This window comes from Poecile atricapillus, chromosome 5 (genome assembly GCF_030490865.1).
Source record: "Poecile atricapillus isolate bPoeAtr1 chromosome 5, bPoeAtr1.hap1, whole genome shotgun sequence".
Lineage (NCBI taxonomy): Eukaryota > Metazoa > Chordata > Aves > Passeriformes > Paridae > Poecile > Poecile atricapillus.
The window spans coordinates 8,824,666-8,895,928 of NC_081253.1; the positions used below are offsets into that span (position 1 = coordinate 8,824,666).

Genomic DNA, 71,263 nt, shown 5'->3' on the forward strand with positions numbered 1-71,263 from the left:
CACACACCCTCTTTTTCTGTGTTTGTTTTATGTCTCTATGGCTTTTCATGCCAAGGAAAACCAGCACACTCTCAGCAGCAACACCATGGACTCCAGATGATCTCTTTAAATATGCTTCAGCCATGGGCTCCTCTTTAAACCCTGATTTAGCCAAGCTTTTTCCTAATTTGAATAAACATCAACTACTTTGTTCTAAAACAGCTCAGCTTCCTTATTTGTGAACTGTTCTTAATGTCATCAAATTTGTGCAAACACGCAGTTAGAAATTACTCCATCCTCCCTGCTCACTATTTACTCTCTCAGCTAAGAGATCTCTCCTAAACACATTTTTGGTGATTTCAGTCTGTGTGGCACAGCACATCTCCATGACAAGCTTCTCACAGCACAGCCAGCCCCTGGGCTCACACCCCACCCAACCCTGTGTGGCAAGGGATGGAGCTACACAAGCATCCTCTCCTGCTGGCCTCGGGGAATGGTTCACCAGGAGGAGACAGGGACCCTCTTTGCCATGTCATCCACCTGTCCAGCACAGGTGAATTTCCTCATACAGACTAAGGATTTGCAAAGAAAGAACAGAGCTTGGCAGTCTGTGACTTCCCAGCTGCTGCTTCCCTACCTGCCCGTCTCCTTGCTGACACCCCCCACAGCTGGACACACCCAACAGCAGCACAGCTGGTGGTCACTGTCCAGTCACTCACTGTGGTCACTTCCTGCTCACTCACAGTGTCAGGAACAACAGCACATGTCTGCAGCATAGTGCCCAAACTGCCCAGAGGATCTGGGGAGGAGAAGTCAAGGTGTTCTGCACCCCTGTACCACTTTTCTATGCCAAATGCAACAAGCTGGCACATTCTTGATGAGAAAACATCTGCTCAGATTGCATTCATGTAAATAAGGCTAAAAACACATTTTCAGGTCAGACCATACACAGGGGAGTAAGAAAAGAAATTCAGGGTTTTTTTTTTACTGTAAATACACCTAGAAGATAAAAGCCAGGCATCAGCTGCTTAAAGAGAGCAGAAGGACCACCCTACATATTATTGTACTAGGAAAGTTCACAATTGCTTTTAAATTCTTAAACAACCTGGCACAGTTTATTTTGAGAACTGAAAGCTCCGCTACCCAGAGATCACTCTTCTCCCTTCTCTAAGAGGATTTCTGAAAAAAAAACCCTTGCCAAAAGCAGCTGTCGGCTAATGTAACACACAGCACCACTGTAAGAATGGATCCATGAGCCCTGGCAACACCTCAGTCCTTGTCAGGACCCATGAATGAAACTGTCCCAGGGAATCTGCAGAGCAAGGCTGCATATTTAGGAAGCTCAAAAGGGAGTCAAAACAAAACAGAGTGCAGCAGGAAAAGCAGCACAGACATGTCAAAGGGCTGCCCACATGGCTCAACCAGAGGCCAACCTAAAAAACACTGCCACACAATTCCTTGTGAAGCTCACAAAGGAGCCAGATGCTCCTGTCAAAATTATACCTTCCACAAATCTACATGGGAAACCTGCCACCATCCTGCCTAAAAGGAGGAGAATTGATACCATTTTCTTGACTAAAATAGTATCTTTTCTGTGAATTAGCTGAAGAAAGAGCAAGAGCTGTTTGCTTTGGACAAGTATATTTCCAAGCATGTCATCCCCACAAAAGATCTTTCTTTCTCTCTACTTTCATGCGACCCTGAAAGCAAATATCTGATGGATATGATCTGGCTAGCTCCACATCTTCAAACAAGAGCAGGGAGCTGGTGGCAAGTGGGATTCTTCCGTTGCTCTGAGCTAATAGATATTAGGAAGAAAAATGCAGTTCTTGTCTTGGCTGGCTTTGAGATGTACTTAACATTTCATTCACAACATGCTGCTTGTATCCACAAAGCTCGACAAGGCAGTGAATATCATTGGCCTGTTTCAGAGACAAGAGGAAAACGCCTTGCCTGAGGTCTCACCGCCTGCCACAGCAACAGGGGCACGGATGGTGAACCTGAATCTCAGCCACTGGGCCTCATCACCCCAGTCCTTCCCATGGTGTTTTAAACATTGATCAAAATTTAAGTTAGTAGAGGGCGTGCCTGAATCAGCTCATGGTCTCACAGCTTGTTCTGGTTCTCAGATTAATTGTTCTAATTAGCTACTCCACAGGCAAATATATATTGACTCTTTCTTCATCTCAGACTTGGGGCCAGGCATGATTCAGAAAAACAGTCAGCTGTGGCTTCCTCCCAGAATTTGCCACACATCTAAATTGTAAACATTGCGATCAACTCCCAGTTCATAGCACAGGTAAGAAAACTCACCTAGAAAACCAACTGGTTTTCTTATCTTTTTTTTTTCTTTTCCATTTCAGACGAGGGACATTTTAATAAAGCTTCCAAAATCCCATGCAGCACAGCATGCAGAGCTGCACTTCTGCAGCAACACTGAGTCTGTTCAAATCTGGGTACAAGAACAGGAGGAGGCATTGCCAACCTTCCAGCCTCATCTTCTTGGAGACAGGAAGGCCAAATAAGCTCAAAACTAGTCTGGGAAATTTGGTGGGACAAAATATTTGGAATCAAAACTCAGTGTTGTGTACTATAATTCACAATACAAGGGGGATTTTTGTCACAATCTCACCTCAGGTCTTCTTAATATTTTTAATAAATTCTCAAGATGAAAACAGTTAGTGGGGGGAAAACACAGCAGTGAGTAAGTCCTGTATCTTCCACACAGAGTCTGCTTGGTTTATGTATTCCCTATAAATTGGACTGCGTGGGCAGTGCACCTGCCCCATCTCTGTTAATAAAGTGAAGGTAATTTAACAGGTAACTAAGGACTGAGTCATGTTCCCAGCTTTTCTACGTGCTCAAACAATTCCAGTCATTCAGTTGTGTTCATAACCTCTCCTGCTGCCACAGAGTTGCACTTCCAGTGTCTTTTGCCCTTGCCAGAGTCTCTGATAATTCCCTGTATGGGAAAGAGACATTAGCTGCCAAGTCTGGAAATAACTACACAAAACATTGATCACCTGTCTTGACAAAATTATAAATGCTTGATGGAGAAACAGACATTTTGGTGATAAACACAGATGATGAAAAGAGTTACCAAAAATGCAAAAGAGCAAAACAAACTGTGCATGTCAATTTACCACTGCTGTTAACGTATAGTTCGTGTTGGTTGGGTTTTTGTGGCTCCTTTGTATTCATGCTATGTTGTTTTCTTGTGGTGGTAATATAAGTTAAATAAATCAAAATAATAAATAAAAATTTTTGAACTTTTGTAGAAACATATTTGAGCAGTCATATATGACCTTAGATGGCCATTATCTTGTAAATTATGAGCACCTGAAAAAAAATATTAACGTCTACATTTACAATGAAATTTAGGGGAGGAAATCTCTTAAGTCTTTTCATGCAGTATTTCTGAACTAGTAACCTTTAAACAATTTCAGAGGCTGTCACTGGAGCTCTTGTGGACTGAAACTGCCCATTTTCAGTTGTTCATTTAATTTTTTTATTTTTAAATGAGTGTTGGAGAAATAGACTTGGAAAGATAATGTGCAGCAAAAAGAGTGCATGGGTGTTTGTAAGAACAAAAATATTTCCATCAAGCTTCATATGTGTTGGGAAGGACCTCTGTTAATTAAAAACAAATCCAGAAAATTACAGCTGAATTGGAGAGTCATGCAAATGCTTTTCAGTTCAAAATTTGTTGATAATTAAAACACAACTGCAATTTATTAATCTTGTAAGAGAAGGACAGACAAACAATGTAAGTAGTGAATGGATAGGTGGATAAACACCTAAAAATGAGAATGTTATTCCCAGTAGTGGTAAATAGGAGCAGATTAGAATTCAAATATTTCAGCACAAGTTAAGCCTGTCCCTGCCAAAAACATTTTGTTAATATTAACTCTGTACTGCCCAGCTATATTCTCTCAGATCCTACACAGTTTATTTGCTGGAATAAACCACTTGTACATGATCAACATAAAGGTATCTGGGCAAAGGTGCACCACTCTGCTAGTTTAACTTCTATGCACAGCTCCCATCTATGCTGCTTCTGTCTGATTTTGTAGTTGCAAATGATTTCTGTAGAGATCACTCACAAGTGGGCCTTCACTCATAATGCAAAGAGAGGATGTTACAGATGTTGTTTTATTTGGCCCTGTGTTTTATCTGCCGTAGCAGCACGTGTGTGTCTGTGCACAGGGGTGTTTGTGCTGATTGTGATGGCTGTGATGTGACACACGACATCCCACGGCTGGCTGGGAACACAGTGGCAGGGACAGCCCTGGTGCCACTGCCCCTTCCCCAAACAGGGCACTGCTCCCTTCCTCTGCTCCCACAGTTGTGGTGTACCTACATCCCACTCTGTAATGAGAGTTTATCCACACTGGCAGACTCCTTTGCACGTTGTGTGTTAACTTAGCATTCTATTGATCATCTGGGGGAAGAATGAATGCTAATCATTAAGTTTTATATGAATGTTTCTATTGCATGAAGCTCTATAGCACATGTGCCGAGTTAAGGGATGTTGCCTATGTAAATGAAAGATAATTCTGCATTAAAAAGATGTTTTCTGGAGCATCTTTATTCAGTTAGGTTTCAGCTGATCTGAAGGACTCCTATCAGCACTAACACAGAGGGGTAAGGCTTAGGAATGTAAGGGCAGATAATAGTTTGCTAGGCCAGGATACTATTTCTCTGCCATGGATTTCAAAAGGACTTACTGTACATACTGGTTCTGGCATTTGAAACTCCAGGCTTAGCTGGGGGATGGGGAGAGATGGAGGAAAAAGAGGATTTGATACGAACAAAACATTTTTTGTAAAAGGCAGATTCCTTTTTGTTTCCATGTGCCATACAGTCAGTATTTTTTTGAGTCTTTACTGATGCTCTCACACAAGAAAATTGACTCTTGAAAAATGCACCATTACAAGTTAATATATCCAGTATGTAATTTGTACTTAACAGAAAGATATTTAGGACCATTTGCCTCAGCCATGAGACTTTCAGCTGCACAGTGGGAGGTAGTGCTTCAATGAAACCTTTGTTTTTAATCTTCTGATACAGTCACTAAGGCAGTTGGCTGGCTTTAAAATTACATCAGTCTTCTTTTTTAATCTAGGGTTTGCAAGCAGTAGTTAGTTTGGGGCATCCACCAAAGCATATCATTTCACAGGCAGAGCTACCACCCTTTTTTCTCCTCTCTTGGCTAGGATGCACCGAAATTGGTGTCTAAAAAAGAAGAAGGAAAATGAACAAGAAAGTTGCCCGGGGAGTGCGGATATTCCCGGGGACGCCATCCCAGACGGTGCGTACAGCGCGGCGCAGTTCAGTCACGTTTACTTTGTTTCCTCCTCTTCCTAAAATTAGATTACATTTCCCCGAGAGAGCACAATGATGCCAAAGCTGGACAACCCAGAGCCTGAATCACTTCAAAGCAGCCCCGTTTTCAGCGAACGTCACCCGTCTGCCGCAGCCCCGCGGAAAGCACATTGCTCTGCATAGCAAGTTGGGTGGCAGTGGGTCCATAATATAAAACTGTTGCCTTATGTTCCTCTAAGCTCTGCCCTCCTCTGAAAAAAAAAACAAAAAAAAAAACCCTCATAATTCAGGCAACAGCTGGAAAGCTTAGCTTAATGGTCTGTGCTTAAATGTGGAAGGTCACAGGGTGCTGATCTAAGGAGCGGAGAAGTCTTGCTCAGCCGACTGTTGACACTTAGTAAACGGAGGAGGAGGGGACTGTGTGTGCATCTGAGAAAGCCATACCCCGGCCGGCGAAGAATAGGAAGCAACTTCTATTCAAGATTTGCAGGGGTCCTGGACCCAGTAGGGAAAAGCAACAAGGCCCTTCACTGCCTCTAAGTTACCTTGTATTATAACAGGATTAAAGTACATTTAGCTTCTCTATTAGCATACTTTAGCCCCATTTAGGCTTACTTGATGTTTCCGATGGCCTTTGATCAGCCTTGCATGGTGCTGGTCAGCTTCAGGACACAGCAGTCAAAAAGCGAGACTGTGAAATTATCCTGATGTTGAATCTCACAGGAGATATTTCTGGCTGTTTTCATTCTCTCACCCCCAATATTCCAGTTTCTTTCTCTCTCTCTCTCTCTCTCTCTCTCTCTGCTCCCCCCCCCTCCTAGCTGAAGAAAATAATTTACTCATTGTTAAAAAAACAGGGGGGGAGTTGAAGAAAGAAAGAGAGATATTAAAAGAAAAAGGTATCTTAGTGACCAGTAATAATTAGGTCCTTGTTTGAAATCACTGCTGGCTTGTGTGCCGGTGCTGAAGCATCTATGAAAAATACTATAATTTCTACAGTGTCTGGCTTTTTATTGCTTACATTTGCATATAAATTAAATCCATATTGTAGCTTTAAGGCAAGCTAGGCTTAGAATGCCGTACAGCTCAGGGTCCTATTGTTTTACATCTACTTTCTATACTGTGGTTAAATGAAAAGGGAGGAGAAAGTAAAGGAGGCAGAAAGTCAGCTATGTAGCATTTTTAATTGCTTCTCTGCCAATTATGGACAAATTAATATTTAAACTTTGTAGTGCTTTGAGAAAAATTGTTTACGGAATCCACCTCTTGGTGTTCAGTGCCCCCTGTGCCTACAGCAATATCTATATTGGAATCTTTCGTCAAAGAAAATGAAAAATAATTAAAGATAAATACTGTTCTCTTTTAAAATATTTTATGGAAACAAATGCTGTTAATTGTAAATGTTTCAAATATAGGCGTGATCCTTACTCCCAACATCAGCCTTAAAAGCCATTACCAGACAGCTTTTTTTCACCTGATACTGCTTATGTGCACGCAAAGATCTTGTACCATTTACTTCACTTGATCTTATTTTTGTCTTCCTCCTCTGCTTCACGCTGCCATCTCTGCTTGACCGACTTAGGGTTGGCCGCTCTGAGTCCCGGTTTCAGCGCGGCTCAGAAATCCACAGGCTGCTAACACTAACACATCAGGGCAGAGCCTGGGAAGACAAGAGACATTTGCAAAGATGAGTAACAAGAAGCAAATGGCGCCTCAAAGTCTCCCTTTAAAAATTCTTTAATGAGATACAGTGCATTTTTTTTTTCATTCTTTTCTTGGGCTAATGCCTAGTATGTACCAACCACTGGGCCACATTTTTAGGAAACATCTAAATCAAAAGTCAGAAGATTACACAGGGACATAAGAAAATCTTAAGATGGCAGGAGGCCAGGAAGCCCAGCTAGGCCTATCCTTTCCTCCAGTTAACAGTTGTTCTCCATAATATACTGTTTTTCTCCCCCTCTCTCTCCATATGCTTCTTGCTCTATTTGAAATCTGGTCAGATCAGTTGCTTCTAGAGCAGCATCTGGTAGCTTATAATATATACCCTCTGGAAAAAAAAAATGTATTACATTTGTACAGTGCAAGACCTCGCTGGAGCCGTGTCCCTCGTCCTCATATTTGACATTAGTTCTAATAACTGCAGCTCTGCTCCCTGCGGTTCCCCCCAGAGCCCTTCGCAGCTCCGCCAGGTCCCCTCTTAATCTTTTCTCTTTGCGAGGGATACAGACCTAGTTTCACTCAGCATCTTGGAGTCTCCAGTCTCGAAGTCATTATGGGACTTGGTTGTACTATTTCCATTTCTGCAATATCCCTTCCGTAATTAGGTAATCAAGACTGTGCATCTATCCCATGTGGCCTTTTGAGATCAATTTTATTTATCAGTTTATTTATCTCCTATTAAACATTTTGAAAATTCTGGTTGCAGTACCATCAGCTGGGCACATTGCTAGTCTTCACAGCTGTCTGCTTGCTATCGTAATTTCCTTTTTCCTCTTGCCAGTCACTCGTTTGCTTCTTCTGTCTGAATTTTGCAGCTGTTCATATTAATAAAGGATGTTACAAGCACTTGAATGCATGGTGAATTTCATGAATAGTCTCCTATAGACACCAAGGTCTGTCTGGCAGGGACTGGTGTGTGGGTGAAGGGGTTGGTGGGACTGGTTTAACATCAGTGTTTCTGGAAATGGATAGTCCCTGGTAATGGGGTTAGATGAAGTCCTGCCCCTGGTTCTGGATGTCAGCAAAACCAGGCTGGAGATGCAACACACTGCTGTGCAGCTAATTTCACATGGACAGAGGTTGCCAAGATTATATTAACACCATAAAGATCCTTCCCAAGGCAGTTGACTATAGCCTGGACTGTGGTGCAGCAGTAAAAGTATCACTTCTTCTTTCCACTACAGTAAAATTATTTCCTCTGAGTTATAAATACTTATCTGTACATCCAGGTCTTTCCTATCAACTATAAAACAACACTCTTAAACCCTTTCCTTCATTATTCCTTGGAGCAACACAATTGGTAGCTGAGAAAAAGTCCAATTTGCTCCCACATCTGTTATAATCTTACTCCTACCCTCACCTCTTGGTGTTCTGCCCATTGCTTGGTGACCCTTTCTACTCCAGAGATTAGGGTCAAACTCAAGCTCTAGTCTGATAATAAACTTCCTCTCTGTGCCTTTCCTTGCTGCTGCTCAAGACTGTCACTGTAAAAAACACCAAGTTCTGGCCCACAGGTGGCTGCATGCTTCCTGGGATGTCACCTGTGGAGATGACATTGCTGCACTGGGTCATTCTGGGCTACCCTCAGCCCTCGTGGCACCCACCAGGCCATGGCCTTGGGATAAAGGGAGATTGAAAACCCACAGGGGTCCTTCTCCTGCAGGCCCTGATACATTTTACTGATGAGACACAAAAACTTGGGGATCCATAACAAAATACTGCTGTGCCCTTTTGAAATGTTATAATTTTAAGCCTTTCTCTCCCTGTTTCCCAAGTGAGATAGTGAATAAGAGAAGGCGTCTTGGCAACACCAACAAAGGCTTCAACCATAACCAGGCACAGATAGTTCTGAGGCTTAAAAAAGTTTGATTTCTTGGTTTTTTTTATCATTGCTCCTTTAGTGTTTTATGCTCCTTCTTATGGTAGATTGAATCAGAACACAAGTGTCCCATATACTGCAATACCCTTGAAGGAGGATCCACTCAAAAAATACCCACTCTTGTAAAATTTTCAGTCTTTACATGTTGACCCATGAGATTTAAACAACTGTATTTTATAAGGACAGAATAAATTGAGTCCAGAATTCACAGCATTTTATATCCCCCTATGAGTGGCTTCAGTGTTTGTTAAGTTCTTCAAATTTTAGCTTTCTGTGTGTTACAAACCCCATCTTCTGGCAGTTTATCAGGTGCCTCCAGTATTGGTTTCAAAACAGATATTAAATACTGCTCTCTCACCTTGTAGCTGCAGTCATTTCCAAATGTACTGAACAGCTTTTCTGCTTTCCAGCCGTCAAAGATTATACAGTGAGAATAAATTACCCAGCTGGGTGCGTTGTTTGTAGGCAAACCCAGGCAGTGACAGTATCAGTAGTCCCTGTGTTTAAAAGCATGTAAAAAACTTCTTCTTTTTCTGTGCTTTACACTGTGGCTCAGAGACATTCCTGCACAAACAAGGATGCTGGTAAAGATGTCCTGAGGTATCACAGCCATCAGCCCATTTCCTCACCCTTCATGCTGTGGATGAAATCCCTGGCATGGAAGCAGCAGCCTTGTAGGGGTGGGGTGCTCCAGAGGACAGTGGGGACACCTGGCTGCCACCCCAGGCTAAGGAACTGTCCCCATTTCATTCCCCTGAGCTCTTTTTGTGTGGTATTTCCTTGATCACAACTTAGATTATTTTTTTCTTCTTTTTTTTCTTCCCCTCAAGAAAACTATCACGCTTGCTAAGTATCAGTTAATGTTTCCAGCATCAGACAGATTTCTGAGATTTTATTTTATTTTTATTTCTTTTTATTTTCCCTTTTGTAATTTCTTGTCATGAGAACCACACTGCCCACTGCAATAGCACTGCTGTCCTTCAATGTCAACATTGTATTTCCTCTGAATTGCTGAAGTCCACAAGACTATTCACAAACCTAGCACCAAACTAGAAACCAGGCCAGATGTTCTTTTATCTTTCCTTTACACAACCCAGGCTTCTTAGAATGTTTCTATACAAATAGTCCCGAGCAGTGAATTTTGACCTAAAGTTGAAAACAATTTCATCAAGAGTTTATATTTGGCTGGGGCAGAAGCAGCACAGTTCATAAATACTACATCAGTTTGCTGAGAACAAAAAACTGTGTCTGAATTAACATGACCAGTCACAAAATATCTCAGGTATCTTTAACCATCAAAATTTTAGGCTCCAGGTCTGCAAGTTTTCCCACAGATAATAGAAAGGTACATCCAAAGGAATTCACATCTTCTTTATCCTCAGAGGATGAAGTACCTCTTTTGAAACACTGATTTCTATCCTTTGGTAGCACAAGGAGCTCAGAAGACAAGTTTAGGTATATTCATAACTTTTAGCTACAGCAAATAGCTTGCTATGGATGACTCACAAATCATCCATAATTCAAATACATTTCCAGAAACAATTTGTCTAACCATTTTGACAGAATGAATTTGAAGGGGAAAAAAATCTGCTTGCAGGCAAACTGCAAGCATAAAAGATGACTACATTCCTTTAATTAAAAAGTCAGTGTAAATAGTACTCTTGTTGATATTAAGTACCTTTGTGAAGCAGAAGTAGCTTAAATCAAAACTTACATATAATAAATACAGGGACAGGTTTCTCACTGTGCATATGATGCCTTCATTATCTCTAAATATAAAACTGATTATTCATGTTTGAATAGTAAGCATTGGAGAACCGTTCTTTTTATTTTAATGCATCCTAAAAGTCAAGAAACAGGATTTTTCTTCTGCTGCTTTATTTTACTTTCTGGCTATTTCATGAGTCCTTTGGATATTCTTGATTCTGCCCAATACCTGAGACAACCTCCCAGGGTAGGAGTGGGGGAGATGTTGCGTGGTCATTTACTCTTGTCTGTCCTGTAATAGCTGTGATTCTCTATTGCTTTATCATCTGCAGCAGATCAGGAGGAGAACAGAACTGACTGACATGAGGTGCTACACCTTCCCTGATAGGTCAGGCATAGCAATAAGGAAACTCCCTCTTTTCAAAGAAAGTTTTCTGTTTGTAAGTGTTCCCTACTTTTCTTGAGGACACAAACTCTTTTTCCAGGTCTCTCATGTCAGCACTGATCAGTGGTAGCTCACCCTCTTGGAGAAGGGTCAGAACACTTTCAGGGAGAGAAATGACAGTGTGCATGGATAGTTTGCCCTTTTTTAGTCCTTTCCTCTGCAGCTCAGCCTAAGCAGAAACCCAGTATTGCACTGCTGTCATGTAAATGCCTTGACTTATCTTAAATTTAGAGCAAAGGGATCCATTAACGCTTTGTGGCTTCAACATTCACTATCAGTTTGTTCTCATCATATGAATACTGGAGATGTGAGAAGTCACTTGAAATAAAGACTGTTACAAGTGGTGTCTCAAAAATAGATGCTGCCATTTTTATTAGCAAAGTACAGCAGAAAAGACAATAAAAAATAAGTTTAGAAAAATCACTCAGCTCATCAAATACTATTGAGAAATCCACTAAGAGTGGTCTAAGCTTAAAATACAGATCTGAGTTTAAGATATTTTGAAATCTTACATGGCAGAACAAATTCTCTTTCTCACACTAGTGGCTGTCTCTGTCTGTCTGTCAGCTCAGAGCTCAATCACGTATTCACAATAAAGTATGGGTCAAGTCCTCGAATGTCTGTGTCTTATAGTCTTATTCTTGGCTGACAAGTGCTACATCTAAATCAGTGTATGCCATTAAGTTATAGCCTGAAAGCAGGCTGGGGTGGTAAGACCAGTTCAGACGATAAACAACCTTCCACCTCTCTCAGGCCACCCTTACTCAAAGAAACAACTTCCAGCACCACTTACCTAATTGCAATTCTACAAGTGAAAGCACAGCTCAATAGTAATACTGTAAGGGACTTACTTGGGCAAGTTCCTATCATCTGGCCTGAGTCAAAAGATTACACACCAGTAATAGAAATTTATTCAGAGCAGAGATATCCTGGCATAATAAGACCATCTTGCTTCATGTAATTATAATTCATGCATCCAGAGACAGCTGTCCATCAGATATATTGTATTAGCTCGCTTTGATTTCTATAATGAGTTTTATTAGTATATTTATGAGGAAGAACAGTGGCATATAAAGAAGTTATGAATAAGTTATTATGTGTGCACAACCAACATTTGGGATTCTCTAAGTCTTGCAGAGAAGCTAAAGTCTGAACGGATACAGACACCCAAAACATGATCCATGAAGACCTATTTCATAATATATGGCACCAACACTACCCATTGTTTTGTTTCACAGCCATGAAATCATGGCAAAATCATTCCATTATGCAAACAAGAAATCCAAAGGGGAGTGAAAAAAACAAAATTTTAAACAAGTGTGTCAAGTTTTAATTTCTCTTTAATATTAAATTGATGAGATACAAAAGGAATTTTTTTGAATATAAGAACTGGTACTGTTGGCCCTGGTTTCTCACATGCAGGAATATTCAGGCTGTAAAAGATGAGATACATTGAATTTAGATAGATTCAAGGAATGACTGTTGATTCTTCCAGCAAAAATGGTGGGAAAGGATGAAAATGCAGGACCAAAGAGAAAGTCAGTGTTTATGGAGATGAAGAGAAAGTATTGATAGGAAGCGATGCAATGAAATGATGCAGAGCAAGTAAAAGGGAGCAAGCACAGTCTCAGCAGCTCTGGAGACACATGCCAATGGAGACAATGGTCTAACACATAAACACAGAATCATTACAAAATCTGTTAGATAGATAACTACAGTTAACAGGTTTGAAGCCTGAAGTGAGACAGCTGATTTTGAAAATGTTTTTCCTGTAACAGGACAGGCTCAGGACAGATATCTGTTGATATCTGTAACCCTCTACCTGTTCCTCCTCCAGGGTTCTTCAGTGCTGCTTTCTGCAATGACAAATTGTCCACCCCCTTGCCCCCCAGGTCCTCAGGCCACACTCACACCATCCTTGTCACACTGGTAGATTTGGGAGACTTCAGACAACTGAAGACAGATGTTGCAAGATCTAGGGGAATATTAACTCCCATGCCAACACTTCCTGGTAAAGAGGGTCCTGTTACCCAATTGTACCTCATCAAAGAAGTTTGACCAAATCCATCTGGTTTCCTCAGCTACCAGACAAAAGACTAGATCTCTTGTGTAGCTGAAGACTGGACCACACACTACTAAATTTCAGCCTTTCAAATTGCACCACCAAGAACCAGTGCAGTCATTTCCTCATTGAATGTTATCAGCTAGGCCAGCACATCACAACTTCTTCACAAACCCTGGAGAGATAAAAAGATTGGTCCTCACAAAAAATCTCATTTTAAGGGGACAAATATATAAGCAGTCCAGGCAAAGTGTGACGAATAACAGGGTGCTTGCCATGCACAAGTAACAAGAGCAGATGGATACTTAAAAGCCTAAAACCTCTTCTGTGTCCCCTAAATGGTCTCCCCCAAGCAAGAAAAGAAACCAGGTAAAGGTCTTCAGTTGACCTGCAAAATTAGCCAACCTCCCCTGGGTCTACCCACACTAACAAGTCCAGCTACCAGCCCTTCTACCCGTGTCTGTGTATCCAGTACTTTGCTGCCACGAGCTGATCACGTTTGCTGTGGTGGTAGCCGAGGTGACATCTCCAGTCATGTCGAGATCTTAGAACCGATTTCTGCCTTGCTGGCCAAAAATGCCATAAAGACCAAAGAAGAGTTCAGCATGCAAGAGCAGCTCTGTGTCACCACTACAGTTCAAGTTAGCCTGTCAGTGTCAGGGGGAAACAAAGCAGAGTCAAAAGCTATCCAATTATTTTGCTACAACCTTCTCAAAAGTCTTCCTTAAAGCTAAAACTTTTCAAGGAGGCAGGAAAAGTTGGTTAGAAAGACTTTAACGACTGCTTCTTTCGAAGAAAATCTTAAGTTGCTGGCAAGTGTTGGGTCCTACATGGTACCTGCACAGAGCTCAGAGGAGTCTCAGTGTCCCAAGTATTGCCTGACCTCCGGCAGGACCTACGGTCTAAAATGGCAGCAAAGATTGCATTTGATCTTCAAGAACTTATTGCACTTCCAGAAAGAAAGTAAAAGCCAGTGTGGTGCTGAATGATCCTGTCAGGACAGTAATTGGAAAAATCCCCACAGTAAGAGAAGCTCAACTGTCACAGTTTGTGAAGAGCCTTGATGAGCCAGGTTGTTTACTGCTCACAACCCTTGTGCTATTCACGACTTGGCTGACACTGCTGAAGGGCACGGCAGCCCTCCTTGGCCTCGTTCCTAAGCACAACCGATTGTTTCCAGAGCCCTTTGTGCTACTATCACTCCAATTAGGAGCTAGAGTGCCTTCACAAATGTTCTGTCCTCCCACTTTGTCAGACAGAGATGATCTGAATACAACAAAAAGTTTTGAGAAGGGGAAAGTCACAGATGAGGGCATTTAGGGATCATAATGGCAATGAGTGGCAGGAAGAGATGATTACAGAACTTCATAAATTTTAATCAAAATATCAAAAGAGGGTTCTGTCAGTGCAAAGATACCCTTCTCCTAATGGGACAACAAACTAAAGCAGTAGCTTTATAACATCCTTTGATGTCCTAGGATAGCAGGACCCCCGGAGTTGACTGTTGTGTCCCACAATAGTTCATTAGTATTGAAATTCCTAATTCCCTTTATTGGATCTGAGTTTTGGCTTCTAAGGTCTGACCCCTGAAGAGAGAAACTTCAGACTGCTTTCTGCTACACACTTCCTCACTTTGGGCATTTAACTCCACACTTTTACAAATACCACGTGTCTTCGCCACAGTGAAGAGAAAAGAATAGCATGCTATCTTTTAGCAAGATACTCTGAGTATCCCTCTTCCACCAAATCATCCCTCACGTTGCTGTTCTCTTGCAACTATGGGAAAATATGTCTGTATTAGAGCTGAAAATTAAAGACAGGAGGATGGAGAGTACATCTTCTCCTCCTGGCCATGCATTTGATTCAACATTTTGTGACATACTCTTCAAGTACCTGCCTAGAAACAAGTAGCAGCACAAGCCCACCAGTCCAACCAGCCACTCAGTCCTTGCATGGTGTTTACTTTTGTCTGACTCAATCCACCGTCTCATGGAAGCTCACAAAGCAAGCCACTGAATTAAAAAAGTTATTAATTTACCTTCCTCTTCTTTTTTTCTGTTTTTTTGGGGTTTTTTTTTTGGTTTTTTTTAACACACAAGCTCTCAATCCCCAGACAAAGGAAGAAAAAGGAGCCCTACTCATATGTCCCTTAAAACCAGGACAATGGAGTGCACTTGGAAGAGAAGATGAGAAAGGGAAGAGTTAACTGGGTTTATAATTGTTTCCAGAGAGCAATTATTCAGTCCCTAAAAATGCTGGTAGAAGAAAATGGAAAATGAACATGGTCCCAACAGACAAATGATTAATATTTAGGGAAGGACTATAGCGGGGTTTGATCCAAAAGAAATGGAAAAGAGCATTTTAATGAGATTGGTATTCAGACTGTACAAACTCATTAGATTTGGGTTTTGCCATCTCATAAGAAAAATGAAGGATGTTTTGAAGGCAGGTTTCACGTTTGCATTCCCTTTCCCACCACTGGTGTCTGTGAGGAGGTGCCCACCAAGCACCAGCAGCCCCGGCAGCCTCATGGTACCAAAGCACAAACACAACCTGGAGCAAGAGCCAGGCAAATAACTGGGAACCTAACATGCAGCTGATTAATGCTGCCAGAGAATTTTTATATAGAATGTTGTTTTTCTTTCATTTTCCTTTCCCTGTGCAGCTTAGCTCAGAGCAATATCTGTGAGTAATCTCCACTCTCCAGCTGATCGGGGTGCAGCTCCCTGCGTGCAGCTAATATTGGCACTGTGACATTTCAGCTGTTTTCAGTGGACACGAGCAGGTGCAAAGCAGGACCCGTGGGAGCAGCACAGCCTGGTCCTGCTAGGAGGATGTGGAGGTGCTGGGGAGAGTTCCTGGCCACACCACTGCCTGCCTTCAGCCGGGACTGATGGCTCCTGCCAGTGCCGCGTACATCGGCTTCCATGTTTAATAAAGTTGTGGACTCTTAGCTTCACCACAGCTCGGCTCCCAGTTTTATTTCCCAAGGGTTCATAGCAACAGTAACACACAGTAGTTATAATGTGTCATAAAATAAATATTAGCAAAAGCACACCTGAGTCTCCCCCAGTTTGGAATTTGCCTGGCATCACACGTCCCCTAAAGCACGCCTCCAAAAGCCAAAGTTGTCTGCAGCTGGAGGAGGTTTGTTTGTTTGCCTTAGTTTTGTTTTTCCCTCAGCTGGCTGGACTTATGCCACTGTCACAGCTAATAAAGGTAAGCACTGCTACAGCATTACCTTGTGCTTTGCCCTAATCACATTGCTCTTGAAATTAAGTCTGTCAGCGCTTCGGCTGTAAACGCGTATTGCGAGAGCTTAATAACTCCACTGTGAACAAAAGAAAATTACTTCTAGACTCAAACCCGGACTGCAAGACTTCTGCCTATGGGGCGACATTTTATTTGTTGCTGGGAGTATAATCAGTGTGCCCAAAATGGTTAAATAGATCAAATACATGAACACAAATACAACACGTGTGTGCAGGACACGCACACGGGCAAACGTGCACACACATGTAAGTGACCTCATGTGATCTATTTTACAAACTCTGCTTGCACAGGGAGGAAATAAAACCATCAGGAGCTCGTGACTCTTTCCCATCAATTTCCACAGTTTTACAAAAATCTCAGCCTCTGCTCCTTTTTCGAGCGTTTTTTTCCTTTCCTTGAGAATAACAAATTTACACTAACCACCACACAACGTGCTGGCCTGAAGCTGAGGCAGCCAAGGTAAAATTCCATCCTAGAGCAGTAGCCAGATTTTTATGTATCAAAATGTCCCATCTTTGAAGTTGAGTCTTAATAATGTCTTGCAGGAAAGCCCCAGGGCAGAGCCTTTCTCTGCCACAGGTTTCTTGTACTACTTTGAGAAAATCATTTAGCTCTCCTATTCCTCAGCTCTGCTGCTGAAAAATGGGAATAATTAAATTGCTCTACTTCATCAAACACCTGTAATGATAAATATGCTACAAAATGCACTGAACTGCCTGTGACGAAGATTACCTGAGGGACAGAGAGATATAGAGCTAGAAAAGGGAGACTTGGACCCCTCTAAATTGATGGCATTTTGAAGTCCAGAAGCGCTGTTCTAAACCAGTTTTAAAGTTCGTTTTATTAAAAATACAGTGATCAAATAGACTTTTCTATACAAACACTACATTTTTCTACTCTATTTTCTCTTTTCTTATTTCTTTTCTGTTAAATAACAATATAGACCGCATGTGTGGTACAGCACACAGCTTTGACCACACAGTTTGGGATGGCCATGCTGGAGCTGATGGGGCTCCTGAGATGGCTTTGAACAGCACAACTGGAGATGTTTTGCTCTGTCAGGTCAAGATTACCCTTCCCTAAGACCTGCACTCCTGATTCAGATACTAATTCACATGGAAGCTGTCCGCCCTCGTAAGGAGTGGCAGGAAATGACTGCCTGTGGCTCATGACACCCCAGCACCAGGATGTCTGCCTTCATCCTCATCCTCGTGTCACCAGGGAGCTCTGGTCCCAGAGCATGGGGAAGGGAAGGGGAGGCATCATGCAACAGGGAACAGGCCTGGAAGTTCACCCTGTACCTTGGATGGCTCCTGCACTAGGAGATGACCCCCTCAGTGGCCATGGCTGTGGGAGTGAAGCTGTAGGTGCAGGAGAGCCTGGGGAAATGGGCACTGCCAGGGGCAAAGAATCTCTCTGTGGGAAGTGCAGGTGAAGTTAGGTAAAGCTGCAGCAGATGCCATGGACAAAGGGAAGGAAAATGGCCAGTGCTGGATTAAACAGAAATTAAATGCAGCATCAGCACATGGTGTAGTTGAGCTCACACAAGAGACTGTCACAAAGGGATGAGCTGTCCCAGCAGTAAACAGTCACCAGTTCAGATTTTAGCCAAACCTTCCGCCCTCTCATGTTCCCTTTGCCTCGCCTCCTTTCTTGTGTGGCCTCTACTCAAATTCTGAGCCTAGGGAGAGCTCATAGCATATATCTTCCCATCACTGTGTACAAATCCTACCTCCCTCCATCACCAGCTCCCTTTGGGACCCCTTCCAAAAAGCAATAATGTTGGGATCAGCCAGAAAGGGTTCCCACAGCTCCCTCAGCTCCGCTTTTGTTGAGGATGGCTACAGCAGAGCTGTGTGGTCCGATGGTGCCCATGGACTGACACGCCTGTGTTTGCCGTGCTGGCCATGTATGGGGCACCAGCTGGAAAAGCCTGGGGTGCCAGGGCAGGGTCTCCCAGGAGCTGGCTCCTATGAGTCCTCCACCCATCAATCTTAGAGCAGTATGCCGTCATGGATAAACAGCAGCTGTTGCAGTAAGCTCATCAGATAACAGGCACATATATTAAAGTACCTTTAGCACACTTACTAAAACATATATTTAGCTAGGGAAAATAATCTTGCCCTGCCTATAAAAGTCAAAGTTGGCCTTTATAAATAACTCCTGGAACCCTGCACGCATCTCAGGAAATGGCGGCGGTGTGCATGCTCAGCCTTCTGCCCTGAATAAAATATAAACACACTGAAATATAAAGAACAGTTTGGTGAAGATAATGAAATCTAGTGAAGCTAGTAATTTACTCTGTAAATCATATAGCTACTTCTTCCTTGCAGTTGCCTGCTCTGATTTACATCATGAACCTTATATCCGAGCTTCTCCCCGCCTTATTGCAAGCACGGGAGCACGGGGTAGAGCATCTGTGTGTCTTTGTGGCTGGGAAAAAGCATTTCTTTACACTTGTGAAACATCCTGCTCTAAATATGCCACGTTGGCTTGACACACTTGTTGTTTCTCCAGTCTTCTCTCAGAACCCAGGTCTTCCTGAGAAGGGAAGGGAAAGCAGACGACCTAAAATGCCTGTTTTGCACCCATTCTTGTCACAGCAGCTGGGAGTGGGGGCAATCTGAGTGCTGTCTTGGTACTGGTTCTGGGGAGCTGCACACAGCACCCCAAAACTCCCCCCTCTCCCCCACCGACAGTCTCCAGCATCATGCGTCCCTTTCCCATTTTATTCAAGGCATAAACCCTCTTCCCATTAGCATGCAAAGGCTTTGAACTTCGGAGTTTTCCGATACTGCACAGAATATCTTGAGAAGGGGCTGGAAATAATTGGTGCTATCGCTTCCGCAGCACCACCGTGCACACTTGAGCGTGTGGAAATCCAAAGTGGCACCGAACGCTCAGGGGCAGGCAGCGAGCCCCGAGTGCCACAGAGCTGCTGCACAGGGCTTGGCCCCAGCCTCATTCCTTATTCACAGCTCTCCTTTAAGTCCAACCACTCCGAGGTGAGGCTGAGTGTCTGTGAATTCAAGTGGATTTCTCTCCCGGTGTGTGCCTGTACGTTAGGGAGGCGTAGGCATCGCTCTGCCTGGCTCTGAGCAGGAATAGAGACTGCAGGGAAAAAATTATATCTAGATGAGTCTTTATGATGTGTGTTCCTTCAGTATTAAGATCTCTTCAGGCCTTGTGTATCCGGTAATATTGCTCTCATTTTAAATTCTTCTAGTAATAATTTTAAGAGAAAATTCTTTGTGACAACTGCTGTTGATTTAAAACTAATGTTTAGCCAGTAATGGGTAATTGTATTAGACGAAAAAAAAGCTGCTGTAAAGTTGACCCCAGTCTGATTTTTAATTTACTGCATCATCAGCTACTTTTATGATACTATTTAATCTGCTGAAATAAAATTATCGCTCTATGAATATCTCTAACATTCAAGAAAAATTGTTTTTAGCTGTTCTGCTCTTGGGACTGAGGAATTCTTAATTATTATATGAATAATTCCTGTGAATACATTTATTTATATTTGTTTTAATTGTCACAATACTCAGAGAAGTAGCATGTTCTATTTCGCTGTGAGCTCCCTTTTAACCCACAGACAAGGAAAGGGAAAATGACTTTGCAGACATTTGGAGTTCACAGAATGCATTCTGCATTTCCATGGGGCAGAAAGAGGGTGGGGGGGGAAGCAAAAAAAAGCTTCCCTTTATTTTTTTCCCCTCCGTAAGAACCTGCATCTCCCCCAGCCGGGTCAATCGCAGCTGCACTCAGCACAGCAACTGCAAGAGCAGGCAGGGCTGCTCTCACCACGAGCCTGGTTTGCATTTCCAGGACCCTTTCCCACCCCATGGCAGCCCAGGGGTCTGATCCTGCTCTCTGCTCCCCAGAGCTGTGCCCCTGCTGAATGCAGCTGTGGCACAGCTGTAGCTTTGCCTCTTCCAGAGCTAAGAAATCAGCCCCACAGGACCCGTTCCAAGCCCCCAGCACTGCTAGAAACAACCCCACCGAATCCAGAGGGCTTTGGATGTGGTCCCCACAGCCTCTGCATGGCTACTAAAGAGGCTTGTGCTCTACCTTTATACAAATCATAAAAACTAACGTTACAAAAAGGCATTTTTATGTTTTTCTCTCTTATTAACACCGTGCCGAAACAGTGTGCATCAGGGTCATGCAAAACAGCTTTCTGTCTATGCCCAGCATCAGCGACCTTCTCAAAACAATACACCACCAGATTAAAGCACCATCAAAAATATTGTGCAGCTCCTTTTCAGGCGGGAAAGAAATCTTCATTAGAAAAAAAACTCTATCACAACAATAAACCTGCACTAGTTAAAAACGGATGGGTTTTTTATTTGCTACCCTTTTTAATAAACGGCAGGCTCTCATAGAGATTACCTAGAAGATAAATTGGTCTGTTGGAAGAAAAAAAGACTCGGGGTGTAACAAAAAAATGTGTATCTGTGGCACATGAGTTGCTGATTTTTAATGTTACCAGTACATTTATATTGTAGCTTTAGGTTTATTTACCCTGATAAATACTTGATTACCTGGCTGCAACAACTGCGGGAGAAGGCTGCTGTCAAATTTATTATATGATCAAGTAATGGTTACAAGATAAAGTAAGGTAAAACAAATAATTCTTAATGCTGCACAACCACCTATTATTTTATCCAAACAACTTCTGTTATCTCCTTATGGTCGAACGCCTATTCCCTAGAAAGAGAGAAGAAGTCTCTTTTTACCTCAGTAATTAGCTTGTTTGAAAGCTTCCACAAATTCTTCCTATCATAAATTTTGCATTGCTTCATGCACAATAATGCACATAAAATTAAATAAACAATTTAATTAATTTAATTAAAATTAAATATTAAACATATTGTGTATAAGAAGCCCATGTCTGTGATTTAATTGGGCAGGAGTACCCAAAGCAGTTTGGGTAACAGTGAAAAATAATTAAAAACAACAAGTATGGTAGCCTCTGGGTACGAAGAGTAGTTGGGAGCTTTCTCCTGAGAAAGGTTTATTTAATTAAAACCAAACTAATCTTTGGAAAACACTTGATAAGCATTTCATAATACAAATCATAATCCAAAAATGAGGCTTATACTTCGTCTACATGATACTGGAAAATAATATTAAATAATTCAATTCTGCCATGAGCTACTTCCCCAGCACACACAGAATAATTCAGCAGACAGCATGTTTACCACCTTTAAATTTTCAGTAACATTTAGTTCATCTAGATAAATATTCGTAAATTTTATGAAGGCATAATGGATCCGTAAGTGATAAGGCTGAGAATTAATGCTTTATTTAGACTGTTTATTCCTTCCTGTGGATTTTATGCCAGACGAGGAAAGCACAGCTAACTTAGAGGGCAAGCTGTGGCTGTGTTGGCAGGTAAGCCATTTGGCTGTGCTCACGTTTTCTAGCCTATTCTTCGACACCTTTCATTCATAATAGAGAATATTATTTCCAGGATCCCATATAACTGGAGGAGGAATAGATTATTTATAGGATGGTGTCTCTATCTATACTTCATGTTGCCAAATGCTTGTATTTCTATACTGTCCGGTGATAATTTCAGCTCCCTGAAAAACTTGGATCCTGCCCAAGGTCACAAACTATCCGCCTGGACATCAAACAGTCTGCCTTGCACAACCGCTTGCAAGCTGGATTGCAAATGCTGACAGGCTTTATAGGTCATTTCAAAAACAAATGCTTCATTTTAACACCTTAGACTGCAGCAGCTCCTACAACAAGCTGCTGATGCCAACTGGCTTTTTCAAAAGTGAATGTATCCAAAGAGATCCTAATTGACACTTTCAGGCAAGTGCCCAGCATAACTGAATATTACTCAGGTTTCTGGAGAGCAGTTTTAAAGTGACCATATAATTTAAGTGACCTTTGAATATAATTTAAAGTGCTACTGTAAAGCCCAGTTCCTCTCTCACTGAATGGGCTCCATCAATGGGGAAACTCCCATTGATGTTAATGAGGGCAGGAGCGGGTACTTCCCCACTGGCTCCCATTGAATTATCCAGGTTCCTTTTTCTGTGGGAGCTTTTTTTTGATACATTCCTGGGAAGATCCTGTTAACTGACTTGGAGTTACTTTGCTTCATATCATACCCGCAGCTTTTTAGCAGAGAATCCGGTGATTTAACTGAGATTTCTGTGGAGCAGAGGTACAATAGAGCCCTTTACAGGGTGTGGGAATTTCCCGCATGTTGATTAACTTCATACTGTAAAAGACCGTAGGCCAAATCCTTCAGTCCTCACGCAGACAAAAGTCCACATTGACTTACCCGCAATCTGCCTGCAAACGCTCATTAAAGTCAATGGCATTTTGCTTTGCTCAGGGCCAGGGATTTGGCCCTCTGGTTGTCTTTGCAATTGGGCATCGCCAGGAGAAGGAGATTACCCCAGCACCGAGCCTGCAGCAGGCTCTGCCTTGCCCCACACCTCGGGCACTGCCTTCCCTTCAGTCCCAAAAGCTCCTGGCAAAACCCCACTTTGGGTGCCAGCGTGCTGAGGGATGCCCAGCATCACCCTTTTCTTGGGCCACCACCCTGATGTCTCCATGAAGCCACCCCCAGACCCTGGAATTTGCCCCACGGGGCAGGCACAGAGCAGGCAGGGCATCAGCCACTGACCCACAAGGTTCCTGTCCTCCCCACTGCAGCTACTCTCCAAAAACAGTCTGCCTTACATCCCTTCCAGGACAAGGTAGACAGTATTTTAGAACCACCTTAGAGGGGGGTACATCTATCCAGAAAATAATAGAAATATAGTCCCAAAAAAAGTGGGCTGCTTTCTATTTGTTTGTTTTAGCCGTATCATAGCTCAGACCTTCCTTGCCATTGTGGTTCAATATTTACTGATCGAAAATATAGACTAGCTGCAAGTCACAGCATTTGCCAGAAAGAACGATTATCATCAGAAAGAAATGGGCATTAAAAGAACAGCTCTTCTATTTCCAGAATATAAAACAGACATTCAGAAGAACAAACAGAGCAGAGAAGAAATGATGGTCATTTGCAAGTAAAATATTACTAAACAATATAACATTGGATTAACTGTTTCATGTATTTATTGTGAAAGAATATATAGAACTTTACATGAGAAACTATCAGTACAAGCAAGAAACAATGCAGCCTTTTAAACAGCTTGCTTTTAAGTTTAATGCTTCTGCTCGTAGAGCACACAAGCTTGCTCCCACTGAAGCCCATGCAACAGCTCCTGTTCAGTTCAAAGGGGTCAGGATCAGGCCCTGAGGTTTTCAGCTTTTCTCCTGTAATGTCCCTTTCACCACTATTGCAGCCCCCCTGCTCCTGGTGTGCTTGGGATGTATTTATGGGGGGGAATGTGCAGTACAGCCAAGAGGCACCGTAAGATGCAATTTGGGAGGGGCTGATCCTGAAAACTGTGGAGGGACTTTTTCTTTCTACGTACATTTAGAAAGAAAAGGAGGGGACAGAGGGGTAGGATAAAGAAAAAAAAAAAAAAAAAAAAGCAGGCACATATTGAGTCCAGTCCTGCATTTGACTGAAGGACTGAAGCAAACCATTGAGCACAGTAGCGAGGGCTGACTGGACCGGACAAAACCTGACTCCATTTATTGTCTTTTGTTGTGGTGTGCCAGGAATGCAGGAGCTGTAGTTATTCTGAATTAGGGCTGGCTCTGGGCATGGCTTTGTACTCTCAGGACCTGTGCACTGCTAAAAATTGGTGCAGCTCTGATCTCTGGCTTTAGAGACTTTTCTTCCTTCCAGGACTATTTAAAATAGTCATGTAACAATTTCAGTAACTCGGTGGCAATTAATTTTGTGAATTTGTAATTAGTTTTCTACTCTTACATAAACTTAAATTGGATTAATTTTATACTCTCTTACCCAAAATACAGTTCAAAAGAAGGATTTCTAACAAATTTGAAAGGCAAGTCTGTTCTAGTACTTGTCTTAGCATACCCAGAAATCATTCTGAATCATTTACCATTCAATGCATGCTTAAGCACTGATAAAAATTAGAACCAAGTTAATTCTGTTATTTAACTAAATATTAAAGAGCTACTGGAATTCCTACACCACCATATTATTTTTTTTTAATCTATCTGACCAGAAAATCCATTTAACACACAAACATTTTCCTGTGACTTCTTCTAAATGAAAGAATCTTTGCAGAAACAGAAACATAAAAATAATTGCAGTGGTACAGTTGATGACAGCTTTCCTGGCAAACACAATAACTGCCTATTGAGATAATTAAGGCACCAGTAGAGATGCATAAGATAAAAATGGAGTTAGGGCTGGATTAGTACAACCTTTACTCTGTGTGATGCAAAGGGCTGGGTCAGATGTCTCATGAAGTTGTCTCCAAGTCCATCTTCTTTCATTCAAAGCATAGGGAAGAGCCATATTTATTTTTAGTGCTTGAGCTTTCCCTTCAAGTTCACTCCATCCAAATTAAATAAAAACCCTAAGACTATCTTGAATTGCTTGGAAACAGATCTTGAAGCCCTGGTTTACTTTTAGCTTCATGAACACAAAATTCCTGGTGATTTCAAGGATGATTTTGCCAGGCATAAAAAAAATGGTAAGTTCAAATCTCAGAGTTGCTACTGCTATAAGTGTGGATTTAGGAGGAATCCAAAATAAAGGAATCCTTAAAAAATAATCAAAACCACAACTGAATTGGGCCCCTGATATGCATTAATAACAATAGTGATGTCATTCATGTTCAATCATTTACATGTTCTCATAAATCATCTTTAATAATTTATTGGATATAAAGAGGAGCTTGAAGTGTGACAAGCTGCTGTAATTTTAAATAAAGCTTACAAGTAACTTTTCAAGCTTTGCAGGTTCAGGGTAGTAAAACCCAGTGACTGAGCAATGTGTATCCAAATACAAAACCCCTCAGCAGAGGTATAAGCCTTCCTGAAAGGCAGAGCTGGGTGCTCTTCACTCAGCATCAGCACTGCAGGGACTAATCTGGAGCTGGTGTAAGCCAGCACGCAAGGGAAGGGAACCCATGCTGGCTGCATCCACCTTGTAACACAGCAGTGGAGCCAGCAGGGCTAAAGCACTTTAAACCAGCTCACCGTTCAGGACACCACCTTCAAAGCAATTCTGTGATGGATTTGGGGAGCAGCAAGGGGAGCACTCAGGAATTTCAGGGCAGTGGTCAAGAGTTAGTGGATTAAAAAGGATCTGCGGGACCCTGAAGCTTTCTACAGTACCTTGGGTTTCACTCTTTTGGGGAAAAATCCTTCATCTTTGCTACTGAACTCCCTGGGAAGTTAGAGCTTGTTGCTGACTTGTGACTGACCACACTGCACAACCAGTTTACAAGAGCTCAGCTATCCCGCTGGAATCAGTGCTCAGGAATGTCCTCAGGTGGGAGGAGTAGGTGCTTGGCTCTGTGAACAGTAATTGTACCATCTCCTGGATATTCAGAAATCTGCAATATGCAAGGCAAAGAGGAATGCTCTACTTTCTTCTGGCATTGCTAGGTGCCTGTTATTTTTGCCAAGATTTATCCCACCTACAGCAATATTCAGGGCACTAGTCTATCGTAGCTCAGGCTGAGCTGATGCTCATTTTTAAATTAAACCTCAGGTGAAAGCTGCAAATCCACACGTGCAGATGGTTTGTCTGTGCTTGCAATCCTGCACGCGTGCAACTTAGCACAGTGCAGCTCCCCTGACCTCTGGCTGCCAGGGTTTTATTCCTGACAGGCTAGATGTGAATAAAATCATATGGAATTGTGTTTTTACAGTTCAGCCTTCTGAGTCCCATCCTGCTGCCATTGAAATCAATGGCAAAACTCCCAACTTCCCTAGTCATATCAGATTAGCTTTGTTCCACGGACTGAAACAATCTAATAGATACCAGGTGTCCTCCACAGAGCTTGTGTGGTCTACAAGTAAGTGGAACATATTTTAAAAAGTCAAATATGAAACAGCTACATCACAGAACCTGTAATAACCTCCAACTGATATTATTATCTATGGAGGACACGATCACTATCTAAAATGTGACTCATTATATATTTATATGATGCATCCTATAACAGACATTCTGGGGTAAATTCAGCTGCATGTTAAACCACTACAGAAACGGATCCATATTTATGTTCATTTCCACAAGTAAGCAAGGATCTCGTGTGTTTTTACTTAAGGGAGGGAGCCTCAAACAACCTTACATTAATCCAGAAATCCACTTTAAATATATGACCCTGCATGTAAAAAGACCTATAGAAGTTAAAGGCAGCAAGTGAAACCAATAGGTTGTTATTCTAACATCCCTTCTTGCTCATAGTTATGAACCACCACCATGAAATTCCCAACCTGCTTTTCTAGAGTTATGGACCTTCACCAGCTCCTCCAGTGGCATGGATATCACACAGTGCTATAAATGTCCAGACCTGGGCTGCACCAAGACATCCATCACTGCACAAAAGGTGTAGCTGGAAAACACGCAAGGGATTTCCTCCTGTGATCTCCTGGTGTGTAGGTGGCCCAGGAGCCTTGCCTGGCTCAGGTGGAATTCTCAGTGCCCTGCTCTGTACCAACAGGGACAGAAAGAAATCACTCTGCCCACTCCACCTGCAGAGAGGAGCCTCAATGCAGCTTCTCCTTGTTTTGCTCAAGGGAGGACCAGCATTTCCAGCCAAGGACCCATCAGTCAGGTACAGCCAGGTCAGTAACTTAGGAACACACAAATGGGATGATACCAAGCTAAAAATCAGACCTTTCTCAGAAACAATGAAAAAAAATATATTGGTCATTTTTCTAATCCAGTTAAAGGTCCTCAGATGTGCCAAGGTCTAACCTGGCTCCTTAGCCAGAAGGATGCACCTGGGGACAGCTCTTGGGGCTGTTTGTGTGCAGGTGCTCAACTCTGCTGCTCTGCTCTTGGCTTCCAATTCCATGTCCTAGGGGCAGATTCCATGGATGTCCCTAATTACAAAGTTGGCCTGGGGCTCTTCTGGGCATCTGATGGATTGGGACCAGAGTCAGAAGCCTTCAGAACACTTTCCACTGGCCTTCTGCTGGGGAGGCTGTGGAAGCCTCACATCTTGCAAGCCTCCCTCTTCTATCCAAACCACTGACTGTTGTTTCCTAAGGGTTGAGGGACAGCATGGGCTTGCCCCAGCCTGGCCTAATGGGAAGTTGGGGTCCAGGTACTGCTGCAGCAGCCCTGCAGGAGAAGAGTACTGCAATAACTGAGGTGTGCTACTCCCAGGAAATATTCTAAGCAGCTGAAGCTGCTCGTGGAAAGGGCCAAGTTGACAGTGCTCTCCAGCAAAACTGCTGCTGGAATCAGTGCTTGGCTCCTGAAGGAAAAGAGTACACCTTTAATTTTTAATTTTTTTTTTTAAGCAGTACCAGGAATACATCAAACCTCGTTAAAATAGCATGATCCAATCAGTATTTCATTTGTATCCGAATATCTAGTGCTATCTCTAGTCTTATCTTTTACCAGTCACTCTCTTTCATTATGGTCTCCTTAAGAGGCTTACATACTTGTACTTTTCCAATAAAGATCTTGGAAAGTACGTTCAAGGGTAGCTTATTTTAACATTCATCACATTTAACAAGACTTTTACCAGAGCAGAGAGAACGCGTAACTAATTGTTGGAAGATCTGGTCAAGTTTATTGTGACGGGTAACTGTCGGGCAATTATGATTTATTTATTCAGAGGGAGATAAGGCACGCATTGTTCTCTCTGAGGAAAAAAACGGGGCTGATCCTAAAGTTAATATTATTTCCCATGTCTTCTTGAATCTTTCCATAACTGAAGGCACCCACCAGAGCACAGTCCTCATTGGATCCATTTGCTCCAAATTTGGGGTTTAAGCTCAACTTCTCCCCCAACCTTTCCTGGGCCCAGCGAGGCCATGCAGGTGCAGCTCCTCCTCAACCTATTTTTTAAAAAGTCTGTTGGTGTGAGGGGACTCCTCAGAGAGTCGATGTCCCCACAAGGTTCCCCGAGGCTCGCACCCCGCCGCGGGGAGCCTGTGATGGACGGGGGCAGGGTAACGAGTGGGGTGTCCTTTCCATCTGGCAATCAAAGAAAGGGAGAGGAGGTAAAAGTGCCCCATTACTGCACGGTTTCTCGGGTCCCTGCGGTGTTCTCTCGAGTGGCAGCCAGTCCTCGCAAATAGAGGCGTCGGGAAGCGGGCGGGGAGCGTCTCCGCCGGCCCTGGGAGTCACGATGGACCTGGAGCAGCCCCACTGCCCGCACAGCCCTTCCCCACACCCCACCCGCGTCGGGAAGAGCAGCGCCCGTGGTACCCCGGCAGCGCCCGGCCTCGGGGCTGCCTTTACCTCCGGCGTGACCCCGCTGATCCCCGAGCTCGGCGGAGCAGCACAGCCGAGGATGAGGAAAAAAATAAAATAAAATTGAAAAAAAGGGGGGAAAATCACCAAAAAGTGTCCTGTCCCGCCTGTATCCCCGCATCTCCCGGGAGCAGCGGCTCCTTCCCGTACTTGAAGAGAGCCCGGGGACAGAGCGGGGCTGCTCCCAGTGTCAGCCCCCACAAGCCGCGGAGCCCCCACGTCTGCACCCCGGCACCGGCACCGGCCCGGCCGAGGCCCGCAGCGCCTTGGGTTCGCAGCCCTTTTCTCCTTAACCTCCTTAGCCCTCCCGCAGCTACCAAAGTTTTTATTCACATCTTCGTTATCTCCAAACTGATCAAGTGGCCAAGAACAAACAAGAAAAGTCTTTTTAATGTAAGGGTTGCTCACCTGATGTAGTAAAGATCTGTTCTCAGAGCAAAGGACTTCTACTTCCAGCAAAATCTGGTTCCCCGACTTACTCAGCCGGAAGAGCGAGCACCATTAGCTGCTTTACATAGATTTTTTTTTAAGTCTGTGTCAAAGCCATTTGATGTAGAGCATAAAGATGCACCTTGCGTGCTTCTGTCAACAGCCAGCCCGAGGCTGGGGCTCGGGTGCTACGTGTCCAACTCCCCAACAGAAGAAAAGTTAAGATTTTTTTTTTTTTTTTTACTCAAAATTTATTACCTTTTCTCAAAGTTTCAGCCCTTGGCCATTCGACAAAGCTTTTTCAAAACGGTTTTAGATTTAATCGGAAACCGTTTGAGTTGTGTTTTCATCCGGCCGCCGCTCTGCGTTTATTTCTTGCAAAACAAAATAAAAGTTACATCGAACTGGTTTGGCCGACATGAAGTCAGAACGCTGGGGTTGGGAGGTGTTCTGGGTCGTGCTCCCCGCTGCCTTGACCCGCTCCGAGTGCGGAGGGAGCTCCCCGCAGGGAGCGCCCGCCGCCTCCCCCCGGGACTCCGGCGGCTTCGGACGCGGCTGAGCGGCTCAGGGGCTGGAGGGTAACCGGGGGAAGGCCGGTGCCTCTATCCCCCACAGCCGCCACCGACTCCGGACAAATGATCGATGAGCAGAGCTCCTACCTCTGCTCAGTCACTTGGTAGCGCTGCCTCGGACCTTACCCGACGGGGAGGGACAGGTGAGTGTTTGGCAATAATCACTGTAAACCACTGTTTACACTTGCTTAATTCCGGCGTGGCTTCGAACACCGCGGGGAAGTACGGAGGGAGCCCGGATTCTCCTGAGGCCCGACCCCCGGCACCGTCGTCCGGTTCCCAGGGCCCTTCGGCGGGACGGACGCGGCGCTCCGTGCCCGGGGGAAGCGCATCCGCCCCCGGCCGGAGCCGAGGGGAGAGCCCCCCGCACCCACAGCCTCCAAGCAGAGGGGAGGAGAGCGAAGCTCTCTTGTAAAGCTCCCAGCCGTCGGAACCCGCAAGATAAACATCATTAGAAATCATTGTAATTGGGATTGTGAAATCTGACCTCTGACCCTCCGGGCTACGTGTCACAACCGTGTCTGCTTTGATTCCTCGAAAGGCGGCACAAAGGAACAAGCTCCGTGACAGGAGGCAGCGGGATCTGCGCCCCGGCCGGAGGGGACCGACGGGGGGGACCACGCGTGGCCTTCCCCTCCTCCCCCGTGCCTCATTTGCATATGCAAATCAGCAGGTCACCGGGCCGCGCCCTCCTGGGGGGTGGTCGTCGGGCCAGGGCCGGGGGCCCGGAACGATTGTGCCCCATTCAAGGGGTGCCTTGGAAGGAGGAATAAGCGTCGGTGGGTCCTTCCACCAGCGGAGGGAGGACAGGGGTGCTGGGGGTTGTCTGTTGACGGATATTCACATCCCACAAACGCCCGGCTGCCTCCCGAGAGCCGGGGTGTGGGGGAACAGACCCCCGAGGCACGCAGGAAGGAGGGGGAGGGTAGCGCTTTGCCTCCAGGGCTTTTCCGCCTGGGTTAGCGGGTGCTCTTCCTGGCACTTGGGCTCCCCAGACCCATCCGTCCGTCCAGCCCCCAGCATTCCTCCCCGGCCGGGGGCCCGGTGCGTGTCCCTCGCCTCCCCCCGCCGTCCCGCGCACACCTGGTCCCTCTCCTATGGGGAGGATGTTGCGCCTTCTGCTCTTACTTCTCAGCTCGGGCTGGTGCTGAGCCCCTGGTGAAGGTCTTCCCCCCCCACCCGGCTGCCGGAGAGGATCCCCCGCGGGCCTGTTTGCCCTCGGCACCCACAGGGGACCAAGGTCACTCGTGGAGCCAGCGAGGACAGACCTGGACCTCGCCGCCCTGCACCGATTCACCAATATGCCCCGCTCAGCTGCTCTCCATGAGAAATCCTAAAAGCATAATTACATTAAAAAGTCTGATTTGTTTAAATAATCCTCTTTAGGCTTCCTTTAATCTGCCCTATATTTCTCTCATCGGCTTTATTCCTGACTTGTCCAGCTCAGCTGAGTTTGGCTGGACAAGTCGTGGCTGAGGAAAACCTTCTTCATCTTCCTCCTCCTCTGGAGCTCCCAAGCCTTCGGGCAACCCCAGCGCCCCGGAACCGGCTCCCGGCTGCAGGTAGGCAGCAGGTCCCGGGGTCTGTCGGCGGGACGGGAGGGGGCACAGCCCTGCTCGACCCACGCCGAGAGCCAGCCTGAGCATCACCCGTGTCCCGCGGACAGGGGAAGCGAAGCGGGTCGATGCCCTATATCCTCGACAGGTCCGGGCCAGACCCGGCCCAGGAATGCTCTTGGGGTGGATCGTTACTCGATTTTTAAGGAGAAATGACATTTTTCGCCTGTACAACTCCAGGCGCGTGCGAGGCGGCGTGTATGGCAAAGGCAGAGGGTCGAACTGAGACTGGAGCAGGCGGGAGTAGGGGAGCGATCTCTCTGTGTCCCCCCGACAGCGGCAAGCGAATGGGGGGGCTCAGGGGGAAGCCGAATGCAGCCCCCGAACTCTGCAGCTGCCCCCGCCGGTCCGGGCTCTCGCCGACCGCTTTCCCTGCGAGCGGTGGAGCTCGCACTTTGAAGGACGGCTTTATTTTCCTCATTGCGGATTTGAGCTCGTGCACCAATCCCATCGAAAAAAAAAAAAAAAAAAAAAAAAAAAAAGAGAGAGAAAGAAATGCACAACCTTAGATGGCGCTGTACAACATTTATTTAAGCCCTCCGAGTATTCCCGACTCGTCGGCCTGCAGAGAGAAGAGCCCTCGGCGGGCAGAGGCGGGCTGGACTGGGCGGGGATGGGGTGGGATACGCTGGGGTAGGATGGAGTGGGATGAGGTGTAGGAGGGGTCCTGCCCCACCGGCAGCGGGCACAGAGGGCAGGGGGCTCTCTCCCCAGCCTGTGCCTCCATCCTCGGACGGTGATAGCAAACCGCAGCTCTAAGCAGGAAGGGTTAAAAAGCACGAAAATGGCAGAAGCCATCTCCCGCTTCCCTACTGCTCCCATTCCCAAACAGACAGAAACCCCCTAATGCCTCTGACGGGACGAGGAGGGGGGAGCTGCAGGCTGCGCCCACCGGGAGTGCTGCTGCTTGCCCCCTTCCGCCCCCCGGTCCCACTGACCTGGGCACGGCCTCGGCATCGCCCCGTTCTCCGGGGGGATGCAGGAGAAAGCGTCTCCCGGATCCAGCTCTGCTCGCTTGTCCTCCTTCCCCGCCGGCTGCGGGCCTAGGGCAGGGATAGAGAGGAGCAGAAAGAGGGGAAGGAAAGCCGACAGAGCCTCGCAGAGGGGGACGGGCGGCTCTCCACCCGCCTCGGCGCCCGGTTTCATCAGGGGCAGTGAGGAGCGGAATCCGTCGCCTGCCCTCGGCTCGGCGGGGTCCCACGCAAGGCCCGCGTGGGCTCAGGCCGGCGATCCTCGACGGCTCGAGGACAAGGCCATGGGCACGGCCCGGCCCCGGCCCATCGGTGTCCCCGGGCCGGCGGCTAAGAAAGCCGAGCCGGGACATGGCACGGCCGGCTTTTAACCAGGGCTGGTGGAAAAGCGGAGCTGGGGCCGCAGCCGGGAGCCCCGCCGTGCCCTCCGCCTCCCCGCGGTCCCAAGCACACGGCAAATGTGAGCCCGAGCCCTGCAGGAGGGAGCGGAGGGCAGGGACCGGCGCCGGGAGCGCTCCCGGGAGCGGCCGCGCAGCGCCCGGAGCCGAGCGCCGATCGTCCCGGTCCGATCCTCGGGAGAGGTCCTCGCTGGAAACAGCGTGGGAGCAGATGCTCTCGGAGAGAGGCAAGGAGCTGTCACACAAATATCTTTCCAACACATCCCGGAGCCCTAAACGTCCAGACAGTTTCAGGAAATTTTTCAGCGGGAACCGTGGTATCACCATTATTATGAGGTGTATTTAATTTCTGGTTAAAAGGGGAGGTGCGGGAGGCGAGACACGACCACAATTGCCAAAGATAATTAATTCTTTTAAAAGGGTAGAAAAATTTAAAATATTTTTTTTTTTTAAATCGAAGGTCTAAGGGTTTTTAACAAGGGATGGACAGTTTAAAAATTGCTGCATCTATCGAAAGCAAAACCTAAATATGCCACCGAAATGGCACTATGTACACAGCGTATGGTGTATGTATATATACATTTATTTGTTGTATTTATATATATATATATATATATGCAAACACCCATACACCAATATAAAGAATTACAGCCAGCCTGGATCCTGAACACAGTCTACACTTTATTTCAGACTACAGATTTCTGAACATAATAAAATCTTTGGCTTGTAGCGGCGGGTTCAGTCTCGCAGTCTGTGGATCAGAATTTTTTTTTTCCTCGGGAAAAAAAAAAAAAAGAGAGAGAGAGAGAGAGACAGAAATTCACACACACAAAAAAGATAAAATAAGATCAAACGACAGATGAGAAAAGTCCGACATTTACTGTAAAACAGGAGCAACGGACATCTGAGGGCGGGAGGGAGGGAAAGAAAAAAAAGGAAAGCAAACAAAACGAACAAACGAACAAAAGAAAGGAGAAACAAGAGAAACGGGAAGAGAGAAACTGTCCAGCAAATAGAGATCGCTACACATATTTCTTACCTGAAATTAAATATATACAAGGTCATATGCTGTTTGGCTATATAGAGATAATTTTTTCTTAAGTGTTCATATTTTTTTTTTTTTTTCTTAATCGGAGTCCTTATACTATGGATAGACAATAGATCTGCTTTTAAATCGCACCTGTCCGCCTCCCGGCCGGCGGGCCGGCGCCGAGGCGCAGGGCTGGGCTGGAGCCGCCCGCCTCACTCGCTCTCCTCTTTGTCCTGCACCGTGGTGGTGGAGTGGTTGTAGAGTCCCTGGGCCATGAGGTGCAGCGCCAGCCCGTTCTTGATGCCCGTCGCCTTCTTGATTTTGGCCCGTTTGTTCTGGAACCAGATCTTGATCTGGGACTCGTTGAGGCTGAGCTCCTGAGCCAGGCTCTGCCGCCGCTGCTCCGTGATGTACCGGTTCGCCTGGAACTCCGCCTTCAGCCGCTGCAGCTGCTCGGCCGTGAACGCCGTCCGCGGCCGCTTGTCCTCCTTCTCCGTCTTCTTCTTCTTCAGCTTCCTGGTGCGGGGGCCTGCGGGCAGGGCACACACACGCCGCTGGGCAGGGCCGCGCCGCCGACCGACCGACCGACCGCCCGACAGACCGACCGCCGCCCCCGCCCCGCCGGCCGAGGAAAAATGGCCGACGGGTGAAATTTGTGCTGGTTCCGTGCGTCCCCCCGGTCCCCCAACCCCGGCACCGCCGCCCCGGCGCGGCGGAGGGAAGGATGGGAAGGAACGGGAAGGCCGGGGCCGAGCTCGCCCGCGCATCACCCGCCCCGCCGGCCCCGCCGAGCCGGCCCCGCGGGCGAGGGGAGCGGAGCCCCGCTCGCCCCCCGCCCCGGCACACGTCGGGGCACCGCTCCGCCCGCCCTGCCGAGCCGAGCCGCACTCGGCCTTCCTGGCCCGGGACCGGGGCCCGCCGGCCGGACAGCGGCTCCGCCGGACAGCGCGGGGAGCAAAGGTCCCCGCTGCCAGGCACCGGGGAGCCGCCGCCAGCAGCAGACTGGCCGAAGGCTGCCCTGGTCTCCTTTTGGGGGACAACGACCCTCTCCGCAAAGCCAGCCCAGTCCTGGGGGGGCCCTTCTCCGCCGCTACCCCGGAGCCCCGCTGCCACCGCTGCCCGGGTCGCCTCTGCTCTCCGGCGGCCGATCCCTGCCCGGGCCCTACGGCCCCTTGCAGCTCCCTCCGCAAAGCCCAGCCAAAAGCAGAACCCCGCCGCTCCACATCCAGGCCGCAAAGGGGCCGGCTGAAGTGCCACACAGCTCGCCAGGAAAGCCACCGGGTCCCGGGGCGCATCCTGAGGGCAGCGCCTAGCCGAGGAGAGGGTACCCCCGCTCCTCTGCCCGCCGGCCTGGCCCGGCCGTGGGGAAGAGGAGCGGGGAGGGAACCGTGAAGAATGGGATCTACGAAAATTCCCCGACAGCTGCCGGGCTCGGCGGGCGGTCCCAGGCCCGCAGCCCCCCGCCAGCCGGAGCCGAAGCCGGCGAGGCCTCCTTGCCGCCGAGCAGGCCGAAAGCTCCTCTCCCGGCGCAGCTTTTCACCGGAACGGGGGGATTCCCCCCGGCTCGGCAGCGGCTGTCGGCGGGGAGAGAGACGAGGCCCGGTGGGGAGAGGGACGGGGCCCAGCGGGATGCTCCCGGGCTGGACCAGGGGGGGTGAAGGGCGCGGGGACTGAATCGCCGAGTCCCGGCACCTTGCAGCGGGGTGCCGGCGCCTCCGACCGCCGCAGCTCGCTCGTCCCCGGAGCCGAGAGAAGCAGTCGGGGCCGGCGGGCAGCTACGAGCACAACAAAGAGAGCGGCCGAGCCGAGCCAGGCTCCCCTCGCCCTTCTCCCCTCCGGGTTGCAGCGAGCAGGGAGCGTCGGGGAGGAGGACATGCAGAAATGATCCTTTGCCCGAAGAAAGGGGAGGAAAGGAAATGAAGGCGCAAGTGCAGAACGCCGGGCGCTCGTTGGCCCCGGGAACCGGCAGCACAACACCCGCGGCCGGGCCGGCCGGGAGCGAGGCCGTGCCGTCTGACAGCTCTATCACCCCATCAATCACCCCAGTCAATCAAAGAGGCTTTTCTGAGTTTGAAGTCGCTGGACGTGTCAATAACGGGGGATGGAGACGGCTCGGCCGCACTGACGGCCGGCGAGGAGCACCAGGCCGGGCAGTGCGGAGCGGGGCCGGGGCCAGGCAGCGCCGCCTTCCCCGGGCACAGAGGAGCCCAACCCGGCCCCGCGCCGCGCTGGCCGATCCCTGGCTGCTGGCTGGAGGTGTCATGGGGAAAACCCATCTCCTCGTCCTCTAATTCTTTCCCAAAAAATGGCAATTAAAACCAGAAAGTAACGGTGATAAATGAAGGGGTGCCTGAGGGCACCTGGGGAATGTTAGGACGTAGAAGGGGCGGCAAAACAAGGCCGGGAGGACCGAGGCGGCGGCTCCCATGGGGACGACCTCGGGCAGAGGCTTATCCCCACCCCAGAGCTGGGCCCCAAAAGGCAGCAGGGAGCACCGGCTCCGGCAGCAATGCGCGGCCTAAGGGCCTGCCTGGCTCGCTGCAGAGGCCCCGGTAAACAGTCCCTCCGCCACCTTCTAAAAAGCCCTTTTTCCTTCGCCTCCAAGAAAACACTACCTACTCCTTCCCCCCGCACCGCCAGCAGCCGCTCAACATGTGGCTCGGGTCCTTGCCCCCTCGCTCCTCCAGCAGCACCCAGGGAAAAAAACAAAATAAGGGGAGAAAAAGCCTCAGAACAAGGGAGCGGTCGACCCCGCTGCCTTTTTCTCGCAAGGCTCTCGCCCCGCGCCGCCGCGCTGCGGAACACCCGGGGCTGCGGCAGGCGGGGCGGGCGGGGGGCGCGGGAAGGGGTCGCTCCCGCCGGCTCTCCGCATCGAACCGCCGCCGAATCGGGGCCCGGCGTCACATTCAAATTTGGGAGACTCGGAGGAGGAAGGAGGGGTGGTGGCGGTGGAGGGGGGGACGCGTTTCCTCTCGCCCCGGGTGACCCAGGCCGCCCCCTCCCCCCCCACGCGAGGTCCGCAACAAGCCGGGAGCCAAAGCCAAGGGGGGAAAGAGGGAAAGGAGAAGGGGGGGGCGACCTTGTCACGATTTAACAGCTCCCAGATGCGCCGCGGTTCCTTACCCGAGGACGGTCTGTCTGAATACCTAGTGCAGTAGACCCAGGCAGGCCACACCAGCGGCTGTTGCGAGTCGGGCTTTATAACAGGTCCTCCATTATTAGAGCCCATGAGGAGGATGGCGGGGCTGCCGTGCTCCCCGTACTTGGCCGGGTGAGTCTCGCCCCCGTCGGTGGGGGGCTTGGCCGCCCCCGACGCCGCCGCCGCCGCTGCCGCCGCGGCGGGACTGGCTTTGGCGGCGGCGACGGGCGGCGGCGGCGGCGCGGAGCCGTCGGGACGGCAGTTCGAGTCCGGGCAGAGGAGGGCGGGCGGGTTGGGCGGCCGGGCCAGCAGCGGGTTGACGTTTTCTCTACCTGAGCTCTGCCCCCGGTCTCCGTCCCGCTCCCGGCTGCCTCCTCCTCCTCCGCCGCCGGCCGGCGCGGGCGGCTCCTTCTTGCAGCCGAAGTCCGGCCTCAGGATGTTGTCGATGAAAAAGTTGGTGGTGCGGTGGGGCGGCGGCGGCGGGGGCGGCGGCGGGGGCGGCGGGTGGCGGCGGCGGGGCAGGGGCAGGGGGCAGGGCGCGGCGGGGGAGGCGGGCGCGGGGCTGGGGGACACGGGCACGCTCTCGCCATCGCTGCCGCTGCCGCTGCTCGCCGGGCCGGGCGCCGCGTCTCGGTGGCCGTGCCCCTCCGGCGGCTCTTCCATGCTCAGTCCCCGCCACGGAGATCGCTGCCTCTTTTCCCCCCCACCCACCCACTTAACGCCCACCCCACTTTGACGGTGGGTGGCGGGGTGGAAAAGGGGGAGGAAAAATTAAAAAAAAAAAAAAAAAAAAAAAAAGAAAGAAAAAAAAAAATAAGAAAAAATATTAAAATCCACTTGTTGGGCTGGAGATGAGAATTTTTCTCTCCCTCTCACGGATGGATCCAAAACCTGGGAGATACTCGAGGGCTTCTCTCCCCCTTCTCCCGATCAGCTTATATTTCCACCACCAAAAGAAAAAAAAATACAAAAAAAAAAAAAAAAAAAAAAAATCAGCACCAAAAAGGTGTGCGGTGGCACCACGGCCCCCCCAAAAAAACCCGCCCCCCGAAAACCCGTCACGATCTGCCCATCTCCCGGCCGCCGCTGCCGCGGCTCCGCGCTGCCCCGCTGTCACGCTCCGCTCTGCCCACGCCGCGGGCTGCCGGAGCCCGTCCCCGCCAGCCCGGTGCTGCGCCGCCCGCGCCCGCTTAGGGTTCTTTTTTTAATTCTTTTTTTTTTTTTTTTTTCTCCCTTCTTTTTTTTTTTTCTTCCTTTTTTTTTTTTTTTTTGAAAAAAAAAAAAGGGCCAAATCTCTGACAGCGCCGGTCCGTGCACCAAACTCTCCCTAAAAAATCCCTCTGCCACACTTTTTTCACTCGCACCGGAAGCACGTGAGGTGGCCCCGCACGTGGGGGCGGCCAATGGCGCGGCGCCGCCGCCGCTGACACCCCGCGCCGCGCCCAATGGGCGCCCGCCGGGCCGCCGCCATAAATACCGCGAGGGGACCGGACGGGGCGGACGGCACCGGGCGGGACGGGGCGGGCGGCGGCGGCAGCAGCGGCGGGGCGGGGGCACAGCGCCGCGCCCACGCGCGTGAACCGGGACCCCCCACACCCCCCCCCCCGACCCTCTTCTAGCCCCGTAAACAACAACTTCCAGCCGCGCCGCGTCCTCCACGGGTGGCGGGGATTTGGTCATCGGCCGCTTCCCTGTGGCCCCAGCGATAATAAACACCCACTCCTCCAAATCTCCGCGCTTTTCCCCTCGTTTTCCTTTTTGTTTTCTATTCTCCCGCGGCGGCGTTGGGCAGCGCGGGGAGATGGCGAGTCGGGTGGAGGCTCTCTGGAATCGAACCTTTTCGGTTTTGAGGAATAAAAATTACAGTTAATAACAATAATAATAATAATAACAATAAATAGCAATAAAGGCAGGAGGCACTGCCGGGACGAGCTGATCTTATGGCCGCAGCCTCTCTTTGGTTTGTTTCTTTACTGGGTTTGGGTTTTTTTTCGGAATACGAAGCAGATCAGCTCCAGCTCACAGCTGAACTCGTATCGTGTTTCCTCGTCTGCTTTTTGATGTTTGCTTGTTTGGTTGGTTGGTTTCGGTTTGTTGCTTTTTTTTTCCCTGGTATTCTTGTTTGGTTTTGGTTTGGTTTTTTCTAGCAGGCAGTGAACGAGCACTTCGGGACGAGTGTTGAGGCAGACGGAAAATTTAAGGATTTTAAGGGATGGGAAGAAAAAGCCACTTTTTTTCAGGATTGATGCAGCTGTCTAAAAATGAATTTACAGAAAATAAATAAAAATACCCTGGTGCCAGTTCTGGTTTTGCTGGACTGCTGGGGCCGCAGCCAAGCGCCACGGGGAGGGCGGCTCTGCCGCAGCCGCTGTCTGCTGCCCCGGCCGCAGGCGCTCACGGCCGCGGGAGCCGAGCCGCTGCGGGTAAGGGCGGTGTCGGTGCTCACACGGAGGAGCACTGGCCATGGGGGTCTTACGACACCCCACATTTCACACAGCGGAGGAGGTCCGGGCGGGCTGGGTGCCCGGAGCAGCGGCGCTTCCCGGCCGGCCGCAGACACCTGCTCCGGCTGGAGCCGCTCTCCTGCCCGCGGCCGAGCCCCGGGGCTGCGGGAAAGGCATTTCTGGGAGTTTTCTCATTCTGACGTAACCGAAGCCCCCCAGTTTTCCCCCTCCCCAAACCGGCGGCCGGGTGGCGGTGGGTCCGGGGAGGCCGCGGGGCCCCGCGCAAAGCTCCGCGCTTCTCCGCGGGGCCGGGCCGCGTCACGTGCCGCCGCCTATGTATCCTATATGTGCTCGGGTAGGGGCCCAAAATACACCCAGAGCTCTGTCTCTGTGTGTCCGTGTCTCGGCGCTTCCTTGCGGGCTGAGCTGCGGTGCCGGCAGCGGCGAGGCTCCCCCGCCTCGCCCCGCCGTTCTGCACCGGCTGGGTGCTCTTCCCTCCCCGGGAGCAGCCCCGAGGAAGCGGCCCGGCCCGGGGCTCCGCTTCCAGGAGGCGGACCGGCACCGGGAATCGGAGGAGACATCTCTGGGTGTCCGTCAGCTGCTCCCCGGGTGCCCGGGAGGCGTGTGTATGCCCGCACCTCCGAGGCACGTTCGGTTATTTTCTGTACCGGAGAAACATTACCGAATTGTTACCTCCAGCCACACAATAATCCCCTAAAATAATAGCTGGCAGAACACAATCAGCCCTGAAATCAAGAGCTTCATCCGCAATTAAATGAATGTTAAACCCCCCCTGCATTCACAATATCATATCATTTACTCGCACCGAAATTGGGTTTATTTATATTTAAGTTAGCAAAATTGAAATCTTTATCCCAAAAGCGAGCGTGGGTACTTAATTAAATTCTAATTAGGACACTATCAATATCCCATTTAGCCACGTAGCCTTTGTGAGCCGCGGTCCCTTTCAGAGCTGTAAATGGGGGCTCGCTGCCTTATCTCTCCTGCAAGAGACGCCTTGAGAAGGGCTGCAAAAGATAATTTATAGGTTTTAATTACTCTTCATTCCGCCTGATCAGCTTGGCGTTCATCACAGGACGGCGAATAAAACCTGGTCAAAAGCACTGTCACTATTCCCTGGCAAGACGCTTAATCAAAGTAAGCAGGGCCATATTACACGCTGCGAGCTTCTTCACGTAATTTCCCAGCTGCTGATAAAGCTAGTTGAATAATGCTGCAGTCCTTCGGAGACACCATTTACAGAAATGACTTTATTGACGGCTTAACGTCGGTAATTCATTTTACCTTTCATGTATTGGGAGCTCGGATTTGTTACAGTAATAGGATGATAAATGTCCTGGCGGCCCTATAGCTTTTATTATTGAATACAATACACACACCCATCCTTAAATGTTCCAAAATTGGGTAACAAAAGGGAGAGAGAGAGAAATCGAAGCCTTTAACTATTTAATTTGCCTTCCCGAGCACGCCCGGGGGGGAAGTGTGTCTATGTGCATGTGTGTGTGTGTGTGTGTGTGTGTACGTGTGTGTGTAGGGAGGGGGATTATTTCATCTGGAGTCCTCCCTTCTTCTAGAAACTGTTCTGGATAGCAAAGGCTTCTCTATAAATTGAGTAGGTTTGTGTACGGAGGGGGTGGGGGATCGGCTGGATGAATAAGGAGGGGTTAAAGGAAAAGACGATGTATATTTCCAGGCTGGATATTTTTTCCATAGCGACCCTTCCTATCTAAATAGATAAATATTACTCCCCGGCTCTCAGGTAGTTACAGTAATCGGGGTAATATGTCTACACACGGTGGCTTAAGGACGGAAGCTTAGAAAAAAATTCCTTCTTAGGAAAAAGTTCTCTCTGTAACTCGTGGGTGCCGCTGGGTTTCGGGGCGCCCGTCGGGGGGCCCGGCCCGCGGAGCCCCGCACACGCTGCCGTGGAGGGGGCGCCCATCCCGAGTAGCCGTCGGCTCGTCCAGAGGGGCCGGGGCACCGAGGGCTCCCCCGAAAGTGCTGCGGGGCCGGGGCCGTGCTGCCGCTCTCCTGCCCCTCGGAAGTGCCGCGGTGCCGTCTGAGTCTCTTGCAGGTTGGTGTCCCCACCGGCTCTCGGCGCTGGGGCTTGGGGAGGGACAACATCCAGTCCGGGGGGCGGAGAGCAACCCAGGGGTGGCGGAGCCTGCGAGCCGAGCTGGGACACCCGGTACCCGCCGTCGGTGCCAGCCCGCGGAGCCCGCAGTCTCTTCGGAAACCGAGCGGAATAATTTCTCCGATTTCGTTGTATTTGCTTTTATTCTGCGGGTCTTTTTTTTTTTTTTTTCTTCTTCTTTTTCTTCTTTTTGAGGAAGGCTGCCAAAGAAGGACGTTTCAAAATTGAAAATAAAAATAAAGTTAAAATTAGATCAAAAATCCTTTGCATTTTTGTTTTCTCTGGGCCCTTATAGGAAGGAGGAAGTATAGAAACGTAGTTAATATACGCTGTGGTAATCCTATTTCTACGTCTAGATCAGATCTCATTGGGGCCTTTGCTGAAGGACATAAATGAGTTGTTCTAATACAATAGATTTCATCCTTCCTACAGGGACTGGCTGACCAGAGGTTTTGTTAAAAGTGAATACGAATAGATTTCTGCTACAAGTGCAGCATTATTATTATGAGCTGTAAGGTCAGACTATACATTCCGGGTCCCCAAAGCCTATAGACCCTGGGAAAGGCGCGGGATATACCACGTCATTGTACCTGACAGTCTCTTCAATAGACTAATTCAATTATCGCTTGGGGATTCAGTCTTCATTGAAAGCAATAATAGCGGTGTAATTCGTTGGTAAATAGGTACTGGAGGCAGCTCCGCTCGAAACTTTTTTCGGGGCACAGGTTTATATCTCTGAGAGTCAAAATCTCTCCTGGTAGCAAGGCGGGGAGTGGGGAGAGAGGAAGGGATGTTTTTTGTGAAGAGGAGGGCCGGGCTGCGGGGAGACCTCAGCTGTGCCGGCCGGAGCTACAGCCCCGCACCCCGGGCCGGGCGGGCAGCGCGGCCGCCCCCGCTCCCCCGAGATGCTCCCGGGGAGCCGGGGATGCTGTGCCCCGGTGTCCTGGTATAAAGTTATGAATCAATTACCATCCAGGACCACCCCCACCCCTGCGAGGCAGCCCGGCTCTCAAGTCACGGGGAACTGTAGCAAAGATTTAATTTTATTTACTTATTGTCTCTCCTCCCTTCCCAAGTGGAATGGAGACGAAGGCATCCTGCAGAAGTTTCTGAGGGGAGAAAACTGTCTTTCATATTCTTAGCGTTATTATTGGTTTGATTCTTTTTCTACAAAAAAAAAATATAAAAAATAAAGAAAAAGAACGAAAGGACAAGGCAAAAGAGGAAAGAAACAAGGAAAATAAAAGTGAAAAGAAAAAGGAAAATAAAGAAAAAATTATCAGGAAAAGGAGAAAAAAACAAACAAAAATACAAAAAAAAAGGACAATTTAAAAAAAAAAGGAGAAAGAAAGAAAAGAAAGAAAAGAAAGGAAAGAAAGGAAAGAAAGGAAAGAAAGGAAGAAAGGAAGAAAGGAAGAAAGGAAGAAAGGAAGAAAGGAAGGAAGAAAGAAAGAAAGAAAGAAAGAAAGAAAGAAAGAAAGAAAGAAAGAAAGAAAGAAAGAAAGAAAGAAAGAAAGAAAGAAAGAAAGAAAGAAAGAAAGAAAGAAAGAAAGAAAGAAAGAAAGAAAGAAAGAAAGAAAGAAAGAAAGAAAGAAAGAAAGAAAGAAAGAAACCTGAAAAGGTAGAAAAAATAGGAAGGTTCATTAAAAATCGAGAAAAATAGAAGGAAAATTAAGAAAAGAAGCGAGGGGGGAAGAAACAAAAGGAAAAAAGAGAAAGTAAGTTGAAAAAGAAAAAAAAGAGAGAAACGAAGAGAGAAGAAGAGAAAAGGAGAAAAGACGAGAAAAGAGAAAAGAGAAAAGGAAAGAAGAAAAAAGAAAAGAAAGAAAAGAAAAGAAAAGAAAAGAAAAGAAAAGAAAAGAAAAGAAAAGAAAAGAAAAGAAAAGAAAAGAAAAGAAAAGAAAAGAAAAGAAAAGAAAAGAAAAGAAAAGAAAAGAAAAGAAAAGAAAAGAAAAGAAAAGAAAAGAAAAGAAAAGCTCGCCGCTTTCCAGTGGACTGGCTGTTAACCCCTTCCCATTTGTTTCCCAAGCCCCCCTCCCGCCTCCCACCCACATCTGCAGCCCACCCTACCTCGGTGCGAGCAGCACAAGTCACCTGGATCGGCTGTTTTAAAAGGTCCCAGCTCCCGGAGATGTTCCTCCTGGCTGGCCGGGGCACGCTCCGAGCAGCCGCATCCTCTCTCCCGGCCAGCAGCTCCGGCGGCTGCCTCCGGCCCCGGCTGCTCCCTCACAATCTGCTTTAAGTTACAGTGGATGTTTGTGAGCGCTGCTTTACTCCACTTCGGGACAGATACCCTGTCCCTTCGCTAAAGACGTTACCAATAGGGGCTGAAAGTTCCGCGGAGGGTTTGGGGTCCGCACCCGCCTCTGCTCTGCCGGGCCGGTGCCGGTCCCGGTGCCGGTCCCGGTGCCGGTCCCGGTGCCGGTGCCGCTGTGCTCTTCCTCACCGGCACACCCGGTCGGGCTGACTCGGACCCATTTACACTTTAAAATATGTTTTCAATTTCCTCCAGCTCTTCCCACCTATGTCTCGTCCAGCTTCCCTCTCTGCTCCGGGAGCCGTGGAGCCCAGGGAAGAGACGGGAAAACTTTGGCTGCCCGATCCCGTGGGAGGCGGCGGGGCCGGGGCCGGGGCCGGGGCCGGGGCGGCTCCGCGGGGCTCTGGCGGGCTGAGGGGGCGTCCCGGGTAAGGGGGGCTCCGTGCCCGGCCAGGGTGCCGGAGCCCCGCGTGGGGAACGAGACCCCCGAGACTTTTCCCAGGTCTAGAGAGTGCAGGGCTGCCTCTTTGTGGCAGTAAAGCTTTTCCCTTCACGGAATTCGGGATATTCGGGTGACAAAGGGGCACACGCGGGACTGGCGCCCACGCCGCCCAGCCGCTGCCCTGCCATGGCTGTAGGGGCAGGGGCTGTGTGCACCCAGCTCCACGCCGTGTCTCCCAGCCCTTCTGCACTCTCTGCTCTTCTATTTGCCTGCGAGGGCTTGCGGGTGCGTTTGTGCAGCTGAACGCGGGTGCAGCGGGCGTGCGGGGAAATATCGCCTAGCACACACGCGTGTGCAAATCGCTCTAGCTCTTAGCTCAGAGGTTGAACACGGGCACGACCTCTCTCCACCACTACTCCCCGGGCTCCCCTTCTGCCCGAGGGCCGCCTCGAGGGGCTCCTCCTGCCAGCCCCGCGCCCGTCCCCTGCCCGGAGCAAAGGGTCCGGAGCCGTGGAAAGTTTGCTCAACTCTTGGCGTGGAGGAATGGTCCCTCACGGGATCCTCTCCTCCGCTCTCAGGTGCACACACCTCCCCAGGCGCCTGCCTGCAGGGATGGCTGGGGTTCTCCTGCAAAGGTCTGGCGTTTTTTAGGTTTTTTTAACCCGAGGTCCAAACGACAGCACTGGAGTCGGGGGACATGAATGTCACCAATTCTCCGCTTCCGGTGGGCAGGCAGCTCAGGGGTCTCCCCTTGTCAGTGCTTTGGAGAGGAACCGAGCCCCATGCCCCTCTCGATAATATTTCGCTCCCCCTTCTGTCACTTCACACCCTCACGGCCGGGCCGTGGCTGCGAGACGGGCCCCGGAGCCGGGAGGCGACACCGGGAGGGAAGGTCCGGCCTGCCCCGGGCCGGTGTGCAGGCACCGGGGAAGTCGAGAAGGGGAGAAAGGGGAGGTGGGGGGGAAGAGAATCCTTTGTGTTTTTGTCATCCTTTGTTCCGGAACTAACTTGACCAGTGTGGCTGGGAAGCAGCACCATTCCTATTGGAAAAAACAGGGGAGAGGGGGGTTCTTTTGATCCTCATCGGGGAAATGATGTTCGAGGAGGTGGTTGGAGGCGCTGACACCGGCGCTGGGCTCTCTCTGCGGCGGCTCACAGCAAAATTTCGTTGAAGGCACTATTTCTGCCTTGCCTGGGAACTTTCGGCTTTAATTATCCGTGTGGCTCCTACGAGCTGGGCTCGCTCCTCTCTGCTCATCCGTTCCCAGGGAGAGCAAAACAGTGTGTGTAGTGCTAAAATGCAGCAAGACAAAATAATCAGCTTTAAAAGTACGTGTTGGCTTGGGGGTGGGGGACAGGGACAGGGGCAGAGAGTAAAGCAAAATAAGTCTATTGCCTGGAGAAATGATGCAATGTTACTGCTGCCCAGTGGCAGTAACCGGAATTGGGTCATTTTAGGGACAAACGCCGGCAAAATTCAAGTCACGTCCACTTTTGATATAAGGATGTGTCCTCTTTAAAAATTGTTATGCAAAAGACTCTCGTACGTGATCTTCTTGAGATAAAAAACAGCAAGCCAAATATTGGAGCCCGAGTCAATAATGTATGAACAGATTAAGCAACCTTTCTCCCAAGCAATTATTTCAGCAATTGAAAACCTCTCTCGTTCCAAATTTCAATAATAATAATAATAACAATAACAGCAAAAGTAAATAAAGCCCAGCGCAAGTGAGATGGTCTCCTGCTCCTTGGCCCTTGCTCAGGAAGAGTGGGTGGAATTTTTTTTTTTTCCCAACCGGGAAGAGTAGCCGAGAAGGCATTTAAACCACCAGCAGTTTGAAAATCACCACAATTCATAATAATCTACGGATCGCGCGAGTAAACAGGCATATCGCTGGGCCACCGGCCTGCGGGGTTTATTTGTCTTTAAAGCTCGGGGTAAATTAAGTTTCCGGCTGTGTAATTTTAACGAAAGGTGATAGAAAACGCACTGGGGGAGTAATAGATGGTGGCACCGGGGATCAGAGGGGGGAATGGGTTTAATGCTGATTTATGTGCCGAGGGCCGGGGCGCGCCGCCGCCGCCGCGGGAGCAACGCGAGCAGCACCGCGGCTGCGGGAGATCCCCGGGTGCGGGGGCTCGGCGGGTGCGGGGGCTCGGTGGGTGCGGAGCTCCGTAGGTGCGGGGGCTCGGTGGGTGCGGGGGCTCCAAGGGTGCGGGGGATCGGTGGATGCGGAGGCTCCGAGGGTGCGGGGGATCGGTGGGTGCGGGGGCTCCGAGGGTGCGGGGCTCCGCAGGTGCGGGGGCTCCGCGGGTGCGGGGGCTCCGAGGGTGCGGGGGATCGGCGGGGCCCGCAGCAGCGGCTGCTGGAGGAGCAGTGCCGGGAGGCGGCTCGGCCCGGCACTCCCCGGGAGGGAAGCTGCTGCCCGGCGTGGCCAGGGACACGCGTCCCTCCCGGCAGAGATCACCAGGACATCACGAGGGGAAAATAAATTCAGCTGCAGGAGAAGAGCCGCGGGTGCGGCCAGGGGGTCTGGCAGCAGGGAGATGGGGCCAAAAGGCAGAGATTTGGGATGGGTTTCCCCGAGCATCCTTGTCGCTAGAGTCGCCGCAAAACTTCGAGAGAAATTTCCCCACTTTTGCGCTTCACTGTGGGCAGATCGCCTCTGAGAACCTCTCTCTGGCTCCGCCACAAAAACCTGCCCTCGTCTTCACCGGCTCTGATCTTGGTCTTGAATTTGGTCGATGGTGCAGGGGCAATAACCAGCCATTCGTTTCGGTTGAAAAAGCAGAGAGCAAGACAAAAGCAAGGAAATTGAGCTTTCTGGAGACAGCCTGGTGTAGACTGGGGCTTCCACCCTTTAGGAAAAACTGTGACCAGGTTTCAAGTGAGGGATGGGACTTTGGACCCGTTTGGGGGCTGTGTGAGAGGAAGGCAAAAAAATTATTTGGGAACGATTCCTCACGGTGCATCTGAGTGAAGAGAGCGTGTGGGAGTACGGAGATGTTGGAGCACCCAGCCCCACCGACCTGCTACAGCTAAGACCCTTTTCCGAGATGTGCCAGAGTACAATAGAAATACTCGCTAGCATGGCACTTCACCTGCACACCCAGCCCTGCAGCCAAATCCCACATCCCTCTCCAGACAGCAGCCTTACATTCCTGAGCTAGACAAATGATGAAAAAGTTCCAGTTACCGTCTAATGAAAGGCCTCCATCTCCCTTCCCCCAGAGGTTTCCGATGCACATATAATTAGCTCTCAATATTTCATGAATATGGGGTTTTACTAATTCCTTTTCACTCAGGAGATTTCGCATTCGCCGTTTTACCCTCTCTGTCATTTTGCACAAAGCCGTGGCTGTGGGAAGGGTGGCTGCGGGTTGGGGTGGGTTCTTTTAGCTGGATACACAACATCCTTCAGTCGCCTGAGGCCTCAGCCCAGACATCATGGGAGACACAGATCTCAAATGAAGGACCACAGCTTTTTTTTTAATGCAGGAAATTAAATGTGCTGTGGGATTTTGGTCCTCTGGGGCAAGCATTTTTTTTGCACGGGTAGCAATTCAGGAGCAGGTCTTCTGCTTCTGAGTTACAGCATGCTTTGGAGGGAAATTGGTACTTTCTGACCAAAAAAAGCAGGCATCTCAGACAAACCAGGAGGCAGAAGTCAAGCTAAATGTCATCAAGAAATGTCCCATTAAATCTTAGTGATCTTCCACAATAACAGCTTCACATTGTCTAAACACTACACATGTAGTATTTATCAGGACAACTCCAAGGTCCTATTCTGTACAATGAAGGGGAAGACTTGGTCAGCATCATCTTTAATTTTTATTATTCTTCTTCATCTAATCATGCCAGAGATATTGACTACATCTTTTTTTTTTTTTTTTCTCATTGTGCTCTACCCAAATGTATGTGTCTCAAGTACAGTGATATAATGATAGTCCTGGGGGAGTTTTTCTAAACACACTGCAAGAACAAAGTTTGGTCCTCCGGTTAAAGCAGATTTAAACTAATGGACTTTTCACCACATCCCTCAATGCTAAATACTGGCATTTGCAATGCAGTGGATGAGTTTCTGTAAAGGCAACCCCCAACCAGAAACAGCTCATTAAAAATCCCATTATCCCCATAACTCGCTTATTATTAGTTTAAATGACTGTCTTATGATTTGTAAGAGGGAAAACAAATCCTAAAACAAATGATACTTATAATCACTGAGCCTGGTGGGCAATGGATTTTATTTGCCACACATTTTTAGTAGGATGTTAAAGAGGTTTTCCTATTAACAATAATTGCTGTCTCTCTATGTGGTCCATTGAAGGATAGCTTTGTTTTCTCACATTAAACTTTGTGAGTCACCAGTTACTGTGCTTTGCCTATTTCTTAATAACAACTTTACACTTATATGGGCCTTTTCCACCCTGCAATTCTATAGTTGCTTACTCGGAAGCCAAGAGGAGCTGGTGAAAGGGAGAGGAGTTCCCTAAGTGACTGACATGGATGCAGGATCAGAACCTGCAGGCATTCTGCTGAGCTCTGAGTCACGTTCAACAGGACATTTCCTTGTGTCAGAGACAGAGAGTTCATTCCCATCATGTCTGTCTGTGGGTGTGCTGCAGTGGGATTTTTTCTGTGCTCATCAATCCTTGGGGGTGACGGTGCAGGTAGTGAAACCCCACAGGAGTTGGCAAGTTTGGAGGTTACAAACCCAGGCCAATGCTGCCTAGAGGAAACATCTCAGAAGCTGAAAGTATCACCTTTAGCTCTCTGGGGAGTGACCTGCAGCAGAAGCAGGACCCTGAGGGAGAAAGGGATTATTCATTGCTACTCCGGGCTGAGAGAGCCAGTGCTGAGATCCCATCAGCTGCAGGCTCTGCTGCAAGGGATCCAAAGCTGTGCAGACACAGAGCAGCATGAGGTGTGCAAGAAAACACGTGGCAGAAGGGCTCCCAGACAGGACTGCCCCCCATTTTTACTGCTTTCTGACGCCCTGTGATAATTCTTTAATCTGGTTCCCAATGTGCACTCATTGCTGTTTGCCCCATGGCTTCAGAAGTCAATTCAGCTTTCAATCCAACAGTGATTTACAGATCCACAGTTCTCATCCATGCATTAAGGAAGTGCCATGTGTGCAACATCATGGGCCAAATTCTCACCTGGAGTAAACTGTTGTGGAGAGGGACCTTCAGGGAGCGAGGCTGTCCCTGCTGCTCCCAGTACAGCCTCAGAGCAGCACATATCCCAGAGCTCAGGGCTCACCGCAGATAGAAACAGCCCAGCCCCTTTTCTGGGGTTATTAATGCCTTTTTTTTGTCCAAATGCTGGTTTCCAGAGACATCTTGTGGCTCTCACCAGCTATCACAGCTGAGTTGCTCCACATCCCAGCACGCTGCTCCTCCTGCAGGGTTGGACAGCTGAAAGCCGCTTCGCAGGCTGCTTGCTGTTTGCACTCTGAGTGAGGTTTTGGATTTAGGTTTTTTTATGTGTATTTTCAACATTGTGTGACTGCCTTTCACATAGAGCTCATGTTAGGTTATGGGTGTAAGCACCAGAGTTGCAGGAGAGAAGATCTCTGCAGAGGTGCCACTGGTGTGAGAGCCCTCCCAGACTGGTGCTGCCACAGAAGATCAGTGTTTGCTCCCAGGGCAGCACCCAGAACTGGTACCTCAGCAGCTAATGAAGCCCAGGGTGTTTGGTTGCTCAGTTTTGGGGTTTCTTTTTTCGTTATTTCATTTGATGTCAATGCTACAAAGAGAACTCTAAAGCAAAAGCACTTTTGCGAGGAGCAGGGGAAGGACAGTGTTGGCACATGGCAGAAGCTGGGGGATGGTTTGAATCCCTGTGTACTGAAGGCAGAAGAGCCCTCTCCAGCCCTTGCAGCAAAGATTTCCAGGAGCAGTTTCTCAGCCGAAATAGGAGAGATGAACCCTGGGGTGTGAAAGATGATATTTTTCAGAAAAGAGATGGTAGGAATCAAATAGGAAGATTAAATCCCATGACTGTGTAGGTCCCATCCATCCACATTCTGACTGCATAGACAGTGATGTGATAGCACAGTCCTCTCAGGCTGCAGGGAACAAAAACTGTTGGGCTTTTAAATTTTCAAAAGTAATGAATTAGCAGTAATCATTCAGAGGATAAAGATAGGTCATTTAAACCACTCAGTGTCAGCAAATCCCTTCTTGTAAACCTCTTGTTTAGACAACAAGCCCATCATTTTGTCTGCCGGGGTGGCTTGTTCCAGCAAGCATGGGCAGCCCTGCATCCCTGAGCACATGCAGTGCTGCCAGCCAGCTCCTCACTCATGGCCACAGAGCACAGGAGGGAGCAGCCAGGTTCAGGCAAGGAGATGAAGGCTGTTCCTCACGCCTCGGGCACACGAGGATTGTTGAGGTGCCACGCCACACAGGATCTGTCTGTCCAACACCCAGTTAATCCTCCTCCCTTTCCGTGGGGAGATAGCAGCTACAGCTATGGTGTCTGAGCCAGCAGATTGCTTGTCTCCACCCAGCCAGGGATTCCCTTCCTACTGCACAAAGAAAGCTTCATAGAAGGGGGTGATTTCAAATGTGTATCCCATAGTCACACTGACTCTTGTTGGGTCCAAGCCATCTATGCAATCTATACTTTCCCACTGGTGTATAATTTTCTTGGCACTTTCCTTGCAACAGGTGGACTGCAAAATAAGGAAACATAATGTGACTGCTTCACTCTTGACTAAGAAGAAAGATTTACTGCAGAAGACACATTGCTTACAGTTTTATGGAGATTTCTTATCTAAAGCCATGTAACACCCTATGGCGGGGGGCCACAGTGTTGAGAAAGTCTCAGAACATCCAAACAAATGTTTTCAAGCAGGAAAGGAGCCAAGTTACCACGTCTGTGCACAACATCAGGACGCTGGGCTGGGAACTGTAGCTGAGATCACATGGTGCTCTAACCCCGCTTCGCCTGTCTGGTGTCCAGGGAACCTTGTGTAATTCATCCAGCCCTGGAGGAGAGAAGACACTGCAGATGAAAAATGACTTCCCAAGTGCCCAGGACAATGTGTTGGCTGTGCTGACTCAGACAGCTTGCTGTGCTCTGTCCTTGAGCTAATCATCAGTGTCTCCATCCAAGAGGTGGCCAAACCCATAGCACAGCCTCTCACACCAGCGAGAGGTCAGGACACAGATCCCTTCACCCACGGCTGTGAGCAGGTCCACGCCAGATATGATAATGTCTCCTGGCCTCTTACAGATGTAAGGCATCTGATGAAGAGGACAGAGAGAGAGAGCTGTTGTCCCTGCCTTGCTGCTTGAGGTGGTTTTCCTGTGTGGGTTTGTCGTTCGGCGCAGTGTCCACAGCGAGAACCAGCCCCTCTGTCACAGACACTGCTAAGCACCAAGCATGTCATGAGTTACAACTACTAAACAGCAAGGCAACACTAATAAATCTTAACCTGAAGGCTGATAAACTGTAAAACACAACATAAAATATGATGCATGGGTTGATGTTGAGAGTCCAAGCCTCTGATCTCTTCCCAGAGGGTGCAAATTCTGGCTGATTTTTACTGATGGAATTCAAAGTGGGCCAGCTGCTGTCACCCAGGCTAAAGCCTGCCTCATGACTCTTATCTATGTAATTCCTGGTTATTAATAACTTTTATGGCTGATACGTGGGACTGAATGGTGTGTGCTTTTTCAGTGAGGATAAACCATTCAATCATGTATAGCATCGCCTAAGACATGTTGCTAGATGAATCATTTAGGTTGATTGAGGGCTGTGTAAGTGATATATTAAAGATGTGCCAAGAAACATTCCTTGATGGGGAAAATTATGTGTTTTCTGGCAGATTCATAAGCTAAGGAATTCATCTGTGGGTTGTTAAGGAGATTATTGTCTGGTATGTGTGTATATACATGGGAGTGGGAATACCAGTCAGTCCATTTTCATAGATATCCAAAATAATCTTGGTTTGCTGAAATGAAACCATCAGCCCACTGTGATGCTGGGTAAACTTCTTACTCATCAAATCAAAGTTATTCTTTCTGTAATTCTTATGCCAAGGGAGAATTTGATCCATGGGTTTCAGAGACAGGATCTGTGTGGGACATGACCAGCAGAGTGGACTCAGTGAATGCAGTTCCCTGTTAATGTCAAGAGAATTTCTTGCTAGGACCAGTGAAAGGATGGCTAAATATTTCTGTAACTCTAGCAAACTTTTGGATAATGTGAAAAGTGCAATAATTATCAAAACCAGTTCAATTCCTCTTATTTTGATCCATACCTCAAAAAATTCCTAGCAACAATCCTCTTTCATTTAAGGTGGTCCATGCTGTGAGTTAAAACTCACTTAACTAGGAGAAAAGATTAATTTTAACCCTGCAAGAAATTTTTGGTGCCTATGATGCCATCCCAGGGCAAATGATAATGCCTCCAGTTCCACAACCACACTTTTAGGAAGATCTGGGTTGGCAGAGCTGGGCACAAGGTCTGGCTGGGGGCAATGTCCAGCCCTACACTGCCACCAAAACAGCATCTTCCCTGAACTGGTGGCTTGTTGCCATCCACCAACACTCACATCAAGGAGAAATGAGAAAAAGCATGATCAGAGAGTATATTTTGCAATATCTACATGTTTAAAACATTTTCTTTCTTTTCATTTTGCTGAAAATCAAGTGTGTGTCCCTGCCCCTTGAGCTCCCACACTCTCTCCTTTCAGCTGGAGCTCAGTATGGTCTTAGTTTGGATTGCCATTCAGTTCTTCAGGCTATCTTACAAAAGTTTGCTTCATTTTATGTAGTTTGTGCAAATCTGTGTCTCTGAATCTGAATTTCATGTTAGAAACATGAATACAGCACTGCAAATGGCAGTGTGCTGTACAATCTGAACTTTGCATCATCACTTTCAAAGCAGAGTTATTTATTGTCTCATGAGCGGTTTCATAGGATTTCCTAGTTTATTGTTGGTACTTTCCCATGTCTTCATTACATACTGTAATTTTATCATCCTCCAGTGAAAGATTTTAAATCATTGTTTAGTTTCTGTCCTGTATCTTCCATCCAAGGGCACGCAGCCCTTTTCTGTGCCTCCTCCTATCAGCTGAAAAAGTATGGGAAACCCCATCTTAGCATGTTTCTCCCTAATATTTGGCTTCCCTGCTTTAGTTTGATTCTGCTCAATGTGCCACCAATGACGGGAGGGGCTCAGAGAACACTGTTCTCCACGGAGAGGAGAGAGACAATAATTAATAACATTAACTGTATGTCATGGACAAAACTAGCTTATGAAGAGCCCAGAGAGCTTGCAGACGGGGAGCTTATGGTCACATCAATCAGCTGAACAAGCAAATGAGAGAGGCAGGCCCTTAAGCCCATTTACTCAGCGGCTTGGTGCTCCACAGAACTCAAGTACTTTGGCTGTCTCTCTGTGTGCTTTATAAGGTTATTGTGACCATTATACACCTCACCTTCACATTACCCATGGTGGCTTTGAGAGATGTTTAAAGTGAACTTCAAAGAAAGCTTAGAGTTGCTTAATGCTGTTGAGGGAACTTTAATATCCAGTAGCTTGGGCAAGGTTTAATCCACAGGGAAGCGTGCCAGGGTACAAATCCCAGAGTGGGCTACAGACCCTTTGCCTTGGCCTGCAAGGATGGGCATGGCTGGATACTGCTCTGATGGGAAAACAAATCCTGCTATGGATGCAGCCTTGGCCACTGAAGGGATATTTTTCTAGGTTATACTATCGAGAGGGTGCAAGGTGCAGGTAACATTAGGTCAGTCTGGGCAGAGGCTCTGCCCGCTGCAGGTGGACAAGACTTAGGTGGTGGCTATTTCTTTATGGTAGCATAAGTATAAACATACTGATTAAAGGCTGCATGTTTGAAAAGCTATGACTACCTGAATAGCTTCCCAAGGAATACTTGGTGCTATGAGGGTGATGATACCATGATCCTCTCCCCAAACCTCTCTTCTCAGCAGAATAGACCAAAGAACACTCAAATTCAATTAAACATATCAACCGTCCAGTAAAGAAATTAGTTGTACACTCTCAGCCAGTCTCCAAGGAGCCGGAGCTCCTCAGCTGGCTGAACCAGATAATATCTTTCAGCTACTTGTTGGGAGCGCGCATTCCTTGGGAAAGCTATGATAAACCCGGCACTTAACAAGGCTCACAAACCAACTAAACAGCTGTGGGAGACATTTGGTGCATTCGACAGTAAAGACAGGAATGCTTTGAAGACCGGGCTTGTAAGGCAGAGCTCTGTCAAGCAGCTCCGGAGCGGCCCGGAGAGCGGCTGGGGCGTATGGAGCGAGCTCAGCCTTTATGACTCCGCAGCCCAGCAACTGCCCTCCCGGCCGGCCTGGCCGTGATTTATCCACCCCATCGTGCTCCCTGCATGTTCCAGGGCTCTGTTTCACATTAACTCATCAGCAGGTTGCAAAGTTAGCAAGCCTGGAGAAAAGCTTTTTAAGAGAGACCCTGCGGATCATCATCTCTTTGCCACAGAAGGGAGCAGGAAGGGAGGAGGTCGCCTCCTGCTCCTTCCAGCCATCAGCTCCTCCGTTCAGCAGATGTGAATAGTCTTCACTTCTCAGCACACGAGGAAGAAGTGCAGGAGCAAAAGAGACTTGGAGCTAGTCAAAGTCACTCATGGCTTTATACTTTTATAAATTGTTCCTCGTGCTTGGAGAGTGCTGGAGAGCACCGTAGGAAATGCAGCCCTGCGGACACCAGGCACTTACCTGGATATGTTATAGTCAGAGTGTGCAGAATTTTATTTTTTATTTCAAGATACAATATTGTGCCACCTTTCCTCAAAGAAAAAAGGACTTGAAGTTGCTTCATCATAACACAGGGCAGGAAGGTGTTGCATTCCCACCCATGTTTCCACCTTTCCCAGTTTCCCCTTCTTCAAGGAGGTGCTGAGCATTTTCTGTCCCCTCGATCATAGGGCACGTGCCAGGGAGGTCACAGCATTGGGCCTGGGAATGAAGAGGTCAGGTTCAAGTTATCTTCATACAGATGCTCTCAGAGACTGAAGAATATCCAGATCTTTGACAAAAACGTCAAATTTACTCTGAGTTGTTACCCCTAAAAGGAGATCATAGAATCACAGAACCGGTTGAGCTGGAAAGGACCTTTTAAAGGTCACATAGTCCAACCTCCCTGCAATGAGAAAGGACATCTTCAACTAGATCAGGTTACTCAGAGCCCAATCCAACTTGGCCTTGAACGTTTCCAGGCACAGGACATACACCACCTCCCTGGGAACACTTCCACCTTTCTCCAGATGATGGATTATTTCACAGAGCCAATTGGTAATCACTGTGATTTAGAAATATCTGGGTTTTTTGTTTTTTTTTTCCTGAAGACCAGTATCTACCCACAGCACCAACTGAGGATTCACAAATGGCTATATTTCTTTTGCTTGCAAAACATGCTCTCAGTAAAGCCCACATCACCTCTGAGATCCTTCCTTGCGTAAGCAGCAAAGGAGAAGGTACTGGCTAACTGTGTAACACCTCTGTGAAATCTATTATGACATTTTGAATTTTCATGGTAGATATTTAGGTGTTTGAACCAAAGTTTTCGTCTTTCCAGAAGGAAAGATTTAAGCAACATCACACACTTACACACACACAAAAAAATAAAACTCGAAAAAACCTTTCCCCATCTATGCAGGACTTTTACCAAACCTTTTAGCGCCTGTCTAGAGGAAGAGGCAGAGCACAGGCTTGTGTCTCTTGCAGTGAATGCCTAGCCAGGGCTCCAGGGGAGCTCACACTGCAGCCGGTGGCCGGCTGGCCCCGCAGCCCGGGGAGAGGCTCCGGAGCGCACCACAAGGTGGGGATGCTGCAATGCTGAATGGCAGCGGCTCCGGGCCGGGATAATCACATCCATCTCTGTCTGAGATGACGTTTCTAACAGCCAAAAGCCAATATTAGGTACTGTAAGGTATACTAAGCAAAGTATACTTAGCCCTGCAGAGCTTGCTTCACGTCCTACCACACGGTATCTCCTACATAATCCGGCATTAAATGTTTTAGAAAATATTGGTGCAAGTGTGGCTTGGTCGTGGGGTCCCCAGAGTCTTTTCTATCACCTGGAGAGGCAGAACTGAGGCTGCTCCCGAGGCTGGGGTGAGCCTGCAAGACACAGCAATGCTGTGGAGAGGGGAAATCTGATGTGCCTCTTATTTTTAATGCAAGAAGCAAGGTGACACCACCATCAAAGAACAGTGATGGATTTCAAGTAATTAAGGGAGCCTCCTCCTCTAGGGACTCAGCTGGGCTGGAAAACTCAGTGCTCTGTGCTCCCACTCAGTATTACTTGTTTTCCAGAGGCAGATGCCAGAGTGAGAGCAATTCCTGTGCAGAGGCAGTGGATGATGGCTCCTTAAAAACTTCAAAAGACAAGTTTTAGAGCCTGGCCTTGCAGTGTGCAGTCAGTGGGCAACACAGAGGCATTTCCCTCCTGCACATTGAGCACCTCCTCCTGCTCTGAAACTCCTCTGCCAGGGGTGCCAGCAAAGAGTGGCAGGCTCGGGGCTGTGCTTGTGAGTTCTACTGACAGCACCTGAGCACCTGCCTTCCTGCACCTCACAGGCTCCTGAACATCCCAGGCTGGGTGAGGGTGATCCTTCCCACCAGCTGGGAATGGGGCATCTAGCATAATGAATATGGGCAAACAATAGCTGTGATACTTCTTGGAGTTAACAAAGAATTTGACTGACTAGAAAAGAGAACTGGGATGTTGATTATAGTCTTCAAATATGCAAGAGGTTTTTATGAAGAGGACAGCAGTCAATTGCTCTCCATAGTTACCACAGGGAGAACAAAAAGGAATGAGCTGAACATTTAGCAACAGAGCTTCTTAGTAGGCATTTGGGAGAAAAATATATCCTTTCTGGCTGCAAAGGTACACATTAGGACAGGTTATCCGTGGAGGGCTGGGAGTCTCTGAGTTTTTAGAGCTCATAGCTTATGTCAGGAATAACCTTAAGACCCTCCCAGACCAATACTTTTTGCCTTTGTGCTTTCAGCATTTCCCTCCTGCAGGTCTTGCTTTCATATCCCCAGGGATAAAGCTTGTCAGAGAGATTCTCTGTGTCTAGGGAGAGTTTCCCCTAGTCATCACCCGTCTAGATGTGGTTCTTGGAGATTATCTGACACCATTAGAGATGTCTCATCCTCTTCATTGAATTCTATTAGTTCCTACATTGCCCTAACCCTTTCCCATTTTGATTTCCAGGAGCCCTGAACATCCCAGCTCCTTGTCCCTCTGCCTGCAGGAGCAGTCTCAGGTTTTGTCTGAAATGTTTTATCTCTGTACAGAGCTGCCTCTTGCTGGACTAGGAGTGGGTGGGTAATTGATCACGTCCTAGTGAGGCTAACAGGGATTTTGCACGACATGTGGCATGGCCTTTTCTAAAGCCTCAGTTCAGCAGCAACCTTGGACACCTCAGAAAAGATCCCACAGCTCTGCTTAACCAACTGATTTAATTTCAGTGTTAAAGAAGGGCCAGGAACAGTGGAAACAGCCCCTCAAGTCAGGCTTCATGGAGCAGCTGTGCTTAGTGGTTTAGAGGGCACATGGTGGTTTTGCTGAGCTTCCTCCTTGTGTCCAGGCAGCACCAGCAGGTGGGTGAGTGTAAGCACCACCCCTGCAGCAAAAACTGCTTAAAAAATCATCATTTTCACTAAAATATCCACTATACCCCTATGTCAAAAATGGCCAGATCCACCTTGGCTTTGTGGCTTCAAGCAGGGAAAATCTGAGTCCCTGGATGTCACACATCGTCTGTGTTGAGGTGTCTTACCCTGGGCTGGAGGTGCCTCAGGAAAAAGCCACACCTTCAAGCCATAAACCCAGAGCAAATTGCAGCATGGCTGAAGCGTGCACACGAGCAGGCTGAGCATTTCATAGAGAAAGAGATAAAGAACTAGTGAAAAACAATGGCAAGTTCAGCTCTCCTTCAGCTCAGAGTGGGACAGAGATAAGCCACCCCTAGAAGCTGCTCTGGCCAGTCTGCTTTGGAAAATGTCTGGGTTTTACATGTGCCTATGTCTGAATTTGACTGAAAGGAGACAAAATGGCAAGCCTGAAGACTTTGCATCAAGGCAAATATTTGAAAAAAGTTGCTACCTATGGCCAAAAGCTGTCACTGGTGTTTAGAGAGAGTCATTTGTAGGGGAGGAGTTATGCTATGAACTCACCCAGTTTTGGTTTTAGTTTGTGTTTATGAGACAGCTTCAAGAAGACAAAAAAAAAAATTGTGCAATAATCCTACCAGTTTATTTTCACTGCTTATCATCATTGCACTGCTGATTTGTAGTAAGGAGGTCTCTGTGTGCCCACAGATTTGGAAACCTGTGTGACTGACTTCCCCAGGCAAACATCTGGAACAAACATCTGGAACATCATTCCAGAGCAGCTGCTGCTCTGGGAGCCCGGCAGAGGTGTGCTGTGCTCCCAGCTCAGCCCTCAGATATTCACCAAAACTTCATAAGACTTCTCCAGCTCTGGTGGATGTGAAGGAGCACCGAAGGAATGCAGCATTTAATTGCTCCCAGCAGCAAAGTGCTGCCAAGCATCTCAGAGCCACTTACCCGGAGGTAGCACAGCCAGGTGCCACACCCACCCCACACCTCAAAAAGAGAACTGCCACTGGGAAAAGAAACTGTGCTTTCTGTTTTTTTCTTCTTCTTCTTACTTCTCAGTATTACTTTTCTGATCCAAACATTTTAGAAAAGGCCACACCAATGACCTGTGCTCATCTCAGCTCTTTTTCTTCCTCACATGGAGCTCAGGGGCTCAGGACAGTGATCACAGAGGCTTTGTCCTCTATCAAAACTTTATCTTTATCAAAACTGTTTATCTTTAGCAGATAAACAAGGAGAAAACTAGGAATATAAACAAAATAGAATTTTATTTATTTGTTTTCACCCTAAATCCTTGTCCTTTCTGAAAGCCTAGTAGAAATGTTTTTTTTTTTCTCCTATTGCCTTATTGATTATCCACAGAGGACTGAGGGATACCCAAACCTGAGCCCCACTCACCTGGTCAGCATCTGACACTCGTCATCCAATGATGGACAGAAATTCCCATGAGACACACCTTGGTGTTGGAAATCCAATAGGACTTGCTTTTTCTTTGCAGAAAATTGGATTATAAAATCTGTCCCTCCATAGACAGATTTTTCAAGATGGTCTGTAAAAGTGCATCTTCATCCATGGACCTCTTTGTGCCCTTTGAACTGAACTAAAATGTACTTCAAGGAGGTTTTCAATTCTCATGTTATTTTGAGGCAAGAAGAGTCTTGGCAGGGCAGGCAGTATAAAAAATAAGTGCATTAATGAAGAGTGGGAGGGGAGGTCATTTGCCTGTTATTTGTAGCACAATACCTGATAAGAGGTCATTAGTCATTCAAAACCACTGAATGACTTTAATTAAAATTTGATCTTTGAGAGCTGGGAACAATCTGCTGAACAGACTTCCAGGGCAAAAAGACAGAGAGAGGGAGGGAAGGGGAGTGGGAGTTGACCAAAATGACAATAAGCTTAATCAAAGCCAGGAGGAGCACTGGCAAGCTCTCATTTCTGGGCTCCCCAGCTGGGTTTTTATCCAGGTGCTCCAGACCTGCATCTTCCCTGGGTCTGCCTGGCACAACCATGACTCTGGGTACCACAGCCTTGGGAGGCACATTCCTGGGCTCTTCCCTGCCCCACTGGGTGATTCAGCAGTCTGTACAAGACACTCCTTTTTCTCCCCCAAATTCTCTGTATTTTATAAAAATAGTTGTATTTTTAAATACTATTTTGTATTTTGAGATTTTCTGCTCTGTCCTCAGCCTCAGAGATGGGAGGTATAATTGAGCCTTTCACTGGGAAAAATAAATGCAGGAGAACAGGATTGTGCGCCTGGGATGCACAAGACCAGATTTCTCAGAGGTGTTGACGTTTCCCAGAATTTTTTCCCTCGCTGTCCACAGAGTCCTGCTGCTGGTAATGCAGCAGCTGGTCCTCCCAGCACTGCTACAGGATGGCTACAGGGAAGAGCTGGAGTGGAGAAAAAAGAGAAGCCAGTGCTTTTAGGGGAAACACCTTACAAAGAACTATAACCAAACTTACATTTTAAGAGAAGGAAATCAGCCTCTGAAAGGAAGAAGACAATTTTGCACAGTTAGGGGTAAAATTAGCTCTTCCCCATTGCAGCTTCTCTTTCCAGGGTTGCACCTCCAGCATCTCTGTTTGTGCTGGGATGCTGAGACGTGTTGATATACGTGCTCTGAACAGCTGCAAGGCAGACACAGCCATGCCAGACTGTGAGAATAAAGGAGGGGGCTTGTCCCCTGCTATTTGGTATAGGCAACATATCATAATTAAGTAATATGAGCTTGCTGCCAGCCTGGGGTACCACCACAGGACAGGGATGTTTTTATTTCTTAGGTCAGGAGATATTTCTACATGGGCTTTTAAAAATGTTTCTCCTTTTTATTATTTTTTTTTTCCTGTGTGACAAATGAATCTCAAAGGCCCTTATTGGTACATGGAGAACTTGAACTTTGAGTGGAGGCTACATAATACAACACTGACCATGAGCTGCTGATTGTTGTCCCCTTGCCTTGATGGGTCACTCCTACAGAGCTTTCCAGGGATATTATCCACATGCCAAAAAGCATTAGGACTTATCCTTGCTGAGGGCTTTATCTATGACAAACCAGACAAAAGACCCCATCTCTTGCCCCACTGCCCATGCTGGTACCAGGGGTCAGAGCTGAGAGACAAGGACAGGGTGGGCTTTCCCTCCTCCTGCCTCCAGCTGCTCAGGCTAAAAACTCCCAGCTTCAGGGTCCCCATGCAGCCCACCAAGGAAGAGTTTGTTGGCATGATAAATCACCTTCTGGTAAGGCCATGCTATGGAGACATCACACCAGGCTTTTGCATGTACCAATTGATGGGTTCCTTGCCAGCAGAGCTATATCATCTCAACCAACGTTGCTAGGCTGACAAAACACTATCTAAAACAAAAGTTTTCTTGGCTCAGCTTTCCATGAGGGGGTGCAATGATTTTCTCTCCCCAGGCAGTTTGCCTCCTCCAGAAACATGCTGCTCTTAGACCAAGCCCTACTGCTATTGCAAGAGGCAGCCAACTTAGACCAGTGCCTAAATTTCCATCTGCTTGTCATTAGTCTGTATCTATTATGTGCTCAAGCTGGAGAATGAAATCTGTGACCTTGATCCACTTTCTTTTCATTTTGCTTTAAGATTTTGCTAGTCTTCTTTTTGGTCTGGGGAAATATTTTGGGACAAATCCTCAAAGGCCACTTCTGATCCCGAGTTTTAGGTGACCTATGGAGGGAAAGCAGTGGACAGTTAAAGAAAAATGTACACCCCAGAGTCTCTGTAGCTTTGAGATCCCCTCTGGATCTTATTCATCAAATATCCAGCCCTTGACTGCTTGAGGGAATGAACTCTGAAGGTGAGATGACAGTTGGAAATTTGAGCCCATTTTTGCTTTGATCATTTTTTTTCCTTAATGATGTGAGCTACCAGACTGTCTCTCTCCCTAAAATAACACCTTTCTTTAGCTTGTTCTGATGGACTAACATATAATGCATTTATTTCTGGCACACACATTTATTGGCATGTTGACATCTTTTTTAATCTTCCCACCTCAGACCTTTCCATCAATCCACACTCCTTAAGCAGAGACTTTTCAATGCACCACAGAAGAGAAGTCAGGTTATTTTTTTTTTTTCATTACCTAAAGCAGGACCATCTCTCCCAGGTTTCCTTTGCCCTGTACAAAGGCTCATGCCAAGTCAATCTGAATTCCCTTTCAAAGCTCAAACTGCACTTAATGGGAAAGGTATGATTTCATAAGGAGATCTGTGCAAGACTGATGTTGTGCAGACAAAAGCCCATAATGATTAACATGTGGCACCTTGGTCCAATTCACTCAGCTATGCAGGGAAAGCTGCTTACCAGCTTGCTCACTTGGTGCCACTTGATTAAAGAAATTAGGAAAACCAGAAATCCACTGCAACTGTCACATACTTTATTGACACCCATAGCCCTAATTTTTTACCATTCCTTTCTAATAATTTGGCAAGGAGAGGGTATTGAGGCCTCAGTCACAAGGTCTCTGCAAAAGCCTTTCGGATGTGGCTGGGAGAGGAGCAGGAGCCAGGCTGCCTGGCTTAGCATCCCTCTTGTTAGGCTGACCTTCCTTATCCACGTTTGCCCAGTCCAATGCTGGCAAACACAGCAGGCTCCATGCTCATGAGCCTGGATTTCAGCCCCAGAACGTGGGTGGGGAGTCAGAGCCTCCCTGAAAATGAAAGGGTATCTGAGGTACCAGTCCTGTCCTTCTGTGGCCCCAACATTACTGAGGAGGTGGCTTTGAGGAGGCTCTGGGGACCATCACAGCTCTAGGGCCAGCCAATGTTCTCTGTGTCCCCTGCCCCACTGAGCAGCAGCAGACACAGAAATGCTCTGTTTCATCACCATGGCTGAAGGTTCTCTCATGGCTTTCCCTGGTCCTGCCTGACCTGAAGCCAGATGACATCCCAAAAGTAGCTGGTTTAAACCAACACCTCTGAGTGAGGCCCTAAATCTGCACACACCTTGGGAAGGTTAATCAGCCTATAGTGTGGGCATTTTCACCAGCTCAGCTCATTTCACCACAACAGTGAATGTAAATCAGTGGCTTCCACACAGAATTTTTCACTGCCATCAAGAATGCTGTATTGAACTAAAGATATCCAACTCATTAATAAAGTCAAATAACAGCAAGCCAATATTACTATTTTATTGAGCTAGAGTTAAATATTTGACCAATAATGAAAGCCTGTTTCTAACTGATTTTTCCCTTTCCTCACCTGTTTCTTTTAAAGTACACATACATGTGTGGCTTCAATGTTTGGTTGAGCTTAAATTCTGCCTTCTGCCAGATTCCCTGGTGGTTAGAACAGAGGGAATTTATTAGGAGCCATACATTCTTTTTATTTTATTATTTTTTTTCCGGTGACTACCATCCCTGTATTCAACCAGCCTTCAATAGCACTTGGTTTTTCTTTGCTCCAGCCCTGCCACCTCCCACCATTGCCACATGGGCCTATTTTCCCAGGCAGCACGTGGGGGACATGCAGGGGCTGTGGCACACAGTCCCCTTTTCACAGGATCACAGTATGGGGCAGGTTGGAAGGCACCACAGCAGCACATCTGGTCCAACCTCCTTGTTCAAGCAGGGTCATTCATTCCAGAGCACATGGCACAGGATTGTATCCAGATGGTTCTGGAATACCTCCAGTGAGGGAGATTCCATACCCTGTCTGAACAACCTGTTCCAGTGCACAGTTAAGTTCTTCTCCATCTTCAGGTGAAACTTCCTGTGCATCAGTTTCTGCCCACTGCCTCTTGTCCTCTTGCTTGGTACCACTGGGAAGAGCCTGGTTTCTGTCAGGTTTCTGTCAAAACTCTTCTCAATCACTCATAGGCATGTGAGAATAGCAGTACTCCTAAATTAATGGTGTTGAAGGCTCCAGCCTTACTCAAATGTGAGAATCCTAGAGGCCTACTGCTTCCAGTTATTTTGGTGAAAAAAAAAAAAAAGAAAAAAGAAAACCAGTTCAATAGGAAAGGTTGGAATTAGGCAAGAGTCAAGGCTGTAGGGCAAATTCTAGTTTTATTCATCAAAGCGATCAAAGCCATTCAGCTGTGCTTGATCTGTCATTGCCAGTGTAGCAGGAGGAAGGGAATTCCCAGCTAGTTCCCAAAATAAGGTGTGTGTTGATTATGGAAAGAGGCAGAGAGCCTGAAGATCAGTACAAAATTACTTTTTTTCCCTGAAAAAATATGCCCACACCTCAGGCAAGTTAGCCGTTGGCAAGATCAGGTGGTTCTCCAGGCATTTGGACTCTTGCGCTCAGTTTCTTAAACAGAAATAAAACATCTGAAAGCATGAAAACAAAAAGTAATTTTTTTTTATTTTTTTTCTCTTTTTATACCATCTTAAATCACTCCTGCTACAGAGGAGAGCACTGGACCAGGGCTTTGCTTTTGTTTCTGCATGGGAAAGAAGCAGCAATGACTCTTGCCTTTCAGGCACAGTAGAAAACAGGAGCTGTGAGGACCTGCCGGCCACTGGCAGGTGGGAAGGTGAGTCCAAAGGTTTCTCACACACTCCAGTGCTGGGACACAAGGGTGGTGTGTTAGGACTAGACAGGACTGAGCCTTTCACTGACCTGTTCCCAGCTCTGTGGGACTGACACGCCAAGCCAGCAGCACCCACTGCTCAGTCCTCTCCCAGCCCCTCACTGAGGGGCTCTGCTCCACCCTGATGGGTGCTTCAACCATCTTTCACCAGCTTCTTGTTTCCTTTCTCTGAGACACCTCCTGAGACAAACACCTTCAGGCTGAGAAATAGTGGAGAAACAAAATAATTAATTAAGAATTAGTTATCATTGCTAAAAAACCCAAATGGAGAAGCAGCAATCACTTATTTGCTCTAAATAAGGGGAAGCCACCCTCGCTGGTCTGAAGGTGAGATCTGTGGGGAGCAATGCAGCCATTGCAAACTGCCTGTGCTTTCTTTCTCGTGGGTGCTGTGCTTTGGAGGATGGCAATGAGGCTCCCAATAAAGGCACCTTTTCCTTTCCTGTCACTTTCCCCCCCCATGTGCTGATGCTGGGAGTTTCACACCCAAGCTGATCATTTCCTAGCAGGAGATTGAGCAAGCTCAGGCACACGTGGCTGTCACAGGCCAGCAGGAGAGTCACCAAAAGGGAATCGAGGCTTTTTACAGAGCTGTGCCGAGCAGACAGGAGCTACACTGTCGTGTCAGCACCCAGAGATGTACAAGAGGACAGCAAAGGGACGTCAGAACTGAGGGCAGGAGATGAAGGAAGGAAATTCAAGGGGAAAAGTCATTACTTCGGGGCTCTGAAGCACCCAGTGTCACCACAGCAATTATGGGAGATGATTTGAAAAGCAGGGCTGGCTGCTGCTCTCTAGGGACAGCAGAAAACTGAGGCAGGGAAGTCTGGAGCATTTTCAGGGTCTGAACTTTAATGCCTAGCACTGCACACATGTTTTACAGGACAGTTGCTTTGAGTTAATTCTGTATGGACTGCTGTCAGGGATGGTTTCAAGTCTGTGTATAAAGCTGCTCACACACATGTTTGTTCTCCTTATTCACTGAACAAGGGGCATGGGGTGGTTACAGGTTAATGGATTTTCAAGCTGAAGTGTTTGCCAGTAGCATTCAGGACATGGGAATTTGTGCCAGAAGCCTTATCAGAGACAAACCATACTGTGGTGTCCTTTAGTGGAAGCCCAAGTATTAGCTCCTTAATGTGTTTACCCTGAGATAAATGCACAGTAACACATTGATGTGCAGGCAATTAATTGGGGATGTGCCCCAGTGCAAGGACAATACTCAATAATAAACCTCTTTAAGAATGTCCTTCTGAACAATGTGCTGACTACCTGACTATTTTGATATCTAAAAATACAATGACCCTGAGCCTCACATAATCCCAGAGACTTTCCTGAAAAAAACACCAGGGCAAGTTAAGGACCTTCTTGCCTGGCTGGGTTGGTTGTGGGCAGAAAGGACCACAACAGCACCTGCAGCATAATTTGATATGGTTAATTGCTGCTTAGAAAATTAAAAATGACCCTGGAATTTTAAAAGCCCAGGAAATGGAGGAAAGTGGGGATGTGGCTACACAGTAAGCAGTGCTTAGAAAAATCCTTTTGGCCTTGTGGAAAGCATGTTATGAACCAAAGCATTCCAGAAAAGAAGAGCCTTAGGGAGCAGCTGATCTCTCCCTGCAGAACTGAGCTACTAAATGCAGAGCAAGCCCTGGGAGATGCCTCCCTTTGGCTGAAGCTGTGCTGTTTGTATCAGTCCATTAGCAGATCTAACCCACCCTCCATGTGATTGGTTTTATGATGTCTCATTATCCCTCCTGTTTCTTAGCCTGTCTCATCCAGTCCTTGGGACCAGCTCTTACCTGAATAAGGGACAGCTGCCTTTGAGGTGAGGAGGAAGATGTTGAAAACAAACTTGCCTGTCAGGCACATTGGCCTTGCAGAACATATTTTTCGGCTTTGAGGGTGGCCTGCTTAGTCAAGCCTGACTATTTCACTGCGCTGCAGAGGCTGCCCTGGTATTAATTCACCTCAAAGAGCAGGTTGAAGTCATTAAAATATTTTGCAGGTGGTTCCTTGAATTCATGGTGCAGCTGGATCCAGCCTAAAGGGGGGAAAAAAAAGGAAAGGAGGAGAAGAGGCAAGTTCTGATGAAACACAAATTAACATAACTCATAGAAGGGAAAGAAAATCTGTTTTCAATCTCTACAACAAAGCCAAGCAACACATCAAGCTAGAAAGGAGAAATGTCAGCCAGGCAGTGCTGGGGGTTTTATTGCTTTAGCACAAGTGCTTCTCCAGGGTCCCTGAAGTACCCAGGTGCTACTGCAGCAGCCAGACCCCCCGAGCACAGGTCTGGGCATGCAGGGATGTTGGGGGCTTCACAACAACCCTCTGCTTCCATATTGGTCCAGACTCAAGGTTTGTTTTAATGCCCTGGCATTAGAACTTGTGTGTTGGCCTCAGTCTTTCTTCTGCATAGAAAATCTCCATTTAATGCACCATTTCTTGCCCTTAGAGCTGGATACACTTTTTTTTCAGGGGATGCTGACTGGGGCTGAGCTGGGCAGTCCATGGGACACTCACAAGACAGATCCCAGATCTGGTACCTCCATGATCTACTGGTGTGCAGATCACCCACAACCTGCCTTGGCATCCCCTGGACTCAGCAGTGCCTCCTGATGTCCATGGGCATCAAAGCCCTTGCTCCTTCCTCGGGGAGAACAAGGCATTTTAGCATAAACACTGTCACACTGGAGAGCTGTACTGGGTCTGACAGGGATGGAAGTGTCATCCTCCACAGCAACCCAGCACAGCATGGTGCTGTGCCTCGGATTTGGGGCTAAGCCAGTGGTGCTAACATGGATGTTCTGGCTATTGGTGAGCAGAGTTTGTACAGCAGTGAGCCTGGGAGCAGGCAAGAGACTGGGAAGGGACACAGCCAGGGTTGTGACCCAAATCAACCCCAGGGATGCTCTGCACCATATGACATCAAACTCAGAGATCAGAAGTTCAGGGGAAGAAGGAGGAAGGGGAGATGTTTGTGGTTCATGTGTTTGTCAGCCCAAAAAGCCATCACGCATGCTGAAGCCCTGATTCCCAGGAAGCAGCTGCCTATCTGCCTGCTGATGGGAAGCAGAGAACGAGTTCCTCTTTTTGCTTTGCTTGCAAGTACAGCTTTTGCTTTCCCTATTAAATCATCATTATATCAACTCACAAGTCTTCTCATCTTCCATTTTCTCCCCATCCTTTTTAAAAAAGGGCTGACACAATGTTTGGGTGGCTGTTTGGCTGATGGCTGAAGAAAATCCACCACAAGAACCGGTATGTCAAAATTCACCAAACTTGTTCATTGCAAAAAGACAAATGACTGAAAAAAATCAGGTAATATAGGAAAAAAAAAAAAAAAAAGAACCAAGCTGGTCTACTAGCAAAGCTATGACAAGGCAATTGTACAGCTCTTGTCACTGCTGGCTTTGTGGGGGACATGTATGGGACATGTCACGGGTGAAACCACAGCTACTTGCTTTTTTCTGTGGGAGAGGAATGTGGTCTGTGTCAGGATTACTTCTTGGTGTTTTGAAACCCACCTGCAGAAACATGGGTGCAGGTATTAGGGTAAGGGATAGACTGTCACCTTTCCTGGCTGCAACCCTCACTTCAGTCTAGAGGGAGCAGCAGAAAGGGTGAAGGTTCCTGCACCAACCTACCCAATATCGGGCCTGTTTGTGCCACACACTTCCCTGGAGAGGAATGACAGACTCCTGAATGCTGCACATTTATGCCTAAGACAGCCTGCAATCAAACAGACAAGTTTGGAAAAATTCCCATCTTGTGGATTCATGGAGAAACACCTCTGAGGTAGGATATCTTCTTAGTTGGAAAAAAAGTCTTTAAAGAACTCCAGCTTCAGTTCTTTCAGGATAACTGGTTATCCTGAGGAGGCTGATGTCTGCCCAAGCTCCCTGTCCGAATCACTGCTGGGAGGCTGTTGATGAGTTTAGCTATTGCCAGGCTGGAGTTTGATGTCCCTTTGCTTTGCCATGAGCTCCTGGTTGTGGCAAATGCCTGCAGAGGACAACAGTGACAGACAGAAGGTGAGAAAGGTAGCGGGTATGGCCAGGGACTTTTTGGTGCACCAGCCACATCCAGGCCACTTCCTTTTCCCTCCACCAGCAGTTCCCCCAGGCCCGTGACTTTGAGGCAGCTGTGGTCAGTTTATAAAACTTGGTTCACATGTTGGTGCACATTTAGTGTGAGAACATGAGGAGCATCTTCTGTATGAATGTAGGAAGGAAAGGGATGAGCTGGAGGACTACAAGCACTTCCTTGAGTGTCAGCAGAACATGTCAGGGGAGGCAGGATGAGCAGCAGGAGGAGAGGGACCAGGGCTTTCTTACAGACAGCCCGAAGGATAAGGCTAATGGCCCAGCAGACGTGTCCCATAATGTGCTGGAATCTTTCTATAAATAACCCCATTGCTTCAGCAAAACATCAACCTAGGGACACTGCACTGAATCAGCAGTTTCTTTTCTTTTTTTCTTTCCTGATTGCAAAATCAGAGTCGACCTATTGCTTCAGTCAGTGATGGTGTAGCGAGAAATGAAAGACAGCAGAAAGCAGGATGGGAGAACGCGCACAAAGGCTGAGCCAGCATGTTGAGACATGGGCTCTGGCACCAGGGCGTGGCCCAGACCCTCGGCACCACATGCACTGGGAAATCTGCTGCGTGTTTGCAGAGGCTGACATCGAGATAGAAATGCACCATGACCTCCCAGATGCCCAGTGACCAATGAGAATGTGGCAGCTCACAGAGGGGCTGTATCAAACAGAAATAAAGGTTTGACCAGCTGGGTAGGCAACTGCAGTCAGAGGGATCATGACTTTCCCCCCAAAAGTGGAGAGTTTGACTTCAAAACCTGAAGCACTGCAGTTCAGGGGTGTCAAAATCAATGGAGTCTACCCCTGTTTTTACACCCAGACCAAGTGGGCCACTGAGAGCAGCATGGCCACAGCATGATGATGAATCAAGTGAAAATTTATCCCTCAGCATCTTTCTCAGGGAAGGAGGGCACAAAGATCTCATTGCACCTTTTTACTTTAGGCAGGCTTTTGAGAACTATGTCTGCCAGCTTATTTTTAATACTTTGAAACAAAATGGATTTGACTAGAAGTATTATTAAAAGCATCTCTGCTGTACATCTGCTCTCTGCATGCACCTGAATCACATCCATCCCTATAAACATCCACTTGGCAGCACAAGCTCAGTCATTCCCAGCTCATCACCCAGCAAGAGTAGGCTGCTCCAGGCTTGTGCAGAGTGGTCAGCTGAACCACCAGAACCTTCAGAAATGGGCTGGATATCCTTACTCCCATGAGGAGGTGATCCCGTGATGGAAGAGGATGCACAGGCATTTACTGTGGCTCATCTGATTGGTGGTAACTTCTCGAGCCTCCCTAATTCAAGGGGATATCTGAGACCTTCACAAGGAAGCAAATTATCCCAATTCCTACACAGAGTGTAGCAGAATGTTTAAAAATGGAGGACTCCTCTTCCTCCCTCCTGGGGACAAACCAGGTCACAGCTGCATAAGCACATTTGAAAGGAGAACACAGAAGTGGATTCAAAAATCCCCACATATCTATGGTTTGAGGCTTTCAGAGGTTTGTACACCAGGTGCAGAACTGAGGGCTTCATTCTGCACTGTCAGGGTGTGAATCTCCAGCTCATCCCCACCTGTAGGTTTGCCACTCCTCATTCCATGGCCGAGCAAAGCAGCGAGGACCCAGCAGCCCCAGGGATGAACACAGACCTGCAGCCCAGGACCAAACCATGTGACAGTGACTGCCTTGCACCTCAGACAGAGCAGGAGGTGGTGGTGGCAGCGTGGATGCAGAGGGCTCTGCCCAGATCCTACCGACGGCTCCTGCCTGCAGGCTTGGGTGAGTCACTTTGCTTTGCAAAAGCAAAATCAAGCCCAGTGCAAATGGAGATGTCCAAATGTCAAATGCCAGGGAGGAGTTTGGCAGGGTGAGGGCAAAGAAATGGTGAAGAGGTAGGAATCATGTCCATGGGTGTGAAGAACTCGTCAGGTAGGAAGCAGGAGCTTGAGAGACCTTGTCAAGGAGGCTGCAAGTATCTCTTCTTCATATCATCCCAAAACCGTTTGGGATTCAGCATTCCCCATCCCACCATCATTCACTTGTCTTACAATTCCTCCTGATTCTTTGCCTCCTTGCACTTGAGTCACACACAGTGACTGAGGTGTCACCTTGGTGCACATTACTGTGTGTTTTACTGTGACAGAGTCCTCAACCTCCCCTCCCAGGAGAGGGATTGCCAAGCTAACACTGAACATGGAATCTTCTTGGCTACCTGAGGAGGTTCACTCGTGTCCATCCTAACTTAGGATGTTGGAGTTTTGGGGTTGCCTAACTCCAACACAATGCAAAGATGTTGAACAACTCCAGGTTGAAGCTCTTTCAGGATCCTGCCCAAGGTTCCCTGGACTCCAAGTGAGCACACGAGAGCAGCTCAACATCTCAGCTGAGGGATTTTTTGAGGAACTGTTCAAATTACCACATCAGACTTCTCAGTAGTCTATAAAAGCTGAGCAGTTAGGAAATGCATATCAGAGAGCATATCAAATCAGGAGGTAGAGAGGAAGTACCTCCAGTTCTTTATTGTCCACAATCTGACAAGGCTTTAGCTTAACCACAAGAAATTTGTCATGAAATTTAAAGACAAATATGGGGAAGATGGAAATTCAAGTGATATGAACTCTCTCAGTCTTTCAGAAAAGATTGGGTTTGTCTCACCTGCTACTACAACCTTTCAGATAAGTGGTAAGATTTCTTTTTATTCAGTGGAATTATATAGATTTTATCTGGTCTAAAACAACACATAAAAATGAAATA

At 47.8% G+C, this 71,263-nt stretch overlaps 2 protein-coding genes across 2 annotated transcripts in view; one reads left to right on the forward strand and one right to left on the reverse strand.

Annotated features, from left to right (window-relative positions):
• Positions 1-33,356: 33,356 nt before the first annotated feature.
• Positions 33,357-37,556, reverse strand: EN1 (engrailed homeobox 1). The gene is made up of 2 exons (XM_058840061.1): positions 36,878-37,556; positions 33,357-34,283 (listed from the first exon to the last, which is right to left on the reverse strand). The coding sequence occupies exons 1-2, from the start codon at positions 37,554-37,556 to the stop codon at positions 33,967-33,969; spliced, it is 996 nt and encodes a 331-aa protein (XP_058696044.1). The 3' UTR covers positions 33,357-33,966.
• Positions 37,557-70,973: 33,417 nt separating this feature from the next.
• MARCO (macrophage receptor with collagenous structure) overlaps positions 70,974-71,263 on the forward strand; it is a 10,106-nt gene continuing 9,816 nt past the window's right edge. Inside the window, exon 1 of the mRNA XM_058839829.1 lies at positions 70,974-71,191. Coding sequence (XP_058695812.1) covers positions 71,077-71,191 — 115 coding nt within the window. The 5' untranslated portion in view covers positions 70,974-71,076. The remainder of the gene's footprint in view (positions 71,192-71,263) is intronic.

Coding starts and splice junctions, on each gene's coding strand:
- EN1 (XM_058840061.1), bottom strand. CDS start 37,556: ATGGAAGAGCCGCCGGAGGGGCACGGCCACCGAGACGCGGCGCCCGGC. Junction 34,284..36,877: donor TTCAGACAGACCGTCCTCGG/GTAAGGAACCGC, acceptor CCCTGCCCGCAG/GCCCCCGCACCAGGAAGCTG.